This window comes from Oncorhynchus clarkii, chromosome 31 (genome assembly GCF_045791955.1).
Source record: "Oncorhynchus clarkii lewisi isolate Uvic-CL-2024 chromosome 31, UVic_Ocla_1.0, whole genome shotgun sequence".
Taxonomy (NCBI): domain Eukaryota; kingdom Metazoa; phylum Chordata; class Actinopteri; order Salmoniformes; family Salmonidae; genus Oncorhynchus; species Oncorhynchus clarkii.
The window spans coordinates 11,490,619-11,562,232 of NC_092177.1; the positions used below are offsets into that span (position 1 = coordinate 11,490,619).

General features: G+C 43.1%; 2 protein-coding genes across 3 annotated transcripts in view; both read left to right on the forward strand.

Moving 5' to 3' along the window:
- Positions 1-20,825: 20,825 nt before the first annotated feature.
- Positions 20,826-51,023, forward strand: LOC139390812 (uncharacterized). Its single transcript, XM_071138215.1, has 5 exons — positions 20,826-21,033; positions 26,091-27,795; positions 33,154-33,448; positions 38,957-39,174; positions 50,967-51,023. The coding sequence occupies exons 2-5, from the start codon at positions 26,281-26,283 to the stop codon at positions 51,021-51,023; spliced, it is 2,085 nt and encodes a 694-aa protein (XP_070994316.1). The 5' UTR covers positions 20,826-21,033; positions 26,091-26,280.
- A 19,873-nt stretch (positions 51,024-70,896) lies between these two features.
- LOC139390599 (rho guanine nucleotide exchange factor 9) overlaps positions 70,897-71,614 on the forward strand; it is a 47,519-nt gene continuing 46,801 nt past the window's right edge. The window contains exon 1 of one of the 2 annotated variants that reach the window (XM_071137823.1): positions 70,897-71,006. In XM_071137823.1, coding sequence (XP_070993924.1) covers positions 70,986-71,006 — 21 coding nt within the window. In that variant the 5' untranslated portion in view covers positions 70,897-70,985. The other variant, XM_071137824.1, reaches the window with a different exon arrangement.

The window sequence follows — 71,614 nt, forward strand, 5'->3', positions numbered from 1 at the left end:
AGCGTGGGAAAGTTCTGCAGGAGAACCAGACTTACAGCGTGGGAAAGTTCTGCAGGAGAACCAGACTTACAGCGTGGGAAAGTTCTGCAGGAGAACCAGACTTACAGCGTGGGAAAGTTCTGCAGGAGAACCAGACTTACAGCGTGGGAAAGTTCTGCAGGAGAACCAGACTTACAGCGTGGGAAAGTTCTGCAGGAGAACCAGACTTACAGCGTGGGAAAGTTCTGCAGGAGAACCAGGCACCACCGACGCCTAATTTGCTGCATGTTTTCCTTTGAAAAAGAAAATCACACAATCGGATGGATATCCCAAAAAAACATTATATATATGAGAATTTCCTCATTTATACATACCTCAGTGAAATCACACTGTGCTTCCATTGAAATGCACAGAGCGTACTGTAAGTTAAGAACGAGTAGGTTGTTAAGTTTGATAACAACATTAATGGTAATACCGCAGGAACATATTTCAGGATGTAGAAGACCCCCCCCCCCCCCCCCTCCCAGGAACATATTTCACGATCTAGAAGACCCCCCCCCCCCCCCTCCCAGGAACATATTTCAGGATGTAGAAGACCCCCCCCCCCCCCCCCCCCCCCCTCCCAGGAACATATTTCAGGATGTAGAAGACACCCCCCCAGGAACATATTTCAGGATGTAGAAGACACCCCCCCAGGAACATATTTCAGGATGTAGAAGACTATGAATTGTTTATGTAGTGTAAAAACTGTAGGAAATAGGTCCCAAAAAGTGTCAAGAATAATTAACAAGAAAAAGTATGAGCAATTACAATAGTGTGCTTTGCATGCTACAAGCACAGACATAATAATAACTTTTCATGTGTTAACAGAAAATAGAACTAATATAATTGCCTGAATTATCAGCATATTACCATCACACCCCACAGTTGTTTGAGAAACCTTGCTTTGGTAGATCCTGTGGTGTGAACAAGGTACACTTTTCAATACAGGAATGACAATGAAATGGTACAGTTCAGTGGAATCATTGAAAGGAATATCTAACCTGATCAATCATCCACACCAAAAGTCCTCTAAGGTCCAGGGGACAAGATCCGATCAATGTTTCTGTGAATGTGAAAGTTTAGAAAAGGTACGATTCAACAGCTTTTTAATACTCCAGCGTGCATAACAGTTTTGAACACATTTGGAAGTATTTGTCACAACATATATGTGTGTTGCTGGACCAGAAAATGTATTTTCGACTGCAAATGCATAATTTCTCACATCAATGCACTCACATAACAAAAATCTTTCCTTGGACACTCTTTCAAATCAATGTGTATGCTTTCTTCATAAATGTGTTTTGAAGGTTTTTTAAAATTTTACTTCAGTTTGCATCGTGGACAGTGACTTACAATGACTTTTCTTGACTTGCCATGTATGTTGGGACCAGGTGATTTCATTATTGTATTCAATATGTTTAGACTGTGTAGACTAGAGGTCGACCGATTAATCGGAATGGCCGATTAATTAGGGCCGATTTCAAGTATCGCCATTTTTGGACACCGATTATGGCCGATTACATTGCACGCCACAAGGAGACTGCGTGGTAGGCTGACTACCTGTTATGCGATTGCAGTAAGGAGCCACGGTAAGGTGCTAGCTGGCATTAAACTTATAAAAAACAATCAATCTTAACATAATCACTAGTTAACTACACATGGTTGATGATATTACTAGTTTATTTAGCTTGTCCTGAGTTGCATATAATTGATGCAGTGCCTGTTAATTTATCATTGAATCACAGCCTACTTCGCCAAACGGATGATTTAACAAGCGCATTCGCGAAAAAAGTACTGTCGTTGCACCAATGTGTACCTAAACATCAATGCCTTTCTTAATCAATGCACAAGTATATATTTTTAAACCTGCATATTTAGTTAATGCCAGCTAACATGAATTTATTTTAACTAGGGAAATTGTGTCACTTCTCTTGCGTTCTGTGCAAGCAGAGTCAGGGTATATGCAGCAGTGTCACCACTTCCGCTGAAGTCTCCTTGTTTGGGCGGCGTTCGGTGGGCGGCGTTCGGCGGTCGACGTCACCGGCCTTCTAGCCATCGCCAATCCACTTTTCATTTTCCATTTGTTTTGTCTTTGTCTTACACACCTGGATTAAATCCCCCAATTATTTTTCCATTATTTAACCCTCTGTTACCTCATGTTTGTTTGTGAGTGATTGTTTTTATGTTATACGGTCCGTTTATGTGGGCTCGCTTATTTTGTATTTGTATTTGTCGATTTTGATTAAAATATGTTTATTTACTCATATCTGCTGTCCTGCGCCTGACTCCTCTACACCAGCTACACACAGACTATGTTACAAGCAGTTTGGGCCACCTGGCTCGTTGCGAACTGTGTGAACACCATTTCTTACTAACAAAGACCCTAATTAATTTCCCAGAATTTTTCATAACTATGACATATCATTGAATGTTGTGCAATGTAACAGCAAAATTTATACTTATGGATGTCACCCGTTAGATAAAAAACTGAACTTTATGTATTTCACTGAAAGAATAAACGTTTTGTTTTTTAAATGATAGTTTCCGGATTTGACCATATTAATGACCTAAGGCTCGTATTTCTGTGTGTTATTATGTTATAATTAAGTCTATGATTTGATATTTGATACAGCAGTCTGACTGAGCGGTGGTAGGCAGCAGGAGACTCATAAACATTCATTCAAACTGCACTTTCGTGCGTTTGTCAGCGGCTCTTCGCTGTGCTTCAAGCATTGCGCTGTTTATGACTTTAAGCCTATCAACTCCCGATATTAGGCTGGCAATACTGAAGTACCTATTACAACATCCAATAGTCAATGGTATATGAGAGAAAGAGTCCTATAATAACTACAACCGAAAACGTCTTACCTGGGAATATTGAAGACGCATGTTAAAAGGAACCACCAGCTTTCATATGTTCTCATGTTCTGAGCAAGGAATTTAAACATTAGCTTTTTTACATGGCACATATTGCACTTTTACTATCTTCTCCAACACTTTGTTTTTGCATTATTTAAACCAAATTGAACATGTTTCATTATTTATTTGAGACAAAATTTATTTTATTGATGTATTATATTAAGTTAAAATAAGTGTTCATTCAGTATTGTTGTAATTGTCATTATTACAAATATATATATCTATATATATAAATCGGCCGATTAATTGGTATCCTCCTAATAATCGGTATCGGTGTTGAAAAATCATAATCTGTCGACCTCTAGTGTAGACTCGCTATGTGTAACTAAGGGAATGGCATCAAGGATACACATTTAGAGCCAGCCAATCACAACAAGACATACATTGAAGAAACACAGAAAATCACAGATCAAATCGTTTACATAACTGTGCATGTGAACCAAGGCTTACTGCTCAAGTAGGCAAATTTGTCCTAATAAAATTCCCTCATTGTAAGCAAATAGCTAGCGCACGTGCAAATAGGTGCTAATTAATGCTATGCTAACATCGGTGCGGTAGTTGGTTATATAAAAATATACCACTGCACTGGTGTAGCATGAATATTACAAAGTACATTATGCATAATGACAGTCTCACTACCATGGTTTATATTTTTATCCATGTGGGTTAGGTTCGATTAAGATTCGCTTTCGTTGATGTTGACACCTTCGACGTTTACCTCAACTTGGGTGACCTTGAAGGAGACGGGAAGGGTTAGGGTTAAACGGGTTTGACTCCGCCCACATTGAGCCCTGCCCAACGTTTGACTCCGCCCACATCGAGCCCGGCCCTGAACTGCACGCTGCAGTCAGACTTCTTGGTCAAACAGCCTGTCCTGGTCCACCTCTGTAATAACGAGCAGCAGCCTGCAGGGGGAGACATCCTGTCCTGGTCCACCTCTGTAATAACGAGCAGCAGCCTGCAGGGGGAGACAGCCTGTCCTGGTCCACCTCTGTAATAACGAGCAGCGGCCTACAGGGGGAGACAGGAGGAGGCAGAGAGGAGCTCATCCCCGGTACATCACAACAAGACCACCACCACCCGCTGTGCCCCAAACACTGTGAGAGGAGGAACACTGACGAGTCCCCATGAGGTAGACAACACACACATTGAACTTGTACTTGTTTGAATTTAGTACTGCCACTAATACTCATTGAGGACTAGCCTACTCGTGTCCTGAGATACTGTGTCTAATTGACTACAAAATTATTTGTATACATTATCTTTCTCTGAATACGTATTTATTAACCTAATGTTATTTCCTAGTTCTGCCGATAATGTTGCTGATTGAAGAAGGGACAGAGTGATTTTCCAGTTGTCTCTGCCTCCATGCTTAGATAACCACCAAGTGGTTTGGAATCATACATCATGCCATGTTTTAATGATGGACTTGTTGGCTATGAATTAAATTAATGAAATATACCCCTTCATTTCAAAGGACACTTTCAAAGTACATTTTTGTAATGTTACAACAATATAATAAACGTTTACAAAAAAAAACGAGCGCCAACAGTCACATCCCCTTCCAACCAGGCCTTGTCTTCTACATAGGCTACCATGCTGTGGTCTGCTGAGAGGGGTAATTGAATACGGGTGGTTACTTTACAGTGTCAAAACATCTCCCATCCATATAATATGTTGCTATTTGGGATGTAACCATTGAATCTGAATACAACACGCCTCTAAAAGCAAAGAGGCCATTTGGTATCAGTGATATCTGCAGATAGGATTTATCTCGGATTAATACGTTTTGCACAGGGAAATCTAATCTTCTCTACGATAAGCTTCCCTCGGGCTGTGAGATGGAATGGGATGGTACTGTAATTGTGATTACATGCTAACTTGTTTCACCTACAGAGAAAAGATTGAGGGCAACATATTCCTGCAGCTCTGAGACAACAGGGTTTGTTGTTGGTAGTTGTTCCTTTGCTTAAGTCTCCTTCTAGCCTGACCCAGCAGGCTAAACTGGTCAATGGTTCCTTTGCTTAAGTCTCCTTCTAGCCTGACCCATCAGGCTAAACTGGTCAATGGTTCCTTTGCTTAAGTCTCCTTCTAGCCTGACCCAGCAGGCTAAACTGGTCAATGGTTCCTTTGCTTAAGTCTCCTTCTAGCCTGACACAGCAGGATAAACTGGTCAATGGTTCCTTTGCTTAAGTCTCCTTCTAGCCTGACCCAGCCCAGTCCACCACTACAGTTATAGAGAGAACAGACAGACTAACAGCTGTAGCGTTAGCAGCACTGAAGCCCAGTCCACCACTACATACAGTAATAGATAGTAGTTACCAGAGATAGACTGCTGGGCTCAGACTACCTCAAAGGGATGTGTGAAACAGGGCTGAAACAGGGCTGAAAGTCTGGGCACAGGATCATTCAGGAAGAAACATCACCTTACGAATTGGTGAAAGTGAGACAACATTTGGTTAACTATGGATCATTTTGAAACCATTTGAGTGCGTGTGAGAGAGTGTGAGAGAGAGTGTGAGAGAGTGTGAGAGAGTGTGAGAGAGGGTGTGATAGAGAGTATGAAAGAGAGTGTGAGAGAGTGATAGAGTGTGTGAGAGAGTGATAGATAGAGTGTGAGAGAGTGTGAGAGAAAGTGAGAGAAAGTGTGAGAGAGAGTGTGTGAGAGTGTGTGAGAAAGAGTGTGAGAGAGTGTGTGTGAGAGAGTGCAAGAGAGAGAGAGAGTGTGAGAGAGAGTGTGAGAGAGAGAGTGCGAGAGAGAGAGAGAGAGTGCGAGAGAGAGAGTGCGAGAGAGAGAGAGAGAGAGAGTGCGAGAGAGAGAGAGAGAGAGAGAGAGAGAGAGAGAGAGAGAGAGAGAGAGAGAGAGAGAGAGAGAAAGAGTGTGAGAGACGGCCTACCCCGGCCAAACTTGGCCATTCTACCAGAGCACTAACAGGTTCTATTACATTCCAGCTCCACATCCCTCTGCAGCTGCTGTGTGGAAGACTGCTGTTCACCTGTAATGTGTTGATGTGGACCTTCTTCTCCAAGGCTCTGAGACATGCCTCCTCTTCCTCCTCACCCTGGGCCACGGTCACCAACACTGCATCCAGCTCAGCTATCTTCTGTGAGTAGGGAAAGTGGTTGATGTCCATCAGGGCATGTATTCGCTGCCTTTAGATCATAATGATTAAGCCAGGGGGAACTGATCATTGACCAGCAATCCTCCTACTCTGAGATACTTTATGAATATGGGTCCAGATCTCAGTTATCCAATTTAAATGAACAACACACTCTCAGTACAGTAGGCCTTAGGGCGTCGCACAATTGGCTCGGCGTCGTCCGGGTTTGGCCGGGGTAGGCCATCATTGTAAATAAGAATTTGTTCTTAACTGACTTGCCGAGATAAATAAAGGTTCAATAATAAAATTTAAAAACGAAAGGGCTTTGTAGCAAGTACAATGTTGTCACTATAGAACACTGACCATAAGACCATAGTACAGAGCTAGACAACCCTGTTCCTGGAGTCCTGCAGATACTGTTGTCCCAACTAGGCACCTCATCTGTTTAGAAACAAAAGTATAAACCTCACACACATGGTTATGGGCTTAAACAAAAGAAGACACCTGCACCATGTCAGATATGGAGTTGTAGTGTATTACATTTTGAGTTTGCATCCCAATATTATACTTTATATACGTCACAGAAGACTGAAATATAACAAAACCGTTTGACATAGAAACACCCGATTTTCTGTATGTTTCTTGAAAATATGTTGATTAATTACGAAATTATTAGAAAAATGAATAACATTCCACCCATGAGGCCACTAGGTCATTTGACTGCAGGGAAGGGCTATGGACTGTCCACATGTGGAAGAGTGACTTCAGAAAACAGCAGAGGGAGCACCCCCCTATCCACATTGACTGTTTTAAGTTCCTCTGCGAATGATCCACCCACCACTAGGCTACCCTGCCGCCCCATATTACTGCACTGTCGGAACTAGAAGCATTTCGCTACACGACCAAATGCATATCAAGTTGTTGAAGAGTTTTGAAAATAAAACTTTGAATTTGAAATAGGTTATGATCTTCCGTCTGTAATCAAGCTTATGTGTGCAACTATAAAGACAGAACATCATTGAGAACAACCCTTTCATTAAAATATTGGAAGTGTAAAAACAATATCAGTGGTCCCATGATATAGAGAATCCATTGGACTGTATAAATCCTCCCTAGCAGCTACCATAGTATTGATGAAGTACAATACAACCATTCACAATTATCCAACATTCCTTCACTATGATCTAACCCTCCATCACTATGATCTAACCCTCTTTCACTATTATCTAACCCTCCTTCACCATGATCTAACCCTCCATCACTATTATCTAACCATCCTTCACTATGATCTAACCCTCCTTCACTATTATCTAACCCTCTTTCACTATTATCTAACCCTCCTTCAGCATGATCTAACCCTCTTCACTATTATCTAACCCTCCTTCACCATGATCTAACCCTTCTTCACTGCGATCTAACCATCCTTCACCACGATCTAACCCTCCTTCACCGTGATCTAACCATGATCCTTCACTATTATCTAACCCTCTTTCACCATGATCTAACCCTCCTTCACTATGATCTAACCCTCCTTCACCATGATCTAACCCTTCTTCACTGTGATCTAACCATCCTTCACCACGATCTAACCCTTCTTCACTGTGATCTAACCCTCCTTCACTATTATCTAACCCTCTTTCACCATGATCTAACCCTCCTTCACTATTATCTAACCCTCTTTCACCATGATCTAACCCTCCTTCACTATTATCTAACCCTCTTTCACCATGATCTAACCCTTCTTCACTGTGATCTAACCCTCTTTCACCATGATCTAACCCTTCTTCACTATGATCTAACCCTTCTTCACTATGATCTAACCCTTCTTCACTGCACAGTAAAATAGTGTTTCAGTCTCAATATGTGCTACGGTAAATATGTAGACGTGGACGACAACTAAACGTAGATATCTTATGTCAATTTATATTTCTGCAGATTAAATCATGCTTTTGCTCCTTTTTTCCTCTCTGGAACCTTCCATGCAACAACCCATAGACTACTGTCCTGTTCCATAAGGAAGTCAGCCAGAGTTGGTACCAAAATTTAAATCGTCAAGGGCCTCTCAAGTGGCACAGCGGTCTAAGGTGGCATCACTACAACTTCGGGTTCGATCCCGGGCTATGTCGAAGCCGGCCAAGACCGGGGTACCAATGAGGTGGCGCGCAATTGGCCCAGCGTCGCCCGGGTTAGGGGAGGGTTTGGCCGGCTGGGATGTCCTTATCCCATTGCGCTCTAGGTACTCCTTGTGGTGTACGGGCACATGCACACTGACTCCAGTCTCCTGTTTCAGAGGATGCATGGCTCTCGACCTTCGCCTTTTTGAATTATTTAGTATATTATGTTCTTAACTAGAAATATTACTATTTATTAGTAGCCATAATTAGTAAATGGCACCATACAGGGTTCTATATGGCAGGGTTCTATCTGGCACCATACAGGGTTCCGATCAAAGAACCCTACAAAAGGGTTCTATATAGTACTTTTAATGGCTTCATATGTTACACAAGCGATAGAACCCTTTTAAGTTCTATATGGAAGTTGGAACCTTTCTTTATAAGAGTGCATCATAAACAACTGTGTTTAAAAAAAGTTCCAATCCAATGTACCACTGTGTGAGAAGTATATCACAGATTTTCAGGACTACAGGGAATAGTGAAACGAGTGGACAACGAAGACACAGAGAATCCTACTACCTACTACCTTCCACATCACACAGTCATAAAAGAGACTGACCACTAAACTCTGAATTTTATTCAATGCGTGATCCCATGCTCAAGGAAGTAGGCCTTTTCAAGATGCGCAATAATAGAACCTGTTTTAGTCTGCTCCACAGACCTTCCATCTGATTGGATTCCAATCCTATCACCATTCCCTCCACTCCTCACGCAGCTCAGAATGCTTAGTCTTATAATATAGATTCAACAAAATCGAATTAGCATAATACAAGAATCCCCACAAAACTAGAGATATCTGTTTTCTTGCATTGGATGCTTCTCAATCCACCGCACAGTTGCACTTCTGTATCTGCGGTGAATGGTGACAGAGCTAGAGCTGTGTTTGTACATTATAGTGTCTAGTTTGAGAATCAGACGCCTCACAGGTTCTCAACTGGCAGCTTCATTAAATAGTACCCACAAAACACCAGTCTCAACTTCAACAATGAAAAGGGGACTCCAGGATGCTGGCCTTCTAGGCAGAGTTCTTCTGTCCAGTGTCTGTGTTCTTTTGCCCATCTTAATCTTTTATTTTTTTGGGCCAGTCTGAGATATGGCTTTTTCTTTGCAACTCTGCCTAGAAGGCCAGCATCCCGGAGTCACCTCTTCACTGTTGACGTTGAGACTGGTGTTTTGTGGGTACTATTTAATGAAGCTGCCAGTTGAGGACTTGTGAGGCATCTGTTTCTCAAACCTGACACTCTAATGTACTTGTCATCTTGCTCAGTTGTGCACTGGGGCCTCCCACTCCCCTTTCTATTCTGGTTAGAGCCAGTTTGTGCTGTTCTATGAAGGGGTAGTACACAGCGTTGTACCAGATCTTCAGTTTCTTGGCAATTTCTCACATGGAATAGCCTTAATTTCTCAGAACAAGAGTAGACTGATGAGTTTCAGAAAAAAGTTTTGAGCCTGTAATCGAACCCACAAATGCTGATGCTCCAGATACTCAACTAGTCTAAAGAAGGCCAGCTTTATTGCTGTGCTAACGTAATTGCAAAAGGGTTTTCTAATGATCAATTAGCCTTTTAAATTATAAACTTGGATTAGCTAACACAACGTGCCATTCTCCTGTCCAATCAATCAGCCAATGTATCAATAAATGTATCCTTCCACCTACTTTTTCAACTACAACCAGTCACTACCATTACTACTCCATTAACTACCACTACTATAGTTATAGCCAGTCACTACCATTACTACTCCAGTAACTACCACTACTATAGTTATAACCAGTCACTACCATTACTACTCCAGTAACTACCACTACTATAGTTATAACCAGTCACTACCATTACTACTCCAGTAACTACCACTACAATAGTTATAACCAGTCACTACCATTACTACTCCAGTAACTACCACTATTATAGTTATAACCAGTCACTACCATTACTACTCCATTAACTACCACTATTATAGTTATAACCAGTCACTACCATTACTACTCCAGTAACTACCACTACAATAGTTATAACCAGTCACTACCATTACTACTCCAGTAACTACCACTATTATAGTTATAACCAGTCACTACCATTACTACTCCAGTAACTACCACTACTATAGTTATAACCAGTCACTGTTACGTCTGTCGTTAGATGAATGAGACCAAAGCGCAACGTGGAAAGTGTTCATGATTTTTAATACTGAACTCAGACAAAACAACAAAATACAAAACCGAACTGCAGGGCTCTACAGCAACTATGCAAAAAACAAGATCCCACAAACTAAAGGCTGCCTAAGTAGGATCCCCAATCAGAGACAACGCTAGACAGCTGCCTCTGATTGAGAACCATACCAGGCCAACAAATAAATAGAAAAACTAGAATGCTATTTATGCCATTACTATAACTATAACCAGTCACTACCACTACTATAACTATAACCAGTCACTACCATTACTATAACTATAACCAGTCACTACCATTACTATAACTATAACCAGTCACTACCACTACTATAACTATAACCAGTCACTACCATTACTACTGTAGACACTACCATTACTATATCTATAACCAGTCACCACCATTACTACCCCAGTAACTACCACTACTATAACTATAACCAGTCACTACCATTACTATAACTATAACCAGTCACTACCATTACTACTGTAGACACTACCACTACTATAACTATAACCAGTCACTACCACTACTATAACTATAACCAGTCACTACCATTACTATAACTATAACTAGTCACTACCATTACTATAACTATAACCAGTCACTACCATTACTATACCTATAACCAGTCACTACCACTACTGTAACTATAACCAGTCACTACCACTACTATAACTATAACCAGTCACTACCACTACTATAACTACTGTAGACACTACCACTACTATAACCAGTCACTACCATTACTATAACTATAACTAGTCACTACCATTACTATAACTATAACCAGTCACTACCATTACTATAACTATAACCAGTCACTACCACTACTGTAACTATAACCAGTCACTACCACTACTATAACTATAACCAGTCACTACCACTACTATAACTATAACCAGTCACTACCAAAACTACTGCAGACACTACCATTACTATAACTATAACCAGTCACTACCACTACTATAACTATAACCAGTCACGACCACTACTATAACTATAACTAGTCACTACCATTACTATAACTATAACCAGTCACTACCATTACTATAACTATAACCAGTCACTACCACTACTGTAACTATAACCAGTCACTACCACTACTATAACTATAACCAGTCACTACCATAACTACTGCAGACACTACCATTACTATAACTATAACCAGTCACGACCACTACTATAACTATAACTAGTCACTACCATTACTATAACTATAACCAGTCACTACCATTACTATAACTATAACCAGTCACTACCACTACTGTAACTATAACCAGTCACTACCACTACTATAACTATAACCAGTGTTACGCACGCCTCTATGAAGAGGGAACGCAACACCCTGCTACAACTAAACTCTCTGTGAAGTGAAAAAGGTATGGACTGTAGGTGCGAGTAAGAATGACAACAGACAGAATGTGGTACCGTTTTACAAGGACTTTATTCCTGTACACGGTAATATGGGGAAAAGGGGCTGGACGGAACCAAAGCAAAGAAAGTAAATCTCAAAGCCCCCCCTCTCCTATCTTACCTGCCTACCCACAACTTACCTAATTTAGCACCACCTGGTGCCCTAACCAAAATACAGGGAGTGGTCCGCCCAGGTCTTACCTAGTGTGCCTAGACAATGAATATACTACGGGTATATGTATGCCCGCGGGCCTCTTGCCTAAACACTCCCAAGGTGCCTTCCCCTTCCCCCCTGGGAACAAATGAAACAGGATATTAAACAATTTCAAACTAACAAAGGACATCAAATAAGCTCCATCTGAGCAACAAACTCATAGAACATACCACTTCCCAGCAATGAACTCCCAGCACAATCAACCTCCAGCAAAAAATCTCTCTATCACAAACAATCGCTCTGCAATGACCTCAGCAAAATCTCTCTCAGCAATCCCTACCTCCAAAATCTCTCTATGCAATCCCTACCTCCAAAAATCTCTCTATGCAATCCCTACCTCCAAAAATCTCTCTCTCCTGAACAGAACACTGGCTTTTATATAGCTTCAGAAGGAATGTAACTGGAGACAGCTGTGTCTTGACGGGGGGGTGGGGTCAGCTCTCAAATTAGCCCTGGAGTCGACCAATCAGCTGCTTGAGGGATTTTAGGAAGCCATTTCCTGAAATAAAACACATGCAAATACACAACCTACAACACATAAACTGGGGAACGTAACAACCAGTCACTACCATAACTACTGCAGACACTACCATTACTATAACTATAACCAGTCACTACCACTACTATAACTATAACCAGTCACTACCATTACTATAACTATAACCAGTCACTACCATAACTACTGCAGACACTACCATTACTATAACTATAACCAGTCACTACCACTACTATAACTATAACCAGTCACTACCATAACTACTGCAGACACTACCATTACTATAACTATAACCAGTCACTACCACTACTATAACTATAACCAGTCACTACCATTACTATAACTATAACCAGTCACTACCATAACTACTGCAGACACTACCACTACTATAACTATAACCAGTCACGACCACTACTATAACTATAACCAGTCACTACCATTACTATAACTATAACCAGTCACTACCATTACTATAACTATAACCAGTCACTACCATTACTACTGTAGACACTACCACTACTATAACCAGTCACTACCGTTACTATAACTATAACCAGTCACTACCATTACTATAACTATAACCAGTCACTACCATTACTATAACTATAACTAGTCACTACCATTACTATAACTATAACCAGTCACTACGATTACTACTGGAGACACTACCATTAATATAACTATAACCAGTCACTACCACTACTATAACTATAACCAGTCACTACCACTACTATAACTATAACCAGTCACTACCATTACTATAACTATAACCAGTCACTACCATTACTATAACTATAACCAGTCACTACCACTACTATAACTATAACCAGTCACTACCACTACTATATCTATAACCAGTCACTACCACTACTATAACTATAACCAGTCACTACCATTACTATAACTATAACCAGCCACTACCATAACTACTGCAGACACTACCATTACTATAACTATAACCAGTCACTACCACTACTGTAACTATAACCAGTCACTACCATTACTATAACCATAACCAGTCACTACCATAACTACTGCAGTCACTACCATTACTATAACTATAACCAGTCACTACCACTACTATAACTATAACCAGTCACTACCATTACTATAACTATAACCAGTCACTACCATTACTATAACTATAACCAGTCACTACCACTACTATAACTATAACCAGTCACTACCACTACTATAACTATAACCAGTCACTACCACTACTATAACTATAACCAGTCACTACCATTACTATAACTATAACCAGTCACTACCATTACTATAACTATAACCAGTTACTACCACTACTATAACTATAACCAGTCACTACCATAACTACTGCAGACACTACCATTACTATATCTATAACTAGTCACTACCACTACTATAACTATAACCAGTCACTACCATTACTATAACTATAACCAGTCACTACCATTACTATAACTATAACCAGTTACTACCACTACTATAACTATAACCAGTCACTACCATTACTATAACTATAACCAGTCACTACCACTACTATAACTATAACCAGTCACTACCATTACTATAACTATAACCAGTCACTACCATTACTATAACTATAACCAGTCACTACCACTACTATAACTATAACCAGTCACTACCACTACTATAACTATAACCAGTCACTACCATTACTATAACTAGAACCAGTTACTACCACTACTATAACTATAACCAGTCACTACCACTACTATAACTATAACCAGTCACTACCATTACTACTGCAGACACTACCACTACTATAACCAGTCACTACCACTACTATAACTAGAACCAGTCACTACCACTACTATAACTATAACCAGTCACTACCATTACTATAACTAGAACCAGTTACTACCACTACTATAACTATAACCAGTCACTACCACTACTATAACTATAACCAGTCACTACCATAACTACTGCAGACACTACCACTACTATAACTATAACCAGTCACCACCACTACTATAACTGTAACCAGTCACTACCATTACTATAACCAGTCACTACCATTACTATAACCAGTCACTACCATTACTATAACTATCACACCATAATTTTCTTCAGGAATTGTTCTTCTGTAGTTAATTTTTTGTAATTGTTTTATTTCACTTTTAGTTATACAGGGGAACCCATTGAGACCAGGCTCTCATTTACAGTTGTGCCCTGGGGACAGCAATACAAAAATTAAAAAGGATAAAAACTACACATTACAGAATCAACACTACAGCTTCAGACACCACAAACACAATTATTTACATTCAATCAAAACAGTTGCAATTATCATTTAACACATTCAACATGAAAGTTGGAAGATAACAACCAAAGACAAGGATAAACATCTGCCCCACATCTCCAAACACACACCAATCACACTCCTGGCCGCCACAGAGAGGGAGAACACACACACACACACACACACACACACACACACACACACACACACACACACACACACACACACACACACACACACACACACACACACACACACACACACACACACACACACACAGAACAGAAATGTGTAAAGGAAACAGACTAACCACAGAAAGTGAGGACACCACTTAAGAAACAACATATACCTATTAAACTAAATAGAGATGAGCTGCTAAGACGTTTTAGAATGAAGGCATTCCTGATAGTTCTGTTATTAAGAGAAGAGTTCCTCAGATAGCCAATGGAAGTGGGTTTTAATCAGTGTCGACTGCTTGAGTGTGTTGGTGCAGATTAGAATTCCTAAAAAATATTTTGTTTCCTCTGTAGTTAGGACAGGAAGTAGAACTGTGCTTCTCTTCTGCTGCTCTTGTTTACTGGCGCTGGTCTTCCTGTTTTGAGATTCCTACTGATAGCGCTAAGAACTCTCTCTCTCTCTCTGATTTTCCTCCATCTCCATCTTCCTCTCTCTGTCATTCTCAGGCTCTCTCTCTCTCCTCCTCTATTCCTTTTCTTCTCTCATCTTCCTCTCTCTCTTCTCACCTCCCTCTCCCTCATCTTCCTCTCTCTCTACTCACATCCCTCTCTCTCCTCTTCCTCTCTTTCTTCTCACCTCCCTCTCTCTCATCTTCCTCTCTCTTTTCTCACCTCCCTCTCTCTCATCTTCCTCTCTCTTCTCACCTCCTCTATCCCTCATCTTCCTCTCTCTCTTCTCACCTCCCTCTCCCTCATCTTCCTCTCTCTCTTCTCACGTCCCTCTCCCTCATCTTCCTCTCTCTCTTCTCACCTCCCTCTCTCTCCTCTTCCTTTCTCTCTTCTCACCTCCCTCTCTCTCATCTTCCTCTCTCTCTTCTCACCTCCCTCTCTCTCATCTTCCTCTCTCTCTTCTCACCTCCGTCTCCCTCATCTTCCTCTCTCTCTTCTCACCTCCGTCTCCCTCATCTTCCTCTCTCTCTTCTCACCTCCGTCTCCCTCATCTTCCTCTCTCTTTTCTCACGTCCCTCTCTCTCATCTTCCTCTCTCTCTTCTCACCCACGTCTCCCTCATCTTCCTCTCTCTCTTCTCACGTCCCTCTCTCTCCTCTTCCTTTCTTTCTTCTCACCTCCCTCTCTCTCATCTTCCTCCCTCTCTTCTCACCTCCCTCTCCCTCTATCTCTCTCTTCTCACCTCCCTCTCCCTCTCTCTCCTCTCTCTCTCCTCTCTCTCTCTCTCCTCTAGGTAAGGTAGATAGCAGAGCCTGGCCCTCTCCACCCACTGTCAACACTACATAAACTCTCTCATTAAACATTCCTCCCACTCTAAACGTGATGTTGTATGGGGTATGATGCGAGTATGTGCAGACAATATGCAAAGCTTCTGAAACTCCTCTCAGCATTGTTTTTAAGCAAATAAGAAATAACAGTTGTGTCAGTGGGTTAGGTTTAGCAGTGGTGTGTGTGTGTGTGTGTGTGTGTGTGTGTGTGTGTGTGTGTGTGTGTGTGTGTGTGTGTGTGTGTGTGTGTGTGTGTGTGTGTGTGTGTGTGTGTGTGTGTGTGTGTGTGTGTGTGTGTGTGTGTGTATGTGTGTAAGTGTGTGTGTGTGTGTGTTTTCTGGGGCTGTGATGGTGCCATAAGTGAGCAGTTAGGACAGGGAAAGAATGTAGATCTGGTCTACATCACAAATGGCAACCTATATAGTGCATTACCTTTGGGTTCTGGTCAAAAGTAGTGCACCTGGTCAAAAGTAATGCACTAAATAGGGAATAGGGAGCCAATTGGGATGCAGGCCTGCTCTGAGGGAATGTGAGGAATGTCAGTGTAATTTTATCCAACCCTCCTCTACTACTAGCCAGACCGTGTGTGTTGAACATTAGCCTTGTCGAGATTACAACACAAATCATTAACAAGCTTAAATCACCAATATCCCTTTAACCAATCTGCCAATAGTCTACATGACTGTTATCGGCATTCCAAGAAGGACATTAGCAAGTCTAAACAAGTCCTCCTCATGTGCTTCTTGAAACATATTTCAGCACAAATGTTCACGTGTAAATGCCATAGCAAGTGTGAACAAACAGTAGGACACTCAAATTAGCTAGCTATGGTATGTGAATCATGTTCCCAGGCTTTTATAGACAATCATATCATAACATACAGCATCTGACCCTCTTATCGTCCTGCCCTTGCTCTCTCTTCTTTTCATTCACTGTTTCCCCTTGGTGACAAATACTGCTGAAATAATTACAACTGTTTGTAGCTAAACTCAGTCCTGTGTGTGTGTGTGTGTGTGTGTGTGTGTGTGTGTGTGTGTGTGTGTGTGTGTGTGTGTGTGTGTGTGTGTGTGTGTGTGTGTGTGTGTGTGTGTGTGTGTGTGTGTGTGTGTGTGTGTGTGTGTGTAATCTCTATCTATCTATGTCACAGGAAGCACAGGAAGACGGCAATTGTTCAGAAATTGAGAAGCCTATGACATCACTGCTAAGAGCAGTAGCTATATTCACACACAGTTCTAACACTCTAAGATCAGTAGCTATATTCACACACAGTTCTAACACTCTAAGATCAGTAGCTATATTCACACACAGTTCTAACACTCTAAGATCAGTAGCTATATTCACACACAGTTCTAACACTCTAAGATCAGTAGCTATGTTCACACACAGTTATATACATATTATATTACATATCTCCTCTCTCCATCTCTCTCTCTCTCTCTCTCTCTCTCTCTTGTTCTCCATCCCTCTCTCTCTTGCTCTCCATCTCTCTCTCTCTCTCTCTCTCTCTCTCTCCACCCCTCTTATAATGAATCTAATCACTTGTTGAATTGTTTAAAGTGTGTCTCTGTATGTAGTCTGTGTAATTTACTATATATGTGTTTGTCTATGTGTAATGTGTCTGGATTGAGTAGGTCTGAGCTAGACTGAGAAGCCTGAGATGACGACCACAGTAGAGACAGAGAGCTTTAGGCCAGGATCAGGACGTGTGTGTTGTGACTGACTGGAGGGGACAGCATGCATGTAAGCTGCATGGCTTCTGTGAGAAAAGGAGGCATGGGGCAGACACAGAGAGGGCTCTTGCTGGCTCAGACAGAGATGTTCCTAACCATAAACATGAAGCAGGGTTATGAATGAGGGACTCAAAGAGAAAGAGGATGATCAGACATTACAATACTTTAAATTGCTGCCATTAAGTGTGTATAAGATACTGACTGATCTGTAGGACCTTCATTTGATCCAGTTTGTTACAGCAGGAAAATAATCCTGCAGCAACAGGAAATATGGATTATAATTGATTATTGGACATTTGTGTAGGAGTTGATACATTTTTCGTAAGGGAAAATCAAGTCTGAAATTTCAAAGTCGAAATTACAAACTTCAGAAGCCTTTTTAAACCTCAAATACACTACACAAGTTTTACATGTCCTGCAGGAACACCTGCAACAGGACGATCAAATTAAGATCCTACATCTGTACAGTCTTCAGGTTATTATTATGAAGGCTGTCAGGTTATCATGTAAAGATAATGGTACTTTTCTTTAAAAGTATTTTCAAGTTATTTGACCGTATTATAAAGATGGCATGACTCTTATTATATAACGGTCGTTCCACAGTCCTGCATCTGTGTTTCAGCCCACGGCCCAGCCCACGGTAGACCAGCCCACGGTAGCCCAGCCCACGGCAGCCCAGCCCACGGTAGCCCACGGCAGCTCAGCCAACGGCAGCCCAGCCCACGGCAGCCCAGCTCACGGCCCAGCCCACGGCAGCCCAGCCAACGGCCCCGCCTACGGCAGCCCAGCCCACGGCAGCCCAGCCCACGGCAGCCCAGCCCACGGCAGCCCAGCCCACGGCAGCCCAGCCCGCGGCAGCCCAGCCCACAGCAGCCCAGCCCACGGTAGCCCAGCCCACGGCAGCCCAGCCCACGGCAGCCCAGCCCACGGCAGCCCAGCCCACGGCAGCCCAGCCCACGGTAGCCCAGCCCACGGCAGCCCAGCCCACGGCCCAGCCCACGGCAGCCCAGCCAACGGCCCCGCCTACGGCAGCCCAGCCCACGGCAGCCCAGCCCACGGCAGCCCAGCCCACGGCAGCCCAACCCACGGCAGCCCAGCCCACGGCAGCCCAACCCACGGCCCAGCCCAGCCCACGGCAGCCCAGCCCACGGCCCAGCACATGGCAGCCCAGCCCACGGCAGCCCAGCCCACGGCAGCCCAGCCCACGGCAGCCCAGCCCACGGCTGCCCAGCCCACGGCTGCCCAGCCCACGGTAGCCCAGCCCACGGTAGCCCAGCCCACGGTAGCCCCGCCACGGCAGCCCAGCCCACGGTAGCCCAGCCCACGGTAGCCCCACCACGGCAGCCCAGCCACGGCAGCCCAGAGGATGATGACAGTAGATAATGAGTTACAGAGGAAGAGGATGATGACAGTAGAGTATGAGTTACAGAGGAAGAGGATGATGACTGTAGAGTATAGGTTACAGAGGAAGAGGATGATGACAGTAGAGTATGAGTTACAGAGGAAGATGATGATGACTGTAGAGTATGAGTTACAGAGGAAGAGGATGATGACAGTAGAGTATGAATTACAGAGGAAGAGGATGATGACTGTAGAGTATGAGTTACAGAGGAAGAGGATGATGACAGTAGAGTATGAGTTACAGAGGAAGAGGATGATGACTGTAGAGTATGAGTTACAGAGGAAGAGGATGATGACAGTAGAGTATGAATTACAGAGGAAGAGGATGATGACTGTAGAGTATGAGTTACAGAGGAAGAGGATGATGATAGTAGAGTATGAGTTACAGAGGAAGAGGATGATGACTGTAGAGTATGAGTTACAGAGGAAGAGGATGATGACTGTAGAGTATGAGTTACAGAGGAAGAGGATGATGACTGTAGAGTATGAGTTTCAGAGGAAGAGGATGTTGACTGTAGAGTATGAGTTACAGAGGAAGAGGATGAAGACTGTAGAGTATGAGTTACAGAGGAAGAGGATGGAGGATATATCAGACACTTACAAAACAGTGAGGTTCTTCAGGACCACTCTAAGGGGCCTTTGGTCCACAGGAGGGCGGACACACACACACACACAGACAGACTGTTACATACATTCAGACAGGCTTCCTGCCATTGTCAGCCAAATAGTCCAGTCCCCCCCCCCCCCCCCCTGCTGTAAGATCCACTGCTTCCTGTGTAGAAGGGAGAACGCCATGTGATGACAATGGGCCAGAAAGAGGACAGAGAGGAAACGTTTAAATTTAGTCCCCTGCCCTACCATCTCCTCTTTCACAGCTAAAAGACTCTGAAGCTGTTTAGATTCTGTCAATTCAGTTTCCCCTGTGTGCTCTGTCCCATTGTGTCCTTTCAATAGAAGGATTTTCACATTCAAAGCAATTCCTGAAAGCGGGTCCAGCCAATGAAACCACTGTTCAGTCAATCACATCTTTTCACTGACATGTTTAACTTGAACCATTATATCGCTAAGGTTATTGGGCTACTTAAATGAACTAGCGGGCAGTTTACTAATTATAATTCAACAGAAACTGATATACAGTATATTTTTAGGAAACTAGGTCTATCAAGGTAATTTGTTTCAATACATCTATTGTGTGTGTGTGTGTGTGTGTGTGTGTGTGTGTGTGTGTGTGTGTGTGTGTGTGTGTGTGTGTGTGTGTGTGTGTGTGTGTGTGTGTGTGTGTGTGTGTGTGTGTGTGTGAGCATGCGAGTGCGTGTGTGTTTTGCGCTCTGGCTGCTGATCATATGTTGCCGGTCCCTCTATCCACTGTCTGCGTAAGAGCGTTTTGTCATCTGACTGTCGGCGTCTGCTGCTTGAGTTTAAAGGGCAAGAGTGTTCATCATTCTCTATGCTCAGAGAGAAAACTTTGAACATTTCAGAGTTTTGAGGAGGATTTCTAGAACCCAAGGAGTTTAGCCCACGTCAAAAGACTTCGCCTGAAAACTCGCCACAGCATAATTTCCGCGTTACTCATGGATATAAAAAGTTTACCAGGTGGGAAGTCAACCGCTGTTTTTGCATCCGATTTACTGTAATTGAAAGATGACGTTTTGTCCAGAATTATTGAGGAGTTTCAGCTCTTGAAAGCCGATTGGTTAAGTAACAACAATTTTCTAAACGCATGTTCCGTAACGTTTCTTGCTTGTTACGTCTGTTATCGTCAATAAATTGCCATAGAGGCTATAAACAGATTCTTGTTAAATGGATCGGTTAAATTACTTAGATGAGAAAACAATAATTTTCCGAACTGTTCTAGCCGATTCTTACCGTTGCCTATCCTAATTTATTAATCAACTATGCACTTCAGTTTACTTTGACGTTTCTGCAGGCCAATTTAAAACAATAAATAAACATAACGTGAGGCAGATTTTTCATATTTAGAATGTCTTGTTGGCTTATATTTTTTTCTTCTCCATTTAATGAATATTTGATAACAGCCTATTTTAATCCAAGTAATATTGAATAAATTACACCTGTTCTAGTTTATAGAGTATATAGGCCTATATGTAATTATAGTATCATTTATATAGAATAGTATCATTTATATAGAATAGTATCATTTATATAGAATAGTATAATTTATATAGAATAGTATCATTTTAAATCATATTATTATAAAACTATATATATATAGTACAGTTGACACATTCTTGGACTATTGTTTAACTTCTAGTGAAGGATACGTCTTAGATTAGTTTATAAAACTGAATCTAACTACACCTCTTAGTTTATAATACCCTATCTAACTACACCTCTTAGTTTATAATACCCTATCTAACTACACCTCTTAGTTTATAATACTGTATCTAACTACGTGATGTTTATTTATTTCGTTTAACCTTTTTTTAACAAGTCAGTGAAAAACAAATTATTATTTCAATGACGGCCTACTCTATCTAACTACATGATGTAACCATTCCTCCTAGATTAGTTTATAATACTGTATCTAACTACATGATGTAACCATACGTCCTAGATTAGTTTATAATACTGTATCTAACTACATGATGTAACCATTCCTCCTAGATTAGTTTATAATACTGTATCTAACTACATGAAGCCATACCTCCTAGATTAGTTTATAATACTGTATCTGACTACATGTATGCCTAACTACTCTTGTGGGATGGATCTGTAGGTTCACATAACGTAGGCTAATAGGGCATAGTCCTGTCTCAAATGACATGGACTAGTATAGTGCATTAATATGTGGAACAGAGAGTGAATGGAGGCTGGAAGCTCTCAGTCATCCTCCTCAGATGAAGGGGATATGTCATGTGATATCAACACACACGCACACACACACACACGCACGCATGCACGCATGCACGCACGCACGCACGCACGCACACACACACACACGCGCACACACACGCACACACAAACACACAAACGCATGCAAAAACACACAAACGTTGCTGCTGCACACACACATCACCACCACCTCCATAGAGCTCGGTTTCCACGGCAACGCAGGATCCTGGTGTATGTGTGTTCGTGTGCCGCTGTCTTCTGTATAATTACTTGGGCTAATGTGGCTCGCGGGGGTATAGAGGGGTATGGGGGTGGGGGTTTAAATAATGCTGACTCACTTTAAGGGGACCACTGTACAGCACACAAGATGAAAGACTCCCTTGTTTCAAGTCAACCTACATTAGCTCATCTCAAATACTGAACATTGTTTGCTAGTTATGTATGCATGTATAGAATGTTCCATGTAAGACCATGTACGTTACTATGTTATGTGTTATAAGACCATGTACTACAATGTTAGTTCATGTGTTACACGTTATGAAAGATAGGGTCTTCTCCCAAGTGGCACCCTATTGCCTATATAGGCCACTGCTGTTGGGCCCTGGTCACAAGTGGTGCACTGTGGGAAATAGGCTGCCATTGAGGATGCATCCATAGCTTCTTGAACTCCACTCTTTATGCACCAGTCTTACACAAACAGCAATCAGCAATCTGTACTGTATTTCCACTGTATCTGTACTGTATTTCCACTGTATCTGTACTGTATTTCCACTGTATCTGTACTGTATTTCCACTGTATTTCCAATGTATCTGTATCTGTACTGTATTTCCACTGTATCTGTATCTGTACTGTATTTCCACTGTATTTCCACTGTATCTGTATCTGTACTGTATTTCCACTCTATCTGTACTGTATTTCCACTGTATCTGTACTGTGTCTGTATCTGTACCTGTGTCTGTATCTGTACTGTGTCTGTGTCTGTATCTGTACCTGTGTCTGTATCTGTACCTGTGTCTGTATCTGTATCTGTATCTGTATCTGTATCTGTATCTGTACTGTATCTGTATCTGTATCTGTACTGTATCTGTACTGTATCTGTACCATATCTGTATCTGTACTGTATCTGTATCTGTACTGTATCTGTATCTGTATCTGTACTGTATCTGTACTGTGTCTGTATCTGTATCTATACTGTATCTGTATCTGTACTGTATCTGTATCTGTATCTGTACTGTATCTGTACTGTGTCTGTATCTGTATCTATACTGTATCTGTATCTGTACTGTATCTGCATCTGTATCTGTACTGTATATGCATCTGTACTGTATCTGTACCATATCTGTATATGTATCGTATCTGTATCTGTATCATTATCTGTACTGTATCTGTATCTGTATCTGGATCTGTATCTGTACCGTATCTGTATATGTACTGTATCTGTATCTGTATCTGTATCTGTATCTGTATCTGTACCGTATCTGTATCTGTACTGTATCTGTATCTGTATCGTATCTGTATCGTATCTGTATCTGTATCTGTATCTGTACTGTATCTGTATCTGTATCTGTATCTGAACTGTATCTGTATCTGTACTGTATCTGTACCATATCTGTATATGTATCGTATCTGCATCTGTATCATTATCTGTACTGTATCTGTATCTGTATCTAGATCTGTATCTGTACCGTATCTGTATATGTACTGTATCTGTATCTGTATCTGTATCTGTATCTGTATCTGTACCGTATCTGTATCTGTACTGTATCTGTATCTGTATCGTATCTGTATCGTATCTGTATCTGTATCTGTATCTGTACTGTATCTGTATCTGTATCTGTATCTGTACTGTATCTGTATCTGTATCTGTATCTGTATCTGTATCTGTATCTGAACTGTATCTGTATCTGTATCTGTACCGTATCTGTATCTGTACTGTATCTGTATCTGTATCTGCATCTGTATCTATACTGTATCTGTATCTGTATCTGTACTGTATCTGTATCTGTATCTGTATCTGTACTGTATCTGTATCTGTATCTGTACCTGTGTCTGTATCTGTATCTGTATCTGTATCTGTACTGTATCTGTATCTGTATCTGTACTGTATCTGTATCTGTATCTGTATCTGTATCTGTATCTGTACTGTATCTGTATCTGTACTGTATCTGTACTGTAGTTGTACCATATCTGTATCTGTACTGTATCTGTATCTGTACTGTATCTGTATCTGTATCTGTACTGTATCTGTACTGTGTCTGTATCTGTATCTGTACTGTATCTGTATCTGTACTGTATCTGCATCTGTATCTGTACTGTATATGTATCTGTACTGTATCTGTACCATATCTGTATATGTATCGTATCTGTATCTGTATCTGTATCTGTACTGTATCTGTATCTGTATCTGTATCTGTATCTGTACCGTATCTGTATATGTACTGTATCTGTATCTGTATCTGTATCTGTATCTGTATCTGTACCGTATCTGTATCTGTACTGTATCTGTATCTGTATCTGTATCGTATCTGTATCGTATCTGTATCTGTATCTGTATCTGTACTGTATCTGTATCTGTACTGTATCTGTATCTGTATCTGTACCGTATCTGTATCTGTACTGTATCTGTATCTGTATCTGCATCTGTATCTATACTGTATCTGTATCTGTGTCTGTACTGTATCTGTATCTGTATCTGTATCTGTATCTGTATCTATACTGTATCTGTATCTGTATCTGTACTGTATCTCTATCTGTACTGTATCTGTATCTGTATCTGTATCTGCATCTGTACCGTATCTGTATCTGTACTGTATCTGTATATGTATCTGTATCTGTATCTGTATCTATACTGTATCTGTATCTGTATCTGTACTGTATCTGTATCTGTATCTGTATCTGTACTGTATCTGTACCTGTATCTGTATCTGTATCGTATCTGTATCTGTACTGTTTCTGTACTGTATGTGATGTATCTGATGTGTGGCCAGGTCTGTATGACATATTATGAATAAAGACTTTGTTTGGTTGAACTCATGCAAAGTCTCCAAACTTTTTACAATAGCACCGTTTTTCTTATTGCACACAAGATATAAATACAGTGTTCTTATTGCCCCTCAGATATAAATACAGGGTTCTTATTGCCCCTCAGATATAAATACAGGGTTCTTATGGCACCTCAGATATAAATACAGTGTTTTTATTGCCCCTCTAAGATAAATACAGGGTTCGTATTGCCCCTGAGATATAAATACAGGGTTCTTATTGCCCCTCAGAGATAAATACAGGGTTCTTATTGCCCCTCAGAGATAAATACAGGGTTCTTATTGCCCCTCAGAGATAAATACAGGGTTCTTATTGCCCCTCTAAGATAAATACATGGTTCATATTGCCCCTGAGATATAAATACAGGGTTCTTATTGCCCCTCAGAGATAAATACAGGGTTCTTATTGCCCCTCAGAGATAAATACAGGGTTCTTATTGCCCCTCAGAGATAAATACAGGGTTCTTATTGCCCCTCTAAGATAAATACATGGTTCATATTGCCCCTGAGATATAAATACAGGGTTCTTATTGCCCCTCAGAGATAAATACAGGGTTCTTATTGCCCCTCAGAGATAAATACAGGGTTCTTATTGCCCCTCAGATATAAATACAGGGTTCTTATTGCCCCTCAGAGATAAATACAGGGTTCTTATTGCACCTCAGAGATAAATACAGGGTTCTTATTGCACCTCAGAGATAAATACAGGGTTCTTATTGCCCCTCAGAGATAAATACAGGGTTCTTATTGCACCTCAGAGATAAATACAGGGTTCTTTCATTGATTTGAATTGAATTGTGTGTGTGAGTATAAGAGAGTTCACAAATTGTTGTGTTGTGTGTTTTGTCTCTCCAGGTGTGTGTGGGAGTGAAAGAGATGGTGCGGTTCGGAGCCGATAGCTGACGGAGCCAATAGCTGACGGAGCTGATAGCTGACGGAGCTGATAGCCGACGGAGCTGATAACTGACAGAGCCGATAGCTGACGGAGCCGATAGCCGACGGAGCTGATAACTGACAGAGCTGTAGTAGGATGAGATGAGAGAGGATGGAACACATGGACAGCCCCGCCTCCCACAGCAACGACCCCAACGGGTTCGTCAATAAAGTCTTCAACGTGTCTCTGGATGTGCAGAATGAAACTGGCACCGTATCTATCCAGGAGACTGGGAAGGGAGAGGGTCATGGAGAAGGTCCGGGGCCAGGCCAAGCCCAGAGAGAGTGGCAGGAGGCTGGGGATAGACAGGCAGACACCCAGGCACCCCCTCAGACACCTGGAAAGGAGCGCCCGGAGGTCAACCGTAGAACAAGAGCGACTGGGGGCATCTGGAAGATCTTGACCCGGCGTAGAGTGGCCTCAGAGCTGGATAACAGAAGACCTCACTCCATGATCCTCCCTGGAGAGGAGGCCTTCATCCCTAAACTGTCCTTCGCTGACAAGGTCCGCTCCATCAAGAAGCTCCGCTCTCCGGGTGTCTTCAAGGGGAGGGTGGGGAAGATGTCTGGGTCCAGCACTAAGTTCAGAGATGGAGAGATGGAGGACGACTCATTCTGCCGGGACTTCCTCCCCTCGCCCGGCCTGCACCCCTGTAGGAGCACACTCCGCCACCGTGCAAAGAGGCATTCGTATGCCGGACACACCGCCGAGTTCGACTGCTCATTTGAGGACATTGATCTGACAGCTACCCTGGACAGACACCATCTTCACTCACTAGTGGAGCCTCCTACACAGAACGGCTCTAAGCCCACAGAGAGAATCTCCTACTCCAAGAGACCTCAGGTCCAGGCGCAGGCTCAGGCCAACCACTCCTCTAACTGTAACAGTACCTCAGCAGGAGTGTGTGAGGAGCAGAGTGTGAGGGGCAGCCCCAAGGTCCAGCTGGGTGGGAAGAGATCTAAGAGAGCTGACGTGTGGAGTTACCTGAGGAGGATCTCTGTCCTGGGGAAGGGGAACCCGGCCTACTCAGAGAGGAGTTTTGACTCAGAGCTCCACACACTGGACAAGACCATGGACTCTGACTACGGCTCGGTGGACTTCGAGAGCGTCAGGGACTTTCAACCAGTGGCTCCAAAGCACTCTGACAGCAAAGGCGGACATTTTGGGGGTCTGATTAAGTTCTTCAGCAACGTTGCAGAGACGGCTAGAAAATGGCGGACGTCTTCGCGCTCCTTCTCTCCTCCAGAGGAGGGAGGGGAGCGGTCGCTGCTGGGCTCCCCCAGAGCAGGGCAGCATCTGGGGGACTACGTCCAGAGTGTGTCCCTGACCCTCCGCAGTGAGGACCACCCAGAATGTCCCCCAACACCCGCCTCACCCCTGACCCCTCACCCCCCTCGCTCCCCTGCCTGTGACCCTGCCTCACCCCCTCCTCTAATAGGCAGACGGTCTCCTCAGGTGATGCTGAAGGCATGGAGGGTGAGTCCGGACTCACCAAGCGTTGACGGCCTGGTGTGTGTGACCTCATTGGAGACGGACAGACAGATGGACAGACAGACAGAGAGACAGACGGACAGACAGACGGACAGACAGACAGAGAGACAGACGCGGCACACGTCTGTAGCCACAGTAGAGAATCACGAGCCACACTCAAGGCTGGAGAGAGAGACTCAGAAAGAGAGAGAGACAGAGGTAGACAGAGATCCCTTAGAATGTCTGTCTACAGTGGAAGAGAGAGAAAGCGAGGGAGGGGAGGGAGGAGAGGGACACTCAGGAAATTACCTGGATTCCAAGGATGCTCTAACTGTCTCAGAGCAGACACACCTTCCAAACGGCCAATCAGAGTTACGGGAAGGAGAGATCGTAGCCACTAGGGAACCAGCAGGAAACTGCCACCTAGAAGTATTTAAGGTGAGTATGTTGATGATAAACATGAAAACTGTTGTATGTTCAAAATCCCTTATCTAAAAAACTTGTAAACTTCTGGCAAACAATTCTGGGAAACTTGTGGCGAACATGAATATGCAAATGAGATCCGGTTTTTGGTTACTGTGTGTTAACAACGTTGAAATGTTGTATCTTCATAAACCCAATCACATATAACTTTAAATTAACTTTAAATTAACTTTCTTCTCACAGGGAGAACTAAACATGCTAAATATACTAATCAAATCAAATCAAATCAAATCAAATTTTATTTGTCACATACACATGGTTAGCAGATGTTAATGCGAGTGTAGCGAAATGCTTGTGCTTCTAGTTCCGACAATGCAGTAATAACCAACAAGTAATCTAACTAACAATTCCAAAACTACTGTCTTGTACACAGTGTAAGGGGATAAAGAATATGTACATAAGGATATATGAATGAGTGATGGTACAGAGCAGCATAGGCAAGATACAGTAGATGGTATCGAGTACAGTATATACATATGAGATGAGTATGTAAACAAAGTGGCATAGTTAAAGTGGCTAGTGATACATGTATTACATAAGGATACAGTCGGTGATATAGAGTACAGTATATACGTATGAATATGAGATGAATAATGTAGGGTAAGTAACATTATATAAGGTAGCATTGTTTAAAGTGGCTAGTGATATATTTACATCATTTCCCATCAATTCCCATTATTAAAGTGGCTGGAGTTGAGTCAGTGTCAGTGTGTTGGCAGCAGCCACTCAATGTTAGTGGTGGCTGTTTAACAGTCTGATGGCCTTGAGATAGAAGCTGTTTTTCAGTCTCTCGGTCCCAGCTTTGATGCACCTGTACTGACCTCGCCTTCTGGATGATAGCGGGGTGAACAGGCAGTGGCTCGGGTGGTTGATGTCCTTGATGATCTTTATGGCCTTCCTGTAGTTTGCCCCCGGTGATGCGTTGTGCAGACCTCACTACCCTCTGGAGAGCCTTACGGTTGAGGGCGGAGCAGTTGCCGAACCAGGCGGTGATACAGCCCGCCAGGATGCTCTCGATTGTGCAACATGTATTCAATATCTTAAAATATACAAATAAATCCAAATTTGCTAATGAAGAAACGAGCAAAGACGGGATCTTTCCCAAATAAAGAGTTTATTTAATATGTTTATGTAGCTACAATGTGAACACTATGGAGATGTTTAAAGGGGCACTACAGAATTTACATGAGCCGAGTGATAATTCAGCAAATGCTTTCAACCAATGGATGTTTAAAAGATAATTAACAAAATGTAGATAATTAAGACAACAACAACTAAATCAAGCCCAGTTCACAACTATTGCCTTTTTGAGTGAACTTTGGAGATGACGGTCTATGGAAGTCATTCGTCCAAAGCTTGTTGAATGCATGAACTGAAACAATCAGAAAACACAAAACAAAATCAACATTAGCATACTGAAAACATTTTAGATTTTAGTATCTTAAAAGGTAGATTCAGCGGCTGGACCCAGCGGGTTTGGCTTTGGAAAAACTGGGTCAGCTGTTACAAAGTTGCCTTTGTGGCTATGCATGTTGCTATGCATGTTACTATGCATGTTGCTGTGCGTGTTGCTATGCGTGTTGCTACGTGTGTTTCTACGCGTGTTGCTATGCGTGTGGCTATGCATGTTGCTATGCATGTTACTATGCGTGTTGCTATGCGTGTTGCTATGCGTGCTGCTATGCGTGTTGCTATGCGTGTTTCTATGCATGTTGCTATGCATGTTGCTATGCGTGTTTCTATGCATGTTGCTATGCGTGTTTCTATGCATGTTGCTATGCGTATTTCTATGCATGTTGCGATGCTTCTCACTGAAACTGGCCTTCTATATATTTTTCAGCAGGGAAACAACGTTTCTGCCTTGTATAAATGCTTTATAAACAAACGATGTAGTTAGCATAAACTGGGACTTAGGCCTACTAAATCTATGTTTTAATGTGTGGCCAACTGTTCCTAGAGAGCCACAGTATACAAGATGTTTCTTAAACTAGTTATGATATTCCATCCAGACTGGGGACTTCATCATTGTCTACTAGTTGTCTCTTCTTCCTGAATCCTGAATGCTTGACCTGGTGCACATGTTTCCTCAGTTTGATTGAAAGCCTCAATCTGTCATTTTGCCCTGTAACTGATTACTTCTAGAAAGAGAGAAGGAAAAACACACGTGAACAAGATGCGCTAGCCAATAGTTTAAAACAACGAAATATCTAATTGTTAGAAAGGATGACTGTATGGGCTACATTTATGAGAACAATACCTCATATTGTTGTTATCTTAGCTGGTGTGCTTGCTAAAATACTATTGAACAGTGACACTAGCATATTGAAATGCGTATTGGTAATAAAGACAGCAACGTATTCAACAGAAAATACAGTATAAGTGTTTAGGTAAATCCTTAGTTAGCTAGCTATCACATTAATTGTGCAAAAATATGATAGCTAACGTTAGCTAGCTAGCTAAGCGCTAGCCAAGTGTTAGCCAGTCAATGGCACTGACAGATTGAAACTGGTATCAATAGAATGTGTTCACTCTATTCCCATTTGGAAAGAAGTAGAGGGTGTTCAACCAACATGAGTTGAGGTGCAACCTAAAAATCTGTAAACATCATTGGACAGGAAAAGGTGCAAAGCTCGCTCACCATAAACAAATCTTAGTTTTATTAGTCAAGTTTGAAATATTGACGTTTTGGCCTTTAATGGCCTTCTTCAGCATAATCACTTAGGAAATGGGAAAGTTCACATAGGGCATGGGGAAGACAATTAGGGACAAAGCTCTCTTCAGCTGGTGGTGCTAATGAGAGAGTGTGTGGTAACCGTACAGGTTGGTGGTCAGGGTGTGGGGTACTATGGTCAATGTCTCCACCTAGTGATGAAATCCAAAACTGAAACCAGTAAAAAAGCAATCGAAAAGTGAGAAGCTTTTTTCAATAACAGGGCTAAAAAAAAAAAAAAAAAACATCAACAGCTAAGGCAAAGAGGTCTAATTACTGGTTTGGTAAGCTTCCTCCATGTGTAAACAAGAAGTACAAATGGGGGGGGGGGGGGGGGGGGGGGGTTCCCTGGATCAACAAATCGGTTTTTGTCAACAAACACAACACGTCAAATCAAATCCAATCAAATGTATGTATATAGCCCTTCATACATCAGCTGATATCTCAAAGTGCTGTACAGAAACCCAGCCTAAAACCCCAAAACAGCAAGCAATGCAGGTGTAGAAGCACGGTGGCTAGGAAAAACTCCCTAGAAAGGCCAAAACCTAGGAAGAAACCTAGAGAGGAACCAGGCTATGAGGGGTGGCCAGTCCTCTTCTGGCTGTGTCGGGTGGAGATTATAACAGAACATGGCCAAGATGTTCAAATATTCATAAATGACCAGCATGGTCAAATAATAATAATCACAGTAGTTGTCGAGTGTGCAGCAAGTCAGCACCTCAGGAGTAAATGTCAGTTGGCTTTTCATAGCCGATCCTTCAGAGTATCTCTACCACTCCTGCTGTCTCTAGAGTGTTGAAAACAGCAGGTCTGGGATAGGTAGCACGTCCGGTGAACAGGTCAGGATTCCACAGCCACAGGCAGAACAGTTGAAACTGGAGCAGCAGCACGGACAGGTGGACTGGGGACAGCAAGGAGTCGTCAGGTAGTCCTGAGGCATGGTCCTAGGGCTCAGGTCCTCAGAGAGAGAGAAAGAAAGAGAGAAAGAGAGAATTAGAGAGAGCATACTTAAATTCACACAGGACACCAGATAAGACAGGAGAAGTACTCCAGATATAACAAACTGACCCTAGCCCCCCGACACATAAACTACTGCAGCATAAATACTGGAGGCCGAGACAGGAGGGGTCAGGAGACACTGTGGCCCCATCCGATGATACCCCCGGACAAGGCCAAACAGGAAGGATATAACCCCACCCACTTTGCCAAAGCACAGCCCCCACACCACTAGAGGGATATCTTCAACCACCAACTTACCATCCTGAGACAAGGTCGAGTATAGCCCACAAAGATCTCCGCCACCGCACAACCCAGGGGGGGCGCCAACTCAGACAGGACAACATCGTTTGTTTTTACTGACTTGTTCAATTCCAAAATAAAATAACTCTTATCATTCTATCCCATAATACATTCCATTGCTAACTAGCCATCAATTAGTTAATGTCATTTTAATATGTATTATCAAGTTTATTAATAAGTTAGATACTCACCGGACAACTTTTGTAGGTAGCTAGCTTGGTTTTAATTTTCCAACAAATTGTTCTAATCACCTTGATTGCTCATCAACAGTTACTTGTCTTGGAATTCATGTGTTCACTCGAAACGGCTTCCGTTAAACATGATTGCCACTACTGGCAATAAATATTTTGGCCACAGGTTTGCCACAGATTCAAATAGAATCTTGAGAGACTTGTCTGCCAGAAAGGAGCTCTAGTGAACTGTTTACCACTAGTGGAAATACATATGACTGTTGCCAAAGGTTTGCCGCAGATTCATCACAAGTGACAAACGTTTGCAAACTTCTGGCAACATTTTGCGACACTCTATTTTGTCTGCAGCAAATTTGCCACAAACACTTTTATAAGTGACTGCAAATACATCCGTTCAGCTGATAAGGAATTCAAATAGTTGTAAATTCCTTGTAATCTGTGCCTGGTAATGATTACATTATGTGTTATTGTAAGTCATCGCCTCATTTTAATCAGTCCCATCAAATCAATAATTCCTTTTACGTCATTAACAGATCCTGTGATCATGTAACTATTACATAACTATTACATGACAACATTGTCTCATTGTTAACCATGTTAACCTTTTTAACCTTCGTCATTCTTTTGCTTTTGAAAAACTACAGCAATCATCTAAATACTTCACGTAAGTCTCACAGAGGGTGTGTCTGTTACAGAGGCAGAGGGTGTGTCTGTTACTGAGGCAGAGGGTGTGTCTGTTACTGAGGCAGAGGGTGTGTCTGTTACTGAGGCAGAGGGTGTGTCTGTTACTGAGGCAGAGGGTGTCTGTTGCAGAGGGTGTGTCTGTTACAGAGGCAGAGGGTGTGTCTGTTACTGAGCCAGAGTGTGTCTGTTACAGAGGCAGAGGGTGTGTCTGTTACTGAAGCAGAGGGTGTGTCTGTTACTGAGGCAGAGGGTGTGTCTGTTACAGAGGCAGAGGGTGTGTCTGTTACAGAGGCAGAGGGTGTGTCTGTTACTGAGGCAGAGGGTGTGTATGTTACAGAGGCAGAGGGTGTGTCTGTTACTGAGGCAGAGGATGTGTCTGTTACAGAGGCAGAGGGTGTGTCTGTTACAGAGGCAGAGGGTGTGTCTGTTACAGAGGCAGAGGGTGTGTCTGTTACAGAGGCAGAGGGTGTGTCTGTTACTGAGGCAGAGGGTGTCTGTTACAGAGGCAGAGGGTGTGTCTGTTACAGAGGCAGAGGGTGTGTCTGTTACTGAGGCAGAGGGTGTCTGTTACTGAGGCAGAGGGTGTCTGTTACTGAGGCAGAGGGTGTGTCTGTTACTGAGGCAGAGGGTGTCTGTTACAGAGGCAGAGGGTGTGTCTGTTACAGAGGCAGAGTGTGTGTCTGTTACTGAGCCAGAGTGTGTCTGTTACAGAGGCAGAGGGTGTGTCTGTTACTGAGGCAGAGGGTGTGTCTGTTACTGAGGCAGAGGGTGTGTCTGTTACAGAGGCAGAGGGTGTGTCTGTTACAGAGGCAGAGGGTGTGTATTTTACTGAGGCAGAGGATGTGTCTGTTACAGAGGCAGAGGGTGTGTCTGTTACAGAGGCAGAGGGTGTGTCTGTTACTGAGGCAGAGGGTGTGTCTGTTACAGAGGCAGAGGGTGTGTCTGTTACTGAGGCAGAGGGTGTGTCTGTTACAGAGGCAGAGGGTGTGTCTGTTACTGAGGCAGAGGGTGTGTCTGTTACAGAGGCAGAGGGTGTGTCTGTTACTGAGGCAGAGGGTGTGTCTGTTACTGAGGCAGAGGGTGTGTCTGTTACAGAGGCAGAGGGTGTCTGTTACAGAGTCAGATGGTGTGTCTGTTACTGAGGCAGAGGGTGTGTCTGTTACTGAGGCAGAGGGTGTGTCTGTTACTGAGGCAGAGGGTGTGTCTGTTACTGAGGCAGAGGGTGTGTCTGTTACTGAGGCAGAGGGTGTGTCTGTTACTGAGGCAGAGGGTGTGTCTGTTACTGAGGCAGAGGGTGTCTGTTACTGAGGCAGAGGGTGTGTCTGTTACAGAGGCAGAGGGTGTGTCTGTTACTGAGGCAGAGGGTGTGTCTGTTACTGAGGCAGAGGGTGTGTCTGTTACTGAGGCAGAGGGTGTGTCTGTTACTGAGGCAGAGGGTGTGTCTGTTACTGAGGCAGAGGGTGTGTCTGTTACTGAGGCAGAGGGTGTGTCTGTTACTGAGGCAGAGGGTGTCTGTTACTGAGGCAGAGGGTGTGTCTGTTACTGAGGCAGAGGGTGTGTCTGTTACAGAGGCAGAGGGTGTCTGTTACTGAGGGTGTGTCTGTTACTGAGGCAGAGGGTGTGCCTGTTACAGAGGGTGTGTCTGTTACTGAGGCAGAGGGTGTGTCTGTTACTGAGGCAGAGGGTGTGTCTGTTACTGAGGCACAGGGTGTCTGTTACTGAGGCAGAGGGTGTGTCTGTTACTGAGGCAGAGGGTGTGTCTGTTACAGAGGCAGAGGGTGTCTGTTACTGAGGGTGTGTCTGTTACTGAGGCAGAGGGTGTGTCTGTTACAGAGGGTGTGTCTGTTACTGAGGCAGAGGGTGTGTCTGTTACAGAGGCAGAGGGTGTGTCTGTTACAGAGGGTGTGTCTGTTACTGAGGCAGAGGGTGTCTGTTACTGAGGCAGAGGGTGTGTCTGTTACTGAGGCAGAGGGTGTGTCTGTTACTGAGGCAGAGGGTGTGTCTGTTACAGAGGCAGAGGGTGTGTCTGTTACAGAGGGTGTCTGTTACAGAGGCAGAGGGTGTCTGTTACTGAGGCAGAGGGTGTGTCTGTTACTGAGGCAGAGGGTGTGTCTGTTACAGAGGGTGTCTGTTACAGAGGCAGAGGGTGTCTGTTACTGAGGCAGAGGGTGTGTCTGTTACTGAGGCAGAGGGTGTGTCTGTTACAGAGGGTGTCTGTTACAGAGGCAGAGGGTGTCTGTTACTGAGGCAGAGGGTGTGTCTGTTACTGAGGCAGAGGGTGTGTCTGTTACAGAGGGTGTCTGTTACAGAGGCAGAGGGTGTGTCTGTTACAGAGGCAGAGGGTATGTCTGTTACAGAGGCAGAGGGTGTGTCTGTTACAGAGGCAGAGGGTGTGTCTGTTACAGAGGCAGAGGGTGTGTCTGTTACAGAGGGTGTGTCTGTTACAGAGGGTGTGTCTGTTACAGAGGGTGTATTGTGGGTATTCTTTTGCCCCATCTGTTGGCCAGAAGAGGAAGTAGAGTCAGATGTTTCTGTGTGGAGAGTGTAGAGTCAGATGTTTCTGTGTGGAGAGTGTTCGTTAGACAACAGTAGTCTGTCTTTCCTGCCCCTTCCTGTCTCCTCCACACAGAAACACACCAGGAAATCTGGTCCTAAAAAACATAGGAATCTACTTCTGAAAGTCCAGTCCTCACGGCTCCCTTAGACATACCAGATATGTATTCTATTCAAACCCATTCCCCATGGCTCCCTTAGACATTCCAGATATGTATTCTATTCAAACCCAGTCCTCACGGCTCCCTTAGACATTCCAGATATGTATTCTATTCAAACCCAGTCCTCATGGCTCCCTTAGACATTCCAGATATGTATTCTATTCAAACCCAGTCCTCACGGCTCCCTTAGACATTCCAGATATGTATTCTATTCAAACCCATTCCTCACGGCTCCCTTAGACATTCCAGATATGTATTCTATTCAAACCCATTCCTCACGGCTCCCTTAGACATTCCAGATATGTATTCTATTCAAACCCAGTCCTCACGGCTCCCTTAGACATTCCAGATATGTATTCTATTCAAACCCATTCCCCATGGCTCCCTTAGACATTCCAGATATGTATTCTATTCAAACCCAGTCCTCACAGCTCCCTTAGACATTCCAGATATGTATTCTAATCAAACCCAGTCCCCATGGCTCCCTTAGACATTCCAGATATGTATTATATTCAAACCCAGTCCTCATGGCTCCCTTAGACATTCCAGATATGTATTCTATTCAAACCCATTCCTCACGGCTCCCTTAGACATTCCAGATATGTATTCTATTCAAACCCATTCCTCACGGCTCCCTTAGACATTCCAGATATGTATTCTATTCAAACCCAGTCCTCACGGCTCCCTTAGACATTCCAGATATGTATTCTATTCAAACCCATTCCCCATGGCTCCCTTATACATTCCAGATATGTATTCTATTCAAACCCAGTCCTCACGGCTCCCTTAGACATACCAGATATGTATTCTAATCAAACCCAGTCCTCACGGCTCCCTTAGACATTCCAGATATGTATTCTAATCAAACCCAGTCCCCATGGCTCCCTTAGACATTCCAGATATGTATTCTATTCAAACCCATTCCTCACGGCTCCCTTAGACATTCCAGATATGTATTCTATTCAAACCCATTCCTCACGGCTCCCTTAGACATTCCAGATATGTATTCTATTCAAACCCATTCCTCACGGCTCCCTTAGACATTCCAGATATGTATTCTATTCAAACCCATTCCTCACGGCTCCCTTAGACATTCCAGATATGTATTCTATTCAAAACCAGTCCTCACGGCTCCCTTAGACATTCCAGATATGTATTCTATTCAAACCCATTCCCCATGGCTCCCTTAGACATTCCAGATATGTATTCTATTCAAACCCATTCCTCACGGCTCCCTTAGACATTCCAGATATGTATTCTATTCAAACCCAGTCCTCACGGCTCCCTTAGACATTCCAGATATGTATTCTATTCAAACCCAGTCCCCATGGCTCCCTTAGACATTCCAGATATGTATTCTATTCAAACCCATTCCTCACGGCTCCCTTAGACATTCCAGATATGTATTCTATTCAAACCCATTCCTCACGGCTCCCTTAGACATTCCAGATATGTATTCTATTCAAACCCATTCCTCACGGCTCCCTTAGACATTCCAGATATGTATTCTATTCAAACCCATTCCCCATGGCTCCCTTAGACATTCCAGATATGTATTCTATTCAAACCCAGTCCTCACGGCTCCCTTAGACATTCCAGATATGTATTCTATTCAAACCCAGTCCCCATGGCTCCCTTAGACATTCCAGATATGTATTCTATTCAAACCCAGTCCTCACGGCTCCCTTAGACATTCCAGATATGTATTCTATTCAAACCCATTCCTCACGGCTCCCTTAGACATTCCAGATATGTATTCTATTCAAACCCATTCCTCGCGGCTCCCTTAGACATTCCAGATATGTATTCTATTCAAACCCATTCCCCATGGCTCCCTTAGACATTCCAGATATGTATTCTATTCAAACCCATTCCTCGCGGCTCCCTTAGACATTCCAGATATGTATTCTATTCAAACCCATTCCCCATGGCTCCCTTAGACATTCCAGATATGTATTCTATTCAAACCCATTCCTCACGGCTCCCTTAGACATTCCAGAAATGTATTCTATTCAAACCCAGTCCTCACGGCTCCCTTAGACATTCCAGATATGTATTCTATTCAAACCCATTCCTCACGGCTCCCTTAGACATTCCAGATATGTATTCTATTCAAACCCAGTCCTCATGGCTCCCTTAGACATTCCAGATATGTATTCTATTCAAACCCATTCCCCATGGCTCCCTTAGACATTCCAGATATGTATTCTATTCAAACCCAGTCCTCACGGCTCCCTTAGACATTCCAGATATGTATTCTATTCAAACCCAGTCCTCACGGCTCCCTTAGACATTCCAGATATGTATTCTATTCAAACCCATTCCTCACGGCTCCCTTAGACATTCCAGATATGTATTCTATTCAAACCCATTCCCCATGGCTCCCTTAGACATTCCAGATATGTAATTCTATTCCAGCTCCAGAGCACCTGGCTCAGCTGGTCAACTCATTTTCCAGTCGTCCGTTAGTAAAATCAGGAGTTGTAGTGCAAATATGTGCAACGGAAAACAGTGTGTGTGTGTGTGTGTGTGTGAGACTGCCCACACTCTAACTGCAGCTACACACACGCCTCCCTCCCTCCACACCGTGTTCAGATTACTCATCTGATCTCCCCTCTGGTCTCTCTCTCACAGCAAGTCAGGACATGTCAGTCCCTCCTGTACTGCACTGGGCTTGGTCTAACAGTGGATTCTCCTGTAGAGTAATACTGGGCTTGGTGTAACAGTGAATTCTCCTGTAGAGTAATACTGGGCTTGGTCTAACAGTGGATTCTCCTGTAGAGTAATACTGGGCTTTGTCTAACAGTGGATTCTCCTGTAGAGTAATACTGGGCTTGGTCTAACAGTGGATTCTCCTGTAGAGTAATACTGGGCTTGGTCTAACAGTGGATTCTCCTGTAGAGTAATACTGGGCTTGGTCTAACAGTGGATTCTCCTGTGGAGTAATACTGGGCTTGGTCTAACAGTGGATTCTCCTCTAAAGAAAATAAAATGGAAACTAACTATGGAAATCAGGGTTGTGAATGGAGTTAGATGGAAATGTTTTATATAACCAGATTGATGGATTGATTGATTGCTCAATTGATGGATTTATTGATTAATTAATTGATTGATTGATTAGGGAGCTCTATCAGGCAGTGTTTTGAAGAGACCCAAGTCAGTCCAGTCCTGTTCTTGTCCAGTGAAGACCCCTGACCCTCCCAAGCCCCCCCACCCTCGCCCCCGTCCCTCCTCAGCCCTGGTCGACCTCCGAGTCTGCAGTCCCTTCCCAGAGGGCTGTGTGTTTGCCGTTACCCAGCAGGCCAAGGGGGGCTCTCTGTGCCGGCACAGACGCAGGCCTGGTCCCATGATGCACCTCTCTCCGGGGCAGAGACGGACAGGCGGTCTGGCCAGGCCTTGCTCTGTCATAGAGCCCTCCGTTACCATGGAGATACACCCTGGGCAGAGTCACAGAGTAAGACCTCACACACACACACACACACACACACACACACACACACACACACACACACACACACACACACACACACACACACACACACACACACACACACACACACACACACACTATCCCACTGCTGAGAGAATGAAAGTGGGAGTGTGTGTGGAGACTGACCAGTAGTCTCTGCCAACTTTCAGTTAAATATAGGCTGTAGTCCTAATGAATCAACCATACCACGCACTGTATTTATACACTCCTACTCTACAATAATGCTGCACCCTATGGCCCATTTCCTATGGCCTTTCCTTTAGCTGCTCTTCCTCTGCTCTCTCTCTCTGTCTCCCTGTCTCTGTCTGTCTCTCTCTCTCTCTCTCTCTACTCTCTCTCTCTCTCTCTCTCTCTCTCTCTCTGTCTCCCTGTCTCTGTCTGTCTCTCTCTCTCTACTCTCTCTCTCTCTCTCTCTCTCTCTCTGTCTCCCTGTCTCTGTCTGTCTCGCTCTCTCTCTCTCTACTCTCTCTCTCTCTCTCTCTCTCTCTGTCTCCCTGTCTCTGTCTGTCTCTCTCTCTCTCTCTCTCTCTACTCTCTCTCTCTCTCTCTCTCTCTCTCTCTCTCTCTCTCTCTCTCTCTCTCTCTGTCTTCCTGTCTCTGTCTGTCTCTCTCTCTCTCTCTCTCTCTCTCTACTCTCTCTCTCTCCCTCTTTCTCTCTCTGTCTCCCTGTCTCTATCTGTCTCTCTCTCTCTCTCTCTCTACTCTCTCTCTCTCTCTCTCTCTCTCTCTCTGTCTCCCTGTCTCTGTCTGTCTCTCTCTCTCTACTCTCTCTCTCTCTCTCTCTCTCTCTCTCTCTGTCTCCCTGTCTCTGTCTGTCTCTCTCTCTCTACTCTCTCTCTCTCTCTCTCTCTCTCTCTCTCTGTCTCCCTGTCTCTGTTTCTCTCTCTCTCTCTCTCTCTCTCTCTCTCTCTGTCTCCCTGTCTCTGTCTGTCTGTCTCTCTGTCTCTCTCTCTCTCTCTCTCTCTACTCTCACTTTCTCACTTTCACTCTTCCTCTGTCCGTGGCCAATTTTCTGCATCACCGCTACATTCTGTCCATTCATTATTCCCTCATTATAATAACTCACCCTCTGAACTTTTCACCTGGAGACTCATTCACCTGACTGGTAGGAATGATTCATACTGTATCACCTGACTGGTAGGAATGATTCATATTATATCACCTGACTGGCAGGAATTATTCATATTGTATCACCTGACTGGTAGGAATGATTCATATTGTATCACCTGACTGGTAGGAATGATTCATATCACAAGGTTGTCTGATACATCAGAACCAATGCACCAGAATATACTGTGGGGTTTAAATGTTCTATACTGAGAAGAAAAGAAGATGTATTGCTGGGGGTCATACATACTGTATGTGAGAGACGTTGGGTGTGTGTTTGTGCTTGCTTGCGCGCGTGTGTGTGTGTGCGTGTGTGCTTGCGTAACTGTCCAGTGTGTTCCAGGTCCTGTCTCGTCCCCTGGGGGCATCACCTTTAGAGCCCCCCCTCAGAGTGTCTCTTCAGAGGTGTCACTCCCTCCCTCTCCCCCCCAGCACCCTCACCACTCTGGCCCTGTTCCCGGGACACACAGGTACTACATGTGTGTGTGTGTGTGTGTGTGTGTGTGGGGGGGGGGGGGTTGCCTGCCTGTGTCAGTGTTTGCATGTTGGTGTATGCATGCTTGTGTGTGTGTGGCGGTTGAACTGTTTGTGTGTCTGTCCCCTACAGCAGACTCCCAGTCATCCTCAGTGTGTCTTGGTGATGGAGAGGCTGGCAGCTGCAGGAGGAGACTGCTCAGAACAGGCTCTGGTCCACTACAAGTCAACATCGTGAGTCACTGCCCACCATATCCTGTAATGTCACTATATTAGCCTGTTAGCATGTTAGCATGCTAGCATGTTAGCCTGTTAGCCTGTTAGCATTTTAGCACGTTAACCTGTTAGACTGTTAGCATGTTCAGTCATAAGTCACTGAGTGCATCCCAAATGGCACCCTATTCCCTATAGACGGATTAGCTGACAACGTCACAAAAGCGATGTCCGCGCTTCAAAGGGGCAGAAGGTCGTGTGTTGTTATGGTTCTGGATAGCCAGATAGCTAGCAACAATGACAAGAATCTGCCATGTGGCGGCAGTTAGCCTAGCGGTTAAGAGCATTAAGCCAGTAACCGAAAGATTGCTGGTTGAAATCCCCGAGGCGGCAAGTTGAAAAATCTGCCAATGTGCCCTGGAGCAAGGCACTTAACCCTAATTTCTCCTGTAAGCCTCTCTGGATAAGGGTCTCTGCTATTTTTTTAAATATAGATTTTTACAAAATGTAATCATAAGTGTCTTGTTTCAGCTCGTTTGATCTTGTTCTTGATACCATGTCTTGGTTTGAGGTGTTTTGACTTTCAGGTCTATGCTAATATGGCTAAAATACATTTGCTAGCTAACCAACAAGTGTAACGATGTATTTGAGAGACAAGTGCACATTGTGCAACTTTATTTATGTTTTCAATAAATATTGGAGATGAAATATAGTTTACAGTCAACTGTAAGTCAAACCTGTCTGTTCTGTCCCATAGTTACGCACCTGTCGGTTTTGTTGCTAAACAACCAACCCATCTATAGGCCATGGTCCTTTGGGAGGTAGTCACTGTTATTTCAGAAAAGAAAAAGGCACACACACACACACACGCACGCACGCACGCACACACACACACACACACACACACACACACACACACACACACACACACACACACACACACACACACACACACACACACGCACGCACGCACGCACACAGGCACACACACACACACACACACATAAAGAATGCTTTGGGGCCCAAACCCAGTATCTCAGAGAAAGGCCCTTTGATGAAGACGGGGCCCCAAGGAATCTTATCTGAAGGAGAGACTCTGAGTCCAACGGTTAATGAGCTGGAAGTGTACACACACACACACACACACACACACACACACACACACACACACACACACACACAGCTGGAGGTAGAACTCTGTATTTTGCCACCACAACCATTCTGGAGTTGAACAGTGTTTGTTGTCAGTTCCATGCTGTTGCCATGACACTGTGTGTTTCCTGTTTATCTTCAGGATTCTATCTTTAGAAAGCCTTTTTAAGTGTGAGTTAAATAGACAGTGTGTGGGTGAGAGAGAGAGATGGGGGGGATGTACAGAGAAGAAAATAGGGTGTGGAGATAGAGAGAGGGGTGAGAGAGAGAGATGGGGAGGACGCACAGAGAAGAAAATAGGGTGTGGAGATAGAGAGAGGGGTGAGAGAGAGATGGGGGAGGGGGGATGCACAGAGAAGAAAATAGGGTGTGGAGATGGAGAGAGGGGTGAGAGAGAGATGGGGGAGGGGGGATGCACAGAGAAGAAAATAGGGTGTGGAGATGGAGAGAGGGGTGAGAGAGAGATGGGGGGATGCACAGAGAAGAAAGGAGAGGGAGAGATGTGTTTGTTGATGGCCAGAGAGATAAAGGAGAGGGAGAGATGTGTTTGTTGATGGCCAGAGAGATAAAGGAGAGGGAGAGATGTGTTTGTTGATGTCCCCCCCCCCCCTTCTCCAGTCAGACTAGTGAAGCCCACAGACCCCAGGCAGAAAGAGAAAGCTTCCTCACTGCAGTGGATTAGCTGCTAATGCTGACGCCTCGCTTTCATTTCAATAAACTCCTCTTCTCCTCTCTTGTCATCTTCTTTTGTCTTATCTTCTCTTATCTTCTCTTCTCCTCTCCTCTCTCTCCTCTCTCTCCTCTCTCCACTCCCTCCTCACCTCTCTCCTTTCTTCCTTCTCCTCCCCTCCTTTTTCTTCTCCCCTCCCCTCCCCTCCTCTCCTCTCCTCCCTCTTCTCCTCTCCTCTCTCTCCTCTCTCTCCTCTCGCCACTCCCTCCTCTCCTCCCTCCTCTCCTCCCTCCTCTCCAAGCTCCTGTCCTCTCTCTCCTCTCCCCCCTTCTCCCTTCTCCTTTCAGCTCCTCTCATGTTAATAACAGTGTAGTAACAGGGTAGTATTGTCTGTTGCCGCTGCTCTGCCTAAAGCCGGAAGCCTAAAGCTATCATAGTATCACTGGCTGAACTGGCCAGCAGCATCAGTACAGGTTAACAGTGGCCAGCAGCATCAGTACAGGTTAACAGCGGCCAGCAGCATCAGTACAGGTTAACAGTGACCAGCAGCATCAGTACAGGTTAACAGTGGCCAGCAGCATCAGTACAGGTTAACAGTGGCCAGCAGCATCAGTACAGGTTAACAGTGGCCAGCAGCATCAGTAGAGGGTAACAGTGGCCAAGTCACTTTAGGCCAACCTGAGCTTGTCTAATCAGATGATGCAACTGCAGTCATTATGAGCTACATGAGTCAGCAGTTAGCACGCAGAGAGCAGAGCAGGACTCACAGATGAGGGAGAACACACACGTTACTACTCTGCTCAGGCGTGTTAATTTAATCACCCAGTGCAGGTGATGTGCATCTCTGTGACCTCAAACGTCACATGCATTGTCTTCAAACCTCACACACTGTCTTCAAACCTCACACTCTGTCTTCAAACCTCACACTCTGTCTTCAAACCTCACACACTGTCTTCAAACCTCACACACTGTCTTCAAACCTCACACACTGTCTTCAAACCTCACACTCTGTCTTCAAACCTCACACACACTGTCTTCAAACCTCACACACTGTCTTCAAACCTTACACACTGTCTTCAAACCTCACACACTGTCTTCAAACCTCACACACTGTCTTCAAACCTCACACACTGTCTTCAAACCTCACACTCTGTCTTCAAACCTCACACTCTGTCTTCAAACCTCACACAATGTCTTCAAACCTCACACACTGTCTTCAAACCTCACACACTGTCTTCAAACCTCACACACTGTCTTCAAACCTCACACACTGTCTTCAAACCTCACACAATATCTTCAAACCTCACACACACTGTCTTAAAACCTCACACAATGTCTTCAAACCTCACACACACTGTCTTCAAACCTCACACACTGTCTTCAAACCTCACACTCTGTCTTCAAACCTCACATACTGTCTTCAAACCTCACACACTGTCTTCAAACCTCACACACTGTCTTCAAACCTCGCACACGGTCTTCAAACCTCACACACACTGTCTTCAAACCTCACACACTGTCTTCAAACCTCACACACTGTCTTCAAACCTCACACACAGTCTTCAAACCTCACACACTGTCTTCAAACCTTACACACTGTCTTCAAACCTCACACACTGTCTTCAAACCTCACACACTGTCTTCAAACCTCACACACTGTCTTCAAACCTCACACACTGTCTTCAAACCTCACACAATATCTTCAAACCTCACACACACTGTCTTAAAACCTCACACAATGTCTTCAAACCTCACACACACTGTCTTCAAACCTCACACACTGTCTTCAAACCTCACACTCTGTCTTCAAACCTCACATACTGTCTTCAAACCTCACACACTGTCTTCAAACCTCACACACTGTCTTCAAACCTCGCACACGGTCTTCAAACCTCACACACACTGTCTTCAAACCTCACACACTGTCTTCAAACCTCACACACTGTCTTCAAACCTCACACACAGTCTTCAAACCTCACACACTGTCTTCAAACCTCACACACACTGTCTTCGAACCTCACACACAGTCTTCAAACCTCACACACAGTCTTCAAACCTCTACACTGTCTTCAAACCTCACACACACTGTCTTAAAACCTCACACAATGTCTTTTTCAGTGTAGATTCCTTAGTATAGGTGTATTAGTCAGACTCAGACAATCGGTTTCCAGAAGGGTAAGAACTAAGCATCACTGATGATAAGGGGTTGTGGGAACCTCTCTTCCCCTGAATCTCTCTTCCTCTGAATCTCTCTTCCTCCGAATATCTTATAGCTTAATGCATCAACTTTACACAAGACAGACTCTCAATAAGAAAATAGCCAGTGAGTTGGTACTCTTTTTCACCATTAGAGAGGTCCCTTCTGTTTAGCAATGGGGAGGTCCAGTTCCCCCTCTGCTCAGCTATGGGGGGGTCCAGTTACCCTCTGCTCAGCTACATATCCTGTTCCAACGTTCCAACACTACATATCCTGTTCCAATGCTTTAACATCCTGTTCCAACGCTACACATCCTGTTCCAACGCTACACATCCTGTTCCAACACTACACATCCTGTTCCAACGCTACACATCCTGTTCCAACGCTACACATCCTGTTCCAACACTACACATCCTGTTCCAACACTACACATCCTGTTCCAACGCTACACATCCTGTTCCAACACTATATATCCTGTTCCAACACTACATATCCTGTTCCAACACTACACATCCTGTTCCAACACTACATATCCTGTTCCAACGCTACACATCCTGTTCCAACACTACACATCCTGTTCCAACGCTACACATCCTGTTCCAACGCTACACATCCTGTTCCAACGCTACACATCCTGTTCCAACACTACATATCCTGTTCCAACACTACACATCCTGTTCCAACACTACACATCCTGTTCCAACGCTACATATCCTGTTCCAACGCTACACATCCTGTTCCAACGCTACACATCCTGTTCCAACGCTACACATCCTGTTCCAACGTTCCAACACCCAACACTACACATCCTGTTCCAACGCTACACATCCTGTTCCAACGTTCCAACACCCAACACTACACATCCTGTTCCAACACTACATATCCTGTTCCAACGCTACACATCCTGTTCCAACGCTACACATCCTGTTCCAACGCTACACATCCTGTTCCAACGTTCCAACACCCAACGCTACACATCCTGTTCCAACGTTCCAACACCCAACACTACACATCCTGTTCCAACACTACACATCCTGTTCCAACGCTAGACATCCTGTTCCAACACTACACATCCTGTTCCAACGCTACACATCCTGTTCCAAGTCTCCAACGCACTGTACTTTACCAGGCATGTACGCACTGTACTATACCAGGCATGTGTGTGTGTGTGTGTGTGTGTGTGTGTGTGTGTGTGTGTGTGTGTGTGTGTGTGTGTGTGTGTGTGTGTGTGTGTGTGTGTGTGTGTGTGTGTGTGTGTGTGCCTGTATGTGTGCTGTACTGCATGGATCTGTTCTAGAATGTCTAGGCCGTTCCAGAGTTTCTGCTGTACTCCTGTGAATGGGAATGTGTTCTTCTCATATGTGGGGGATCCCAGGTGGGCTGATGGGTGTTGACAGGAGCAGCCCAGTGCTCCACTCACAAGCAGTACACTGGAAAACAACACCAAGCTCATTTCTAGATATCCTGCCCATTCCTAACATGGATGGTTTGGTCACATCTGTACTGTGGAATGTCCCGCCATCACCCTCAGTGGGGAGAATGGGTATAGACACTTCTCAATGGACTTGGTTAGGAATCTTACAGTAGGACTTGGTTAGCTATCTTACAGTAGGACTTGGTTAGCTATCTTACAGTAGGACTTGGTTAGCTATCTTACAGTAGGACTTGGTTAGCTATCTTACAGTAGGACTTGGTTAGCTATCTTACAGTAGGACTTGGTTAGGTATCTTACAGTAGGACTTGGTTAGGTATCTTACAGTAGGACTTGGTTAGCTATCTTACAGTAGGACTTGGTTAGCTATCTTACAGTAGAACTTGGTTAAGTATCTTACAGTAGGACTTGGTTAGGTATCTTACAGTAGGTGCAGATATAACTGCAGTGTTATCATGTGAAAACTCATGAATACAGATATAACTGCAGTGTTATCATGTGGGAACTCATTAATGCAGATATAACTGCAGTGTTATCATGTGAAAACTCATGAATGCAGATATAACTGCAGTGTTATCATGTGGGAACTCATTAATGCAGATATAACTGCAGTGTTATCATGTGGAAACTCATGAATGCAGATATAACTGCAGTGTTATCATGTGGGAACTCATTAATGCAGATATAACTGCAGTGTTATCATGTGAAAACTCGTGAATGCAGATATAACTGCAGTGTTATCATGTGGGAACTCATTAATGCAGATATAACTGCAGTGTTATCATGTGAAAACTCGTGAATGCAGATATAACTGCAGTGTTATCATGTGTGAACTCATTAATGCAGATATAACTGCAGTGTTATCATGTGAAAACTCGTGAATGCAGATATAACTGCAGTGTTATCATGTGGGAACTCATTAATGCAGATATAACTGCAGTGTTATCATGTGGGAACTCGTGAATGCAGATATAACTGCAATGTTATCATGTGGGAACTCATTAAAGCAGATATAACTGCAGTGTTATCATGTGTGAACTCATTAAAGCAGATATAACTGCAGTGTTATCATGTGGAAACTCATTAAAGCAAATATAACTGCAGTGTTATCATGTGTGAACTCATTAAAGCAGATATAACTGCAGTGTTATCATGTGGGAACTCATTAATGCAGATATAACTGCAGTGTTATCATGTGGGAACTCATTAATGCAGATATAACTGCAGTGTTATCATGTGAAAACTCGTGAATGCAGATATAACTGCAGTGTTATCATGTGTGAACTCATTAAAGCAGATATAACTGCAGTGTTATCATGTGTGAACTCATTAAAGCAGATATAACTGCAGTGTTATCATGTGTGTGTAAGGGTTTTCCTGTGGTGAAGGAGAGGCGGACCAAAACGCAGCGTGGTTATATTGATTCATGTTTAATGAAAAACAATAAACACGAACACTACGAAACAATATACGTGGAAAACCAAAAACAGCCCTGTCTGGTGCAAAACACAGAGACAGGAACAATCACCCACAAACACACAGTGAAACCCAGGCTACCTAAGTATGATTCTCAATCAGAGACAACTAATGACACCTGCCTCTGATTGAGAACCATACTAGGCCGAAACATAGAAATCCCCCAAAACATAGAAAAACAAACATAGACTGCCCACCCAACTCACGCCCTGACCATACTAAATAAATACCAAACAAAGGAAATAAAGGTCAGAACGTGACAGTGTGAACTCATTAATGCAGATATAACTGCAGTGTTATCATGTGTGAACTCATTAATGCAGATATAACTGCAGTGTTATCATGTGAAAACTCATGAATGCAGATATAACTGCAGTGTTATCTGTGGGAACTCATTAATGCAGATATAACTGCAGTGTTATCATGTGGGAACGAACACATTACTTTCTTCTTGATTATTCCTAACTTTGGGGAACTCTGCGCTGCCACATTCTCTGAGAAACCTTTTGCTGAGAATCAACTTTTCCATCTTCAGGGGATGTTTGTTCCCACCTTCAGTTCTGTTTTGATGGAGACATTCAGGGAATCTCTCTGCAATGCAGCTCAACAGTTATCCTTCAGGGTTCTGGGTTGAGGAACATATTGGAAAGAAAACAAGTGGCCTATCTATTTCCTCCAGCAGGTAATCTGCCGTAGGACCCAGATCCCCTAATCTCTACCTCTTATCTCTCTCTGTTGTCTCTCTCATCTCTCTCTGTTGTCTCTCTCATCTCTCTCTGTTCTCTCTCATTTCTCTCTGTTCTCTCTCATCTCTCTCTGTCATCTCTCTTTCTCTAATCTCTCTCTGTTGTCTCTCTCATCTCTCTCTGTTCTCTCTCTCATCTCTCTCTGTCATCTCTCTTTCTCTCATCTCTCTCTGTTGTCTCTCTCATCTCTCTCTGTTGTCTCTCTCATCTCTCTCTGTTCTCTCTCATTTCTCTCTGTTCTCTCTCATCTCTCTCTGTCATCTCTCTTTCTCTCATCTCTCTCTGTTGTCTCTCTCATCTCTCTCTGTTCTCTCTCTCATCTCTCTCTGTCATCTCTCTTTCTCTCATCTCTCTCTGTTGTCTCTCTCATCTCTCTCTGTTCTCTCTCTCATCTCTCTCTGTTCTCTCACTCTGTATTCTCTCTGTCATCGCTCATCTCTCTCATCTCTCTCTGTTGTCTCTCTCATCTCTCTCTGTTGTCTCTCTCATCTCTCTCTGTTCTCTCTCATTTCTCTCTGTTCTCTCTCTCATCTCTCTCTGTCATCTCTCTTTCTCTCATCTCTCTCTGTTGTCTCTCTCATCTCTCTCTGTTGTCTCTCTCATCTCTCTCTGTTCTCTCTCATTTCTCTCTGTTCTCTCTCATCTCTCTCTGTCATCTCTCTTTCTCTCATCTCTCTCTGTTGTCTCTCTCATCTCTCTCTGTTCTCTCTCTCATCTCTCTCTGTCATCTCTCTTTCTCTCATCTCTCTCTGTTGTCTCTCTCATCTCTCTCTGTTCTCTCTCTCATCTCTCTCTGTTCTCTCACTCTGTATTCTCTCTGTCATCGCTCATCTCTCTCATCTCTCTCTGTTGTCTCTCTCATCTCTCTCTGTTGTCTCTCTCATCTCTCTCTGTTCTCTCTCATTTCTCTCTGTTCTCTCTCATCTCTCTCTGTCATCTCTCTTTCTCTCATCTCTCTCTGTTGTCTCTCTCATCTCTCTCTGTTCTCTCTCTCATCTCTCTCTGTCATCTCTCTTTCTCTCATCTCTCTCTGTTGTCTCTCTCATCTCTCTCTGTTCTCTCTCTCATCTCTCTCTGTTCTCTCTCTCATCTCTCACTCTGTATTCTCTCTGTCATCGCTCATCTCTCTCATCTCTCTCTGTTGTCTCTCTCATCTCTCTCTGTTGTCTCTCTCATCTCTCTCTGTTGTCTCTCTCATCTCTCTCTGTTCTCTCTCTCATCTCTCTCTGTTGTCTCTCTCATCTCTCTCTGTTGTCTCTCTCATCTCTCTCGGTTATCTCTCTCATCTCTCTCTCATCTCTCTCTGTTGTCGCTCTCATCTCTCTCTGTTTTCTATGTTATCTCTCTCTCTGTTCTCTCTGTCATCTCTCTCTGTTCTCTCTGTTATCTCTCTCTCTGTTGTCTCTCTCATCTCTCTCTGTTGTCTCTCTCATCTCTCTCTGTTCTCTCTCATATCTCTCTCTGTTCTCTCTCTCATCTCTCTCTGTTGTCTCTCTCATCTCTCTCTGTTGTCTCTCTCATCTCTCTCGGTTCTCTCTCTCATCTCTCTCTGTTGTCGCTCTCATCTCTCTTTGTTTTCTATGTTATCTCTCTGTCATCTCTCTCTGTTCTCTCTGTTATCTATCTCTCTTTTGTCTCTCTCATCTCTCTCTGTTGTCTCTCTCATCTCTCTCTTTTGTCTCTCTCATCTCTCTCTGTTGTCTCTGTCATCTCTCTCTGTTGTCTCTCTCATCTCTCTCTGTTCTCTCTCTCATCTCTCTCTGTTGTCTCTCTCATCTCTCTCTGTTGTCTCTCTCATCTCTCTCTGTTCTCTCTCTGTTGTCGCTCTCATCTCTCTCTGTTTTCTATGTTATCTCTCTTTCTGTTCTCTCTGTCATCTCTCTGTTCTCTCTGTTATCTCTCTCTATGTTGTCTCTCTCATCTCTCTCTGTTCTCTCTCTCATCTCTCTCTGTTGTCTCTCTCATCTCTCTCTGTTGTCTCTCTCATCTCCCTCTGTTGTCTCTCTCATCTCTCTCTGTTGTCTCTCTCATCTCTCTCTGTTGTCTCTCTCATCTCCCTCTGTTGTCTCTCTCATCTCTCTCTGTTGTCTCTCTCATCTCTCTCTGTTTTCTATGTTATCTCTCTCTCTGTTCTCTCTGTCATCTCTCTCTGACCCTCACCCTACACGGATTTGATACTGCTACATCTTAAATGAATAAACAGCTGATGGCTAAACAATGGTGACATCACTGTGCTGCATCCAGCATTTTATTTTTAGGTGTTTTGTGTGTGTGTCTGTGTCTGTGTAGCGTTTCTCTGAGGTCGGGAGGATGCAGGAAGTCTGCGTGGTTGTCCAGATCCCCTAATCTCTACCTCTTATCTCTCTCTGTTGTCTCTCTCATCTCTCTCTGTTGTCTCTCTCATCTCTCTCTGTTGTCTCTCTCATCTCTCTCTGTTGTCTCTCTCATCTCTCTCTGTTCTCTCTCTCATCTCTCTCTGTTGTCTCTCTCATCTCTCTCTGTTGTCTCTCTCATCTCTCTCGGTTATCTCTCTCATCTCTCTCTCATCTCTCTCTGTTGTCGCTCTCATCTCTCTCTGTTTTCTATGTTATCTCTCTCTCTGTTCTCTCTGTCATCTCTCTCTGTTCTCTCTGTTATCTCTCTCTCTGTTGTCTCTCTCATCTCTCTCTGTTGTCTCTCTCATCTCTCTCTGTTCTCTCTCATATCTCTCTCTGTTCTCTCTCTCATCTCTCTCTGTTGTCTCTCTCATCTCTCTCTGTTGTCTCTCTCATCTCTCTCGGTTCTCTCTCTCATCTCTCTCTGTTGTCGCTCTCATCTCTCTTTGTTTTCTATGTTATCTCTCTGTCATCTCTCTCTGTTCTCTCTGTTATCTATCTCTCTGTTGTCTCTCTCATCTCTCTCTGTTGTCTCTCTCATCTCTCTCTTTTGTCTCTCTCATCTCTCTCTGTTGTCTCTGTCATCTCTCTCTGTTGTCTCTCTCATCTCTCTCTGTTCTCTCTCTCATCTCTCTCTGTTGTCTCTCTCATCTCTCTCTGTTGTCTCTCTCATCTCTCTCTGTTCTCTCTCTGTTGTCGCTCTCATCTCTCTCTGTTTTCTATGTTATCTCTCTTTCTGTTCTCTCTGTCATCTCTCTGTTCTCTCTGTTATCTCTCTCTATGTTGTCTCTCTCATCTCTCTCTGTTCTCTCTCTCATCTCTCTCTGTTGTCTCTCTCATCTCTCTCTGTTGTCTCTCTCATCTCCCTCTGTTGTCTCTCTCATCTCTCTCTGTTGTCTCTCTCATCTCTCTCTGTTGTCTCTCTCATCTCCCTCTGTTGTCTCTCTCATCTCTCTCTGTTGTCTCTCTCATCTCTCTCTGTTTTCTATGTTATCTCTCTCTCTGTTCTCTCTGTCATCTCTCTCTGACCCTCACCCTACACGGATTTGAAACTGCTACATCTTAAATGAATAAACAGCTGATGGCTAAACAATGGTGACATAACTGTGCTGCATCCAGCATTTTATTTTTAGGTGTTTTGTGTGTGTGTCTGTGTCTGTGTAGCGTTTCTCTGAGGTCGGGAGGATGCAGGAAGTCTGCGTGGTTGTCCAGATCCCCTAATCTCTACCTCTTATCTCTCTCTGTTGTCTCTCTCATCTCTCTCTGTTGTCTCTCTCATCTCTCTCTGTTGTCTCTCATTTCTCTCTGTTCTCTCTCATCTCTCTCTGTCATCTCTCTTTCTCTAATCTCTCTCTGTTGTCTCTCTCATCTCTCTCTGTTCTCTCTCTCATCTCTCTCTGTCATCTCTCTTTCTCTCATCTCTCTCTGTTGTCTCTCTCATCTCTCTCTGTTGTCTCTCTCATCTCTCTCTGTTCTCTCTCATTTCTCTCTGTTCTCTCTCATCTCTCTCTGTCATCTCTCTTTCTCTCATCTCTCTCTGTTGTCTCTCTCATCTCTCTCTGTTCTCTCTCTCATCTCTCTCTGTCATCTCTCTTTCTCTCATCTCTCTCTGTTGTCTCTCTCATCTCTCTCTGTTCTCTCTCTCATCTCTCTCTGTTCTCTCACTCTGTATTCTCTCTGTCATCGCTCATCTCTCTCATCTCTCTCTGTTGTCTCTCTCATCTCTCTCTGTTGTCTCTCTCATCTCTCTCTGTTCTCTCTCATTTCTCTCTGTTCTCTCTCTCATCTCTCTCTGTCATCTCTCTTTCTCTCATCTCTCTCTGTTGTCTCTCTCATCTCTCTCTGTTGTCTCTCTCATCTCTCTCTGTTCTCTCTCATTTCTCTCTGTTCTCTCTCATCTCTCTCTGTCATCTCTCTTTCTCTCATCTCTCTCTGTTGTCTCTCTCATCTCTCTCTGTTCTCTCTCTCATCTCTCTCTGTCATCTCTCTTTCTCTCATCTCTCTCTGTTGTCTCTCTCATCTCTCTCTGTTCTCTCTCTCATCTCTCTCTGTTCTCTCACTCTGTATTCTCTCTGTCATCGCTCATCTCTCTCATCTCTCTCTGTTGTCTCTCTCATCTCTCTCTGTTGTCTCTCTCATCTCTCTCTGTTCTCTCTCATTTCTCTCTGTTCTCTCTCATCTCTCTCTGTCATCTCTCTTTCTCTCATCTCTCTCTGTTGTCTCTCTCATCTCTCTCTGTTCTCTCTCTCATCTCTCTCTGTCATCTCTCTTTCTCTCATCTCTCTCTGTTGTCTCTCTCATCTCTCTCTGTTCTCTCTCTCATCTCTCTCTGTTCTCTCTCTCATCTCTCACTCTGTATTCTCTCTGTCATCGCTCATCTCTCTCATCTCTCTCTGTTGTCTCTCTCATCTCTCTCTGTTGTCTCTCTCATCTCTCTCTGTTGTCTCTCTCATCTCTCTCTGTTCTTTCTCTCATCTCTCTCTGTTGTCTCTCTCATCTCTCTCTGTTCTCTCTCTCATCTCTCTCTGTCATCTCTCTTTCTCTCATCTCTCTCTGTTGTCTCTCTCATCTCTCTCTGTTCTCTCTCTCATCTCTCTCTGTTCTCTCTCTCATCTCTCACTCTGTATTCTCTCTGTCATCGCTCATCTCTCTCATCTCTCTCTGTTGTCTCTCTCATCTCTCTCTGTTGTCTCTCTCATCTCTCTCTGTTGTCTCTCTCATCTCTCTCTGTTCTCTCTCTCATCTCTCTCTGTTGTCTCTCTCATCTCTCTCTGTTGTCTCTCTCATCTCTCTCGGTTATCTCTCTCATCTCTCTCTCATCTCTCTCTGTTGTCGCTCTCATCTCTCTCTGTTTTCTATGTTATCTCTCTCTCTGTTCTCTCTGTCATCTCTCTCTGTTCTCTCTGTTATCTCTCTCTCTGTTGTCTCTCTCATCTCTCTCTGTTGTCTCTCTCATCTCTCTCTGTTCTCTCTCATATCTCTCTCTGTTCTCTCTCTCATCTCTCTCTGTTGTCTCTCTCATCTCTCTCTGTTGTCTCTCTCATCTCTCTCGGTTCTCTCTCTCATCTCTCTCTGTTGTCGCTCTCATCTCTCTTTGTTTTCTATGTTATCTCTCTGTCATCTCTCTCTGTTCTCTCTGTTATCTATCTCTCTGTTGTCTCTCTCATCTCTCTCTGTTGTCTCTCTCATCTCTCTCTTTTGTCTCTCTCATCTCTCTCTGTTGTCTCTGTCATCTCTCTCTGTTGTCTCTCTCATCTCTCTCTGTTCTCTCTCTCATCTCTCTCTGTTGTCTCTCTCATCTCTCTCTGTTGTCTCTCTCATCTCTCTCTGTTCTCTCTCTGTTGTCGCTCTCATCTCTCTCTGTTTTCTATGTTATCTCTCTTTCTGTTCTCTCTGTCATCTCTCTGTTCTCTCTGTTATCTCTCTCTATGTTGTCTCTCTCATCTCTCTCTGTTCTCTCTCTCATCTCTCTCTGTTGTCTCTCTCATCTCTCTCTGTTGTCTCTCTCATCTCCCTCTGTTGTCTCTCTCATCTCTCTCTGTTGTCTCTCTCATCTCTCTCTGTTGTCTCTCTCATCTCCCTCTGTTGTCTCTCTCATCTCTCTCTGTTGTCTCTCTCATCTCTCTCTGTTTTCTATGTTATCTCTCTCTCTGTTCTCTCTGTCATCTCTCTCTGACCCTCACCCTACACGGATTTGATACTGCTACATCTTAAATGAATAAACAGCTGATGGCTAAACAATGGTGACATCACTGTGCTGCATCCAGCATTTTATTTTTAGGTGTTTTGTGTGTGTGTCTGTGTCTGTGTAGCGTTTCTCTCAGGTCGGGAGGATGCAGGAAGTCTGCGTGGTTGTCCAGGGCGGGGGGGGGGGGGGGGGGGGGGGTTGGAAGGGGAATTGTGGTTGTCGTGGGGATAGGGAGGGGAGATAAAAGAAGCAGTCTGTTCAGAAGGGAAATGGGGAGGGTGGGGTGCCTGGTCTTTCTCCCTCCATTACCAAATCATGAGCCGCAAATAGAATAATTTACTAACAGGCTACAGCAGAATAAGTAGAATAATCTACTAACAGGCTACAGCAGAATAAGTAGAATAATCTACTAACAGGCTACAGCAGAATAAGTAGAATAATCTACTAACAGGCTACAGCAGAATAAGTAGAATAATCTACTAACAGGCTACAGCAGAATAAGTAGAATAATTTACTAACAGGCTACAGCAGAATAAGTAGAATAATCTACTAACAGGCTACAGCAGAATAAGTAGAATAATTTACTAACAGGCTACAGCAGAATAAGTAGAATAATTTACTAACAGGCTACAGCAGAATAAGTAGAATAATTTACTAACAGGCTACAGCAGAATAAGTGGAATAATTTACTAACAGGCTACAGCAGAATAAGTAGAATAATCTACTAACAGGCTACAGCAGAATAAGTAGAATAATTTACTAACAGGCTACAGCAGAATAAGTAGAATAATCTACTAACAGGCTACAGCAGAATAAGTAGAATAATCTACTAACAGGCTACAGCAGAATAAGTAGAATAATCTACTAACAGGCTACAGCAGAATAAGTAGAATAATCTACTAACAGGCTACAGCAGAATAAGTAGAATAATCTACTAACAGGCTACAGCAGAATAAGTAGAATAATCTACTAACAGGCTACAGCAGAATAAGTAGAATAATCTACTAACAGGCTACAGCAGAATAAGTAGAATAATCTACTAACAGGCTACAGCAGAATAAGTAGAATAATTTACTAACAGGCTACAGCAGAATAAGTAGAATAATTTACTAACAGGCTACAGCAGAATAAGTAGAATAATTTACTAACAGGCTACAGCAGAATAAGTAGAATAATCTACTAACAGGCTACAGCAGAATAAGTAGAATAATCTACTAACAGGCTACAGCAGAATAAGTAGAATAATCTACTAACAGGCTACAGCAGAATAAGTAGAATAATTTACTAACAGGCTACAGCAGAATAAGTAGAATAATTTACTAACAGGCTACAGCAGAATAAGTAGAATAATTTACTAACAGGCTACAGCAGAATAAGTAGAATAATCTACTAACAGGCTACAGCAGAATAAGTAGAATAATCTACTAACAGGCTACAGCAGAATAAGTAGAATAATCTACTAACAGGCTACAGCAGAATAAGTAGAATAATCTACTAACAGGCTACAGCAGAATAAGTAGAATAATCTACTAACAGGCTACAGCAGAATAAGTAGAATAATTTACTAACAGGCTACAGCAGAATAAGTAGAATAATCTACTAACAGGCTACAGCAGAATAAGTAGAATAATCTACTAACAGGCTACAGCAGAATAAGTAGAATAATTTACTAACAGGCTACAGCAGAATAAGTAGAATAATCTACTAACAGGCTACAGCAGAATAAAACATGGTGGAGTCTCTTATTCGCTCTAGACGCACGCACACACACACATGCGCACACACATGCGCACACACACACACACACACACACACACACACACACACACACACACACACACACACACACACACACACACACACACACACAGACACACACACACACACACACACACACACACACACACACACATGCGCGTCTCCTAGAGAGAGCTGAAGCTCTAAGGTGGAGTATAGAATGGCCTCAGGCCAGGGTAGGAGAGGAAATACTTAGTATGTCCCAAATGGCCCCTTATTCTCTATACAGTATAGTGCACTACTTTTGATCAGGACCCATAAGGCTCTGGTCAGAAGTAGTGCAATGTGTAGGGAATAAGGTCACAATAAGGACACCAGATCACATCCACAGCTGTGACAAAAGGTCATGTTGTCATCTGCTGAGATACTGCTGTAAACAACCTGGCAATATACTGCTGTAAACAACCTGGCAAGATACTGCTGTAAACAACCTGGCAAGATACTGCTGTAAACAACCTGGCAAGATACTGCTGTAAACAACCTGGCAAGATACTGCTGTAAACAACCTGGCAAGATACTGCTGTAAACAACCTGGCAAGATACTGCTGTAAACAACCTGGCAAGATACTGCTGTAAACAACCTGACAAGATACTGCTGTAAACAACCTGGCAAGATACTGCTGTAAACAACCTGGCAAGATACTGCTGTAAACAACCTGGCAAGATACTGCTGTAAACAACCAGTAAGCTTGGTGATTTAGGCTTGCCAAAAGGTGAATCTAACATGTATTGATTCAGGGGGTCGAATACTTATCGAATCAAGATGTATTTTTCATAATTCTTTTACAAATGTTTACATTCTTCTTCCACTTTGACATTACATATTATTTTGTGTATATCGTTTGACAGACAATTACAAATGAACCCATTTTAATCCCACTTTGTAACACAACAAAATATGGAAAGAGTCTGAAAACTTTCTGAAGGGCCTGTACTCAAGGCAAATACAACACATGGTAGGGCCTGTACACAAGGCAAATACAACACATGGTAGGGCCTGTACACAAGGCAAATACAACACATGGTAGGGCCTGTACACAAGGCAAATACAACACATGGTAGGGCCTGTACTCAAGGCAAATACAACACATGGTAGGGCCTGTACTCAAGGCAAATACAACACATGGTAGGGCCTGTACTCAAGGCAAATACAACACATGGTAGGGCCTGTACACAAGGCAAATACAACACATGGTAGGGCCTGTACACAAGGCAAATACAACACATGGTAGGGCCTGTACACAAGGCATATACAACACATGGTAGGGCCTGTACACAAGGCATATACAACACATGGTAGGGCCTGTACACAAGGCAAATACAACACATGGTAGGGCCTGTACACGAGGCAAATACAACACATGGTAGGGCCTGTACACAAGGCAAATACAACACATGGTAGGGCCTGTACTCAAGGCAAATACAACACATGGTAGGGCCTGTACTCAAGGCAAATACAACACATGGTAGGGCCTGTACTCAAGGCAAATACAACACATGGTAGGGCCTGTACTCAAGGCAAATACAACACATGGTAGGGCCTGTACTCAAGGCAAATACAACACATGGTAGGGCCTGTACTCAAGGCAAATACAACACATGGTAGGGCCTTTACTCAAGGCAAATACAACACATGGTAGGGCCTGTACACAAGGCAAATACAACACATGGTAGGGCCTGTACACAAGGCAAATACAACACATGGTAGGGTCTGTACACAAGGCATATACAACACATGGTAGGGCCTGTACACAAGGCATATACAACACATGGTAGGGCCTGTACACAAGGCAAATACAACACATGGTAGGGCCTGTACACAAGGCAAATACAACACATGGTAGGGCCTGTACACAAGGCAAATACAACACATGGTAGGGCCTGTACTCAAGGCAAATACAACACATGGTAGGGCCTGTACTCAAGGCAAATACAACACATGGTAGGGCCTGTACTCAAGGCAAATACAACACATGGTAGGGCCTGTACACAAGGCAAATACAACACATGGTAGGGACTGTACACAAGGCAAATACAACACATGGTAGGGACTGTACACAAGGCAAATACAACACATGGTAGGGACTGTACACAAGGCAAATACAACACATGGTAGGGACTGTACACAAGGCAAATACAACACATGGTAGGGCCTGTACTCAAGGCAAATACAACACATGGTAGCACGAAGATAAATAAAGCTGCTGAATGTCCATTAACAGGTATTTTACTTTCATGTGTGCCATGCTATTGTTAGCCAGCTAAGCCAGAATGTTAGCCAGTAATGTTAGTCAGTAATGTTAGCCAGTAATGTTAGCCAGTAATTTTAGCCAGTAATGTTAGCCAGTAATGTTAGCCAGTAATGTTAGCCAGTAATGTTAGCCAGTAATATTAGCCAGTAATGTTAGCCAGTAATGTTAGCCAGTAATGTTAGACAGTAATATTGGCTCGTTAGACCTGGTGCTGAAGCTCACATGTATTGTGTCAAGGGAAATGTATGCTGTTTGTATTGTCTGTTTATACATATAGTCGTGTTAAACATGGTAGATATGAACTTGACTGCCTTAGCAACACTCAACGACAACATGCAATGGCATGTCAGACACTACATACAAGTAGATGCACACACTAAACACAGGTCAAATGCAGATTGGTGAAGAACAGTTCAATTAGTAATTTTCTTCATACCACGGTCTCACTCTGACGACAGGAGCTCAGTAAGATGCATGGGGAATGGCCAACTGTGATTGGCCAATACAAGTACGGGTGTTGGGCAAATAATAGGTGTTGGGCGAATACAACAACTACTAGAATAAATTAGAGCCATTTTAACAGCCAGAGGGGTTCCTGGAAGAACCTCTAACAAAGCAACGGAGGAACCTTTTTGCGGCTGCGTGCGGAGCTCTTCATTTATTTTGCCGTTGGATTTGTTGCGCTGCCAAATTTAGAAGAAGTTATGTGGTTTTAGGCAATGGCTTTATGGGATAGCTAGCGACTTGTAAACAATTACCCATTCCTATATGAGCACAGTGGCAATGTTAGCGTGTACATCTTGGTGGGGCAAACAAAACAAAACATGTTTTAGACACATGCCGGCAAAGCCACTACACAACACAGCACAACACTAAACAATACATTCATTTCACTATAACGGTGACAAACGGTGCCCACAAACTGTTAGGGCCGACAGAAAGCTGTCCCAACAGCAGAGTCCCAACAGCAGAGTCCCAACAGCAGAGTCCCAACAGCAGAATCCCAACAGCAGAGTCCCAACACCTTACCACTGCTACACCTGGCTATCAGCAGAGTCCCAACACCTTACCACTGCTACACCTGGCTATCAGCAGAGTCCCAACACCTTACCACTGCTACATCTGGCTATCAGCAGAGTCCCAACACCTTACCACTGCTACACCTGGCTATCAGCAGAGTCCCAACACCTTACCACTGCTACACCTGTCTATCAGCAGAGTCCCAACAGCAGAGTCCCAACAGCAGTCCCAACAGCAGAGTCCCAACAGCAGAGTCCCAACACCTTACCACTGCTACACCTGGCTATCAGCAGAGTCCCAACACCTTACCACTGCTACACCTGGCTATCAGCAGAGTCCCAACACCTTACCACTGCTACACCTGGCTATCAGCAGAGTCCCAACACCTTACCACTGCTACACCTGGCTGTCAGCGGAGCCTTGTCTGGCAGTGAAACAGTTCATTCAGCTTCATTTACTGCCTTTAAAATAAACCATAGCTGATATGTCTGACTTGCTTAAACAAATTTAGTTTCTACTGACAATTAAGATGTACAAACTATGGCATAAGGGGACAGTGAGTGGATAAGAGGCAATCCATAATTTAGATTAAGACATTAATGAGCGAGCTAGGACGGACGTAGTCAGTATAACTATTTGTTCAGCACTTTTGAAATGTACAGAGACAGAATTCAGAAGATGGGCCGTTGTTACAGGATTCTCCCTGTACACCAAGTCAGAACCGTATAATTATAATTATACTATATGTGCACCAACAACGACCGTACAATAAATAAACTATTTAGTCTCACTTTACTTGTATCAAATACAAGTAAGCCCCCCCCCCCCCCTCCTCCATCATTATGGAAATGCAGTATTTAAATTGGCATCTTTAGTATCTTTATCTTTAAATCAGCATCTTTATTATTAGTAGTCATAAGATGAGTTTTATATGCTGACGCTGTGCTTACACACGTAACAGTAGTTCAAAGTTGACCCGTACTTACATAGACATGTATCAGGACGCCTCTCTACTGACTGTCTTCCCGCTGAGGAGATGAGACCGTTTGACAAGCTCCCCTTCCCTGGATATGCATGAGTTTGTGTGTGTGTGTGTGTGTGTGTGTGTGTGTGTGTGTGTGTGTGTGTTAGTGTGTGTGTTTGTGTGTGTGTGTGTGTGTGTACGTGTGTGTGTGTGTGTGTGTGGGTGTGTGTGTGTGTGTGTGTGTGTGTGTGTGTGTGTGTGCGTGCGTGTGTGTGTTTTATTCATGAAGCATTAGCAGGGCTGTCTGTGTAGATTTAGATTTTCAGATGTGACCTTTGTTGTCTAAATGTCAGGGATGGAGCAGAGTGCCCAAAGAGCCACACACACACACCGACAGAGAGCTCCCAGCCTTATGTAACTGCGGCTACGCATGAGATAGACAGACGGGGAGAGGAAAAGGTTTTTTGAGGAAACTCTGGCATATTCCAGCCCTGATGCTGTCATAAGGCTTCTGTTAGCTCTGCTGAAAGCAGTTTGGGATGGGATTTTTCCTCGGCATGTATAGGTGCATGTGGTGTAAAAACCCTCCTATTGATTGTATAGTATATTGCCCCTTAATAAACCTATGATGTAGTGGATTTCACTGGTTTTATTGTTTACCTAATATTATTTGATCTGTAGCCTAGCTGCATTGCAAAGCCTGTCTAGAGAATGTGAATCACACACACACACACACACACACACACACACACAGACACACACACACACACACAGTGTGAAAGCCATAGCCGGGGCCGGCCTGTAGCGGAACGGAGAGAGATTATCCTCCTGCATGAATTAATTCATGACCATATTGTGCCCCTCTTCATCCACCAACAATGAGGTGCAGGCACAGGGGTCAAATGCGCTGCAGGGGTCACCCTTGCTTGTAATAATGGATTTCCACGCTGCAGATACAACCTATAATAGAACTGAGCTTTCCATATTCTTTATCTGTGTCTTACAGTCTATGTGGTTATAGGGCTGTGTTTTACAGTCTATGGTGTTATAGGGCTGTGTTTTACAGTCTATGGTGTTATAGGGATGTGTTTTACAGTCTATGGGGTTATAGGGCTGTGTTTTACAGTCTATGGTGTTATAGGGATGTGTTTTACAGTCTATGGTGTTATAGGGCTGTGTTTTACAGTCTATGTGGTTATAGGGCTGTGTTTTACAGTCTATGTGGTTATAGGGCTGTGTTTTACAGTCTATGGTGTTATAGGGATGTGTTTTACAGTCTATGGTGTTATAGGGATGTGTTTTACAGTCTATGGTGTTATAGGGATGTGTTTTACAGTCTATGGGGTTATAGGGATGTGTTTTACAGTCTATGGTGTTTTAGGGATGTGTTGATTTTGTAATATTATTATTTGTATTAACTTTTGTGGCTTTTACAGTAAGACAAATACTCATAAATATATCATATCAACATATCATAAATATGTCAATATATCATACCAAAATGTCATATCAATATATTATATCAATTTATCATAAATATATCATATAAATAGATCATATATATATCATGATATATTGATATGATATATTGATTTGATATATTGATATGATTTATTCATATGATATATTGATTTGATATATTGATATGATTTATTCATATGATATAATGATTTGATATATTGATATGATTTATTGATATGATATATTGATTTGATATATTGATATGATTTATTCATATGATATAATGATTTGATATATTGATATGATTTATTCATATGATATATTGATTTGATATATTGATATGATTTATTCATATGATATATTGATTTGATATATTGATATGATTTATTCATATGATATATTGATTTGATATATTGATATGATTTATTCATATGATATATTAATTTGATATATTGATATGATTTATTCATATGATATGTTGATTTGATATATTTATGATATATTTATTTATATATGATATACTGATATGATATATTGATATTGTATATTTATATGATATATTTAATTATATATGCTATATTGATTTGATATATGTATATCATATAGATATATAATATCAATATATCATATCAGTATATCATATATATATTTCATTAAATATATCATAAACATTTCAAATTAATATATCATATCAATATATCATATCTATGTAAATATATCATACATTTATCATGATATATATATGATATATTTATATTATATTTTTATGATAAATGTATATAATATATTGATATGACATTTTGGTATCATATCAATATAGCATGTCAATATATCATATATCAAATATCATATATATATATATATATATATATATCATAAATATATCAATATACCATACAGAAACAGGATAACTAACAGTTACAAAAATATGCAAATAGATGAATAAAGATGTCAAACAAACAGACAGACAAGACAACAATACAAATAAAAACATTGAACAAATAGCCTACATAGAGTAGGATCATAGCCTACATAGAGTAGGATCATAGCCTACCTAGAGTCTACATAGAGTAGGATCATAGTCTACATAGAGTAGGATCATAGCCTACATAGAGTAGGATCATAGCCTACCTAGAGTCTACATAGAGTAGGATCATAGCCTACATAGAGTAGGATCATAGTCTACATAGTCTACAGGAAGTGGTGTTGGAGGGCCAGTAGGAGGCACTCTTTCCTCTGGTCTAAAAAAATTAGCCCAATGCCCCAGGGCAGTGAATGGGGACACTGCCCTGTGTAGGGTGCCATCTTTCGGATGGGACGTTAAACGGGTGTCCTGACTATCTGAGGTAATTTAAGATCACATGGCACTTATCGTAAGAGTAGGGGTGTTAACCCCGGTGTCTGGCTAAATTCTCAATCTAATAATCCCCAGTTTACAATTGGCTCATTCATCCCCCTCCTCTCACCTGTAACTATTCCCCAGGTTGTTACTGTAAATGAGAATGTGTTCTCAGTCAACTTACCTGGTAAAATAACGGATAAATAAATAAATAAAAAATACATAGAGTAGGATCATAGTCTACATAGAGCCTACATAGAGTAAGATCATAGTCTACACAGAGTAGGATCCTTGTCTACATAGAGTAGGATCCTAGCCTACATAGAGTAGGATCATAGCCTACATAGAGCCTATATAGAGTAGGATCCTAGTCTACACAGAATAGAATCATAGTCTACATAGAGTAGGATCATAGCCTACATAGAGTAGAATCATAGCCTACATAGAGCCTATATAGAGTAGGATCCTAGTCTACATAGAGTAGGATCATAGTCTACATAGAGTAGTATCATAGTCTACATAGAGTAGGATCATAGCCTACATAGAGTAGAATCATAGTCTACTAGAGTAGGTTCATAGCCTACATAGAGTAGAATCATAGTCTACATAGAGTAGAATTCTAGTCTACACAAAGTAGGATCATAGCCTACCTAGAGCCTATATAGAGTAGGATCCTAGTCTACATAGAGCCTACACATTAACATTTGGGCTTTGTTTTGGCCAACATACTTCAAGAAGAGTTCCCACAACTTAAGGAATTGATAAGGCTTATTATTCAATGCGCTGTAGAGAAAGCCTCATTGGGAGATAAATCAATGACCCTTTGTTCCCATTCCCTCCATGAGGGTGCCTGATCAGATATCCACAGCAGAACACACTTTTCTGCACAATGTAGTAAAATGTGTAAAAGATGTGAGTAACATAATGTAAGAGGCAGCTCATCTCTGGCTCCTAGAATACAAGACGTTGCACTCAGCCGGAGGGCATTCAAAAACAGGATCTGTCTCCTGAAGAACCTGTGGGATTGTCCTTTATGTAAGGCAGAAACAATGTATAAGAGAACCTTGCACACCCTGACGCTTATTACAAAGACTAGACAAATTAGGGTTCGTTCTATGTCTAGATACAGGAGTGACATGCAGTCGATGTAGGATCTTAAATTGCATTTCCCAGGCTGAGTTGCAAGCTAGAAAATGGGATGTTTGTACACACATTTTTCTTCCGAGTCTGCAAGCTCTATTGGGAGCCTATCAGCCTCCACTATCACCTTAGTTTTGTCTGTGTTGTCTTTCTTCATATTGCCCAGTAAATTATAAAAGTGGTGAGTGGTAGATTTCAGCTGCTTTATTCTTCAAGAGGTTCTCAATAGGAGAGATGGAGAAGCCATCTGGATGCAATTATGAAATTAAGAATTTGAAAGAATTTTTGAAAGTCACTCTTAAAGATGCCAAATTTACTAACAATATGGTCAAATGTTAGAATTGTATCACCCTGAACAGTATGTTCGACAACATTGATGCCCTTACTTTTCCATGTTGAGAAGCATCCGTCCATATCCCAGGTCGAAAATCAGGGCTCTCCTGCAACGGGGCCATTACTGAGAAACAAAGATGATGCCCTTCTATCGTCCTGATATACATCCAGATAGAGCAAGTTCTTCAGCACATAATTGTCTTTAGTCAGTTTGGCTATCTTTGTCTGGGGTATAAAAGGTTATTGAGTGGGATTTTTCCAAGAGTAGCTGATTCATCATTAAGCCAAAATGAATTTGGATTTTCAATACAGAACTCAAGGATAAATCTCAGTTGAGATGCCAGTTGACAACATGTAAGAGAAGGGGCTGCAAGACCAACTAACCAGGTAGGTAGGGTGTCATAAACTTCAAAAGGATGTGGACACCTCTTGTTCGAAAATCATGGGCATTAATATGTAGTTGGTCCGTTCTTTGCGGCTATAACAACCTCCACTCTTCTGGGAAGGCTTTCCACTAGATGTTGGAACATTGCTACGGGGACTTGCTTTCAGCATTATTGAGGTCGGGCACTGATGTTGGGTGATTAGGCCTGGCTTGCAGTCAGCGTTCCAATTCATCCCAAAGGTGTTCGATGGGGTTGAGGTCAGGGCTCTGTGCAGACCAGTCAAGTTCTTCCACACTGATCTCAACAAACCATTTCTGTTTGGATCTCGCTTTGTGCACTGGGGCATTGTCATGCTGAAACAGGAAAGGGCCTTCCCCAACTGTTGCCACAAAGTTGGAAGCACAAAATCATATAGAATGGCATTGTATGCTGTAGCGTTAAGATCTCCCTTCACTGGAACAAAGGGGCCTAACCTGAACCATGAAAAACAGCCCCAGACCATTATTCCTCCTCCACCATTTGGGCAGTTAGCATTCTCCTGACAACTGCCAAAACCTCTAGCAATAGACTGGAAGAACTGGCAGCACAATACATGTTTAGCAATAGACTGGAGCAGTGGTTCCCAAACTTTTTATAGTGCCGTACCCCTTCAAACATTCAACCTCCAGCTGAGTATCCCCTCTACACCAGGGTCAGCTGTACCCCCTCTACACCAGGGTCAGTTGTACCCCCTCTACACCAGGGTCAGCTGTACCCCCTCTAGCACAAGGGTCAGCGCACTCTGAAATGTGTTTTTTTGCCATCTTTGTAAGCCTGCCACACACACACTATACAATAAATGTATTAAACATAAGAATGAGTGTGAGTTTTTGTCACAACCCGGCTCGTGGGAAGTGACAAAGAGCTCTTATAGGACCAGGGCACAAATAATAATATAATAATAATCAATCATTTTGCTCTTTATTTAACCATCTTACATATAAAACCTTATTTGTTCATATAAAATGGTGAATAACTCACCACAGGTTAATGAGAAGGGTGTGCTTGAAAGTATACACATAACTCTGCAATGTTGGGTTGTGTTGGAGAGAGTCTCAGTCTTAAATCATTTTCCACACACAGTCTGTGCCTGTTTTTATTTTTCATGATTGTGAGGTTCGAGAATCCACTCTCACATAGGTATGTGGTTGCAAAGGGCATCAATGTCTTAACAGCCGATTTGCCAAGGCAGGATACTCTGAGCGCAGCCCTATCCAGAAATCTGGCACTGGCTTCTGATAAAATAAAAATTTCACAGAACTGCTTGTTGCAATTTGGATGAGGCTCTCTTGTTCAGATATCGGTAAGTAGACTGGAGGCAGGGCATGAAAGGGATAATGAATCCAGTTGTTTGAGTCATCCGTTTCGGGAAACTACCTGCGTAATTGTTTTCCCCCAGCATTGTCCCAGCCATATTAAGTCGTCCACAATAGTATGAGGCATGCCTGTCCTAGCCACTCAGTAGCTCACCATATAAGTCGTTTCTAGCCCCTTCTTTTTTAATTTTTAAAAAAAAAAATTTAAAAAATTTTACCCCTTTTTCTCCCCAATTTCGTGGTATCCAATTGTTGTAGTAGCTACTATCTTGTCTCATCGCTACAACTCCCGTACGGGCTCGGGAGAGACGAAGGTTGAAAGTCATGCGTCCTCCGATACACAACCCAACCAAGCCGCACTGCTTCTTAATTAACACAGCGCGCATCCAACCCGGAAGCCAGCCGCACCAATGCGCCGGAGGAAACACCGTGCACCTGGCCACCTTGGTTAGCGCACACTGCGCCCAGCCCGCCACAGGAGTCGCTGGTGCGCGATGAGACAAGGACACCCCTACCGACCAAGCCCTCCCTAACCCGGGCGACGCTAGGCCAATTGTGCGTCGCCCCACGGACCTCCCGGTCGCGGCCGGTTACGACAGAGCCTGGGCGCGAACCCAGGGACTCTGATGGCACAGCTGGCGCTGCAGTAGTTTCTAGCCCCTTCTTATTAATGGTATTTGTTGCTTTTATACATGTCTTACTACTTGAAAGTCATCTTTATTCTCGCTCAAAAAACTCCTGTGGCTTATTTTTCAAATAGTCATGTTTGGTTTCTAAATGTCTGCGCAAGAGTGAAGGTTTCATCGCGTTGTGAGATAATACTTTTTCACACTACTCCCAATATACAGTGCCTTGCGAAAATATTCGGCCCCCTTGAACTTTGCGACCTTTTGCCACATTTCAGGCTTCAAACATAAAGACATAAAACTGTATTTTTTTGTGAAGAATCAACAACAAGTGGGACACAATCATGAAGTGGAATAACATTTATTAGATATTTCAAACTTTTATAACAAATCAAAAACTGAAAAATTGGGCGTGCAAAATTATTCAGCCCCCTTAAGTTAATACTTTGTAGCGCCACCTTTTGCTGCGATTACAGCTGTAAGTCGCTTGGGGTATGTCTCTATCAGTTTTGCACATCGAGAGACTGACATTTTTTCCCATTCCTCCTTGCAAAACAGCTCGAGCTCAGTGAGGTTGGATGGAGAGCATTTGTGAACAGCAGTTTTCAGTTCTTTCCACAGATTCTCGATTGGATTCAGGTCTGGACTTTGACTTGGCCATTCTAACACCTGGATATGTTTATTTTTGAACCATTCCATTGTAGATTTTGCTTTATGTTTTGGATCATTGTCTTGTTGGAAGACAAATCTCCGTCCCAGTCTCAGGTCTTTTGCAGACTCCATCAGGTTTTCTTCCAGAATGGTCCTGTATTTGGCTCCATCCATCTTCCCATCAATTTTAACCATCTTCCCTGTCCCTGCTGAAGAAAAGCAGGCCCAAACTATGATGCTGCCACCACCATGTTTGACAGTGGGGATGGTGTGTTCAGGGTGATGAGCTGTGTTGCTTTTACGCCAAACAAAGTTCAATTTTGGTTTCATCTGACCAGAGCACCTTCTTCCACATGTTTGGTGTGTCTCCCAGGTGGCTTGTGGCAAACTTTAAACGACACTTTTTATGGATATCTTTAAGAAATGGCTTTCTTTTTGCCACTCTTCCATAAAGGCCAGATTTGTGCAATATACGACTGATTGTTGTCCTATGGACAGAGTCTCCCACCTCAGCTGTAGATCTCTGCAGTTCATCCAGAGTGATCATGGGCCTCTTGGCTGCATCTCTGATCAGTCTTCTCCTTGTATGAGCTGAAAGTTTAGAGGGACGGCCAGGTCTTAGTAGATTTGCAGTGGTCTGATACTCCTTCCATTTCAATATTATCGCTTGCACAGTGCTCCTTGGGATGTTTAAAGCTTGGGAAATCTTTTTGTATCCAAATCCGGCTTTAAACTTCTTCACAACAGTATCTCGGACCTGCCTGGTGTGTTCCTTGTTCTTCATGATGCTCTCTGCGCTTTTAACGGACCTCTGAGACTATCACAGTGCAGGTGCATTTATACGGAGACTTGATTACACACAGGTGGATTGTATTTATCATCATTAGTCATTTAGGTCAACATTGGATCATTTAGAGATCCTCACTAAACTTCTGGAGAGAGTTTGCTGCACTGAAAGTAAAGGGGCTGAATAATTTTGCACGCCCAATTTTTCAGTTTTTGATTTGTTAAAAAAGTTTGAAATATCCAATAAATGTCGTTCCACTTCATGATTGTGTCCCACTTGTTGTTGATTCTTCACAAAAAAATACAGTTTTATATCTTTATGTTTGAGGCCTGAAATGTGGCAAAAGGTCGCAAAGTTCAAGGGGGCCGAATACTTTCGCAAGGCACTGTAAGTGAACCCCAAATCAATTGGAGTTCTCATCATATTTGCACCTCTTCGATGGTCCAACGTCCCTGTCTGTTGTTCGCTGCTTTCCCAGGTAAATGGGCAGTAGCTCTTTGACTGCATCAGATTCATAACTATCAGTGCCCATGCTAGCTGGCTAACAACAAATGTATAATTACTGATGCTAGCATTGGATGTTTTCATGGAAGCAGAACAACTTGCGTCGTTGACAGGTGCAGGTGTAGTACTGCTGGTAGTAGCAGGACTACCAGTAGAGCTGGTATGTGTTTCTATGGGAATACCTGGACTAGAGGAACTGGCAGTATAATACATGTTTAGTAATAGACTTGAGGAACTGGCAGTATAATACATGTTTAGTAATAGACTAAAGGAACTGGCAGTATAGTATATGTTCAGAAATAGCACTATAACAACTGGGCGTGTACTGATTATATCACACACAATAGGGAAGGAAAGAAATGCCACCCGTTGCATTACCATCAAAGGATTTGGTGTGTTCAGGAAGGGAAAAGGTGGTTAGATGGCAAGATGAAGAGTGAGAAAAACCCGAGGAGTGGTGATTCTGGAGTGACAACAGGTGTGAGAACAGGTGAAGTGCCAAGGGGTGTGGCCTGGAACAAGTAGTTCATCTGCAGAGGAGTGGTCTTCGATACAACATCTATGGTGTTATAGGGTTATGTCTGCAATTGTTTATAGAATCTATCTATGGAGTTATAGGGCTGTGTTTGCCATTGTTTATAGAATCTATCTATGGAGTTATAGGGTTATGTCTGCCATTGTTTATAGAATCTATCTATGGAATTATAGGGTTATGTCTGCCATTGTTTATAGAATCTATCTATGGAATTATAGGGTTATGTCTGCCATTGTTTATAGAATCTATCTATGGAATTATAGGGTTATGTCTGCCATTGTTTATAGAATCTATCTATGGAATTATAGGGTTGTGTCTGCCTTTGTTTATAGAATCTATTTATGGAATTATAGGGTAATGTCTACCATTGTTTATAGAATCTATCTATGGAATTATAGGGTTATGTCTGCCATTGTTTATAGAATCTATCTATGGAATTACAGGGCTGTCAATTAGATCACCGAGGGCATAGAGTCAGATTGATTAGGCCTACTGTAAGAATCTGTCAGGAAAATGCCAATGGTCATTTCCCAGGGAAATAAAACCTTTAATTAAATCTGACATGAATTGACCTTCATCACAGGTTGAGGATAATAAAGGTTGGGCATGATAAATGATTCATAGAGCAATGTGATATTCTAAAAGATATTTAAGAGGTGAGGTGGATAGGATATTGTTTTGGTTTTTGGTTGAATAGGGTTATGGTTTGGTTTGGCCTCACTCAGAGGTAAATATTGTTTGTGAGCTTCGAGCACTGTCCCTCCGCCTCCCTCCTCTCCTCTGTGGTCAGTGATCCCGGTTGTCTCGCGGCTGAGCGCTGATCAGTATTCTGGCAGGACCGCCTCTCAAGCTCGCTCTGCTTCACAGCCGCTCTCTCTCTGTTCTCCGGTCCAAGTCAAGCAGAAGGCTCAGCAGCTCGCGCGCAGCCCGCAGACAGACAGACAGAAAGACAGACAGACAGACAGACAGACAGACAATACTCTCGTGTGTTGTTGAGTGTCAGCTGGCCTGAATCCTGACAGTGTCGGTTCAGGGGGAGAAAAAGCGAACACCGGCGGGTGTTGACCCGAGGAGAATAATCGGTGCTGCTGACGGATGGTGATGAGGATGATGATGGTGAGGATGATGCATCTGTCCCCGAGCCTTTTATGAGCTGCAATAGCGCGTGTAGGGTGAAGACAAGAAGCGTAGCCTGGGAGGCCGTTTTTTCCGCTGTCTTTTTCTTTTCAATCTGTAGCCAAATGGTGGATGCTGTCTGGACCGTTAAATTCAAACAGTCCCGGTCGAGACCGGAGCAGAGCAGCAGCGCGCGCCTCCCGTCATCCGGACAAGGAGCACACAGACACGGCAGCAGCCGCATCCCTCTCGCCTTGCAGCGTTGCACCATGGCCTTGGATGTCCAGACATTCGTTGTGTTCACTGTGATCGCGGTTCTGGTGCTTGTGAACGTTCTGTTAATGTTCATCCTCGGTACGCGTTAACCGGACCGGCGCTCGAGGCCCAGTTCGCGCAACACAACCGTTTGAGAGAGAGGGAGCAGGCGAGCGTTCATTCGTTCGTTGAGAGCGGGACCCCCATCGCATCTTCAACATGGCCACACAGTGAAATGAATGACGTTGGTACAATATATGTGTATTTATGTACAGTGTATCCCCTGAATCCTCCCGTTGTCTCGTCCTCTGGCCGTGTGTAGCTGATGCTGTTTTGGTGGTGATGGTTGTGCG

Excerpts from the sequence above, each read along its gene's own strand:
- LOC139390812 (XM_071138215.1), top strand. The coding sequence starts at position 26,281 with ATGGAACACATGGACAGCCCCGCCTCCCACAGCAACGACCCCAACGGG. Across the intron at positions 27,796-33,153 it reads GGCACACGTCTGTAGCCACA|AGGCAGAGGGTGTGTCTGTT; the intron begins GTAGAGAATCAC and ends TGTCTGTTACAG. Across the intron at positions 39,175-50,966 it reads ACCCTGGGCAGAGTCACAGA|CGTTTCTCTGAGGTCGGGAG; the intron begins GTAAGACCTCAC and ends GTGTCTGTGTAG.